Source organism: Lissotriton helveticus, chromosome 12 (genome assembly GCF_964261635.1).
Source record: "Lissotriton helveticus chromosome 12, aLisHel1.1, whole genome shotgun sequence".
In the NCBI taxonomy this organism is placed as follows: domain Eukaryota; kingdom Metazoa; phylum Chordata; class Amphibia; order Caudata; family Salamandridae; genus Lissotriton; species Lissotriton helveticus.
The window spans coordinates 492,602,953-492,675,041 of NC_136073.1; positions in this window are offsets into that span (position 1 = coordinate 492,602,953).

The window sequence follows — 72,089 nt, forward strand, 5'->3', positions numbered from 1 at the left end:
TCAATCCACTCTGGGGCCCCCACAGACCGCTGCCCGCACCGCATTTTCAACAGAGTCACCAACACCATCGCATCCATGCTCCACCACACCATCAACCGCTCCCTGGCAACTGCATCATTCCCCGATGACTGGAAATACGCCAAGATCAACTCCCTCTTCAAGAAACCCTTAGCGGACACCGCCGACCTCAAAAACTACAGACCCATCTCCCTCCTCCCCTTCCCATCGAAAGTCATCGAGAAAGCCATCAACAGCCAACTTGTCATTTCATTAAAGAGCACAACATCCTTGACTCGTCCCAATCCGGCTTCAGAAAAAACCACAGCACAGAAACCGGCCTCCTCGCCGCAATTGACGACATCCGCACCTTATGGGACATAAGAGAACCAGCAGCCCTCATCCTCCTCAACCTCTCTAAGGTGTTCAAAACAGTCTCTCACTGCACCCTAATACAGAGACTCCACGATGCAGGGATTCAAGACGAGGCCCTCGACTGAATCCGCTCCTGCCTCTCCAGCAGAACGCAGTGGGTCAGACTCCCCCCTTTCCTCTCGGACCCTACACCAACCACCTGCGGAGTCCCCCAGGGGTCATCCCTCAGCCCTACACTCTTCAACATCTACATGGCTCCGCTCACCCCCATCGTTAGAACCTACGGACTCAACATTGTGTCATATGCAGATGACACCTAACTCATCCTCTCCCTATCCAACAAACCCAACACCGCCAGACACAATTTTCGAGAAGGCATGGAAGCCGTCGCCAAATGGATGAAAAACAGATGCCTTTAACTAAACACCAACAAAACAGAAGTATTCATCATGGGTCCACACCCCGGAGCCTGGAACGACACCTGGTGGCCCTCCGCCCTCGGAAGTCCGCCCACCCCCACAGACCACGCATGCAACCTGGGAATCATACTGGACCCCGAACTCAAAATGGACCACCAGATCAACACCGTCTTGGCCTCCTGCTTCCACACCCTCCACCTCCTACGCAAGACCTTCAAATGGATCCCCCTCGAACACAGAAAGTTTGTCACTCACACTCTGGTCATCAGCAGACTCAACTACGGCAATACACTCTACGCCGGAATAAACAAAAACCTCATACGCAAGCTACAGAAAATCCAGAATGCCGCCACAAGACTGGTCCTCAACCTGCCAAGACAATGTCACATCTACCAGCATCTGCGCACACTCCACTGGCTCCCCATTGAAGCTAGAGTCACCTTCAAGATGCTCACCCACGCTCACAAGGCCCTCCAAGACACCGGACCAGCATACCTGAACAGCCGACTCAAATTCCACGCACCCCAAAGGACCCTACAATCAACCCAGCTCTCCTACGCCGTGGTCCCCCGCACCAGAAAGACCAGATCAGGTGGTTGCTCCTTCTCCTTCCTCACGGCCAGAGCCTGGAACGCCCTCTGTCTCCACCTCAGACAGACAACATCTTTCCCCATCTTCACAAGAAACCTCCTTCGACAAAACCGCCTCCTTGATGGACTGAAACCTGCACCCCCCCCCCCTCCCACAGCGCCTTGAGACCCTCATGGGTGAGTAGTAGCGCTTAACAAGCATGTGATTGTTTGATTGACTTCTGTGGGTGGCACAATCAGTGCTGGGAGCCCACTAGTAGTATTTGATTTACAGGCCCTGACGCTCTCAGTGCACTGTACTAGGGACTTATTAGTAACTTAAATATACCAATCATGGAAACACCAATCCATAACACAATTTACACAAAGAACATATGTACTTTGGCATTGATCAGCAGTGGTAAAGTTCCCAGAGTCCTAAAACCAACAAAGAAAGGTCAGGAAAAAATAGGAGGAAAAAGCAAAAAGTTTGGGATAACCCTGTAAAAAGGGCCATTTCCAACAGTGATGCAATGTCTGAGACTCATGCAAAAGCAGTTCTTCGGAGGTGCTGTGCATAGTTGGGGCTTCGTTGAAAGTCAAGGTCAAGGTTGTTGCGTTAGGCACTCAGTGAGCAATGTCCACAGCTTTAGTGCAGGCAGCTTCGATGCGTCACATTTCCAGGGATGTGCAGGTTCCAAAATTATACTTTGGGGTCGTAGTCACGGATGGTGGTGGGAGGGGGGGAAAGCAGGGGCCAGCCAGGCCATGTTGTGCTCCTGCCCCCAACTGAAAGCCCAGATCTTTCATTTTCTGTTATTTGACAAAAATATGGTTAAGCTTGACATTTGTGAAAGTGCACGTGATATGCGGCCTCAACTCTGCCTGCATTACCAATAGTGAAAGAACTGTTGCTGTCTCCAGAGTAAGAGAGTAAGGCAAGGAGACAGACAGAAGCAAGGGGGTGTTGGGCTAAGGCTGTCATGTACACCCTGGTGCACTGAATGATAGGAATATGACTTATGAGTCATCAGAACTGCCTCTCCTGGATCCTCACTACTATTGGTGAGGGCACTGCATGCAGGCAGCAGGATGACATGCTACCTGAACATACTGCTCTGGGCCTCTCTTATCTGTGCAGCAAAGGAGGAGTCAATCATGTTTTAAAACATAGTCAAAATGGGCAATTGCCCAGAGCCCACACAGGGTTGCCACCTGATGTGTGGTTGGTACAGTTCCAGATCATCAGTTTTCTATGTAACAGCTGTGTTTTTTTATTAGCACATCTAAAACAAAACAAATAAAATAAAATACTGGCACCGACCTCCTGTTGAAAGCCATTGTAAGGGTTGACATGTTGGGCAGCGTATGTGTTTCTTTTAAAGGTGCAAGACATGTTCAAATTGTTTTAGTCTGTAATAGGCTTATTAATGAGCCAGAACTACAAGACATCACCAGTGTACATTTGGGTCTCATGAAACCCTCACTCACTCTGCTAATCTCACATAATTAGTATACTTCAATCAGCTATGCCATAAACAGTCAGGTAGACATTTTTGGCAGCAGCAGCAGTAGGATCCCAGTCAGGCTGGTGGGTTGGGGTCTGGGTCTGGGTCTTAGCTCAATATGTCATACCAGCTTGAGCAAGAGCCACGCTTGACATCTTTTAATTATACTTCCCTATCTCGCATGGAACCTCTGCACAATTTTCCCTAGAGACACCAAATTTAGACACTTACACAAAGAAAAATATGGACAAACATGCACACAGACATAAATCCACCTGGATGGACAGAACCACAAACATAAAGGTATCCTTGCACACACACCAACATGCAGTATATATAGTCATAAATACCCCTTAGGCAGACAGACTAACAGATACAGGACCTATGCACACCTGCCAACTACCTGATCAATGTGTGTCCATGTGGCTGTATGTAGACTGCCTCTGGTAGCAATTTCTTGTGGAACTGGAAGTGGTATTAAAAACCTTCAATAGTCATTGTTTCTAAAGGATGGAGCTGTTGTTTTAAAATAATGGGTACTGGTAAGGGGAAGTGTTGGTTTAAAGTTAGATGTCCCTCTGGCCATCTATGGGTTTCTATCTTACAAACATCTAGAGCTAAAATCTCTTCTTTGTTAAAATCTAATAAATGTCATGGATGGGGGGGGCAGTCTTTCCTGTCAATGAGAGAAGGTTAATATGCTTGCTGCTGATCAACAAATATACAGACACTCATGCACGCAAGCGTTCAGAAACACAGGCTCCATGTGCACAGACCAATACCCATACATACTATTTTGTTCTGCAGAAGGCTCTGATATCAGTATGTGCACATCTACAAATAGACATTAAGCATGTGCACATCAGCCTGTGCTTACTGCTCCTCATCACACTATGTTCTCCAAAGTATACCAGCCTGTGCCCCTTACTGTCAATCACCCTGTCTTCCCAAATACACAGCATTCATTGCTCCCAATACACGTCAGCTTGCACTTCCCTGACCTGAAGCATGCTATCCTGCACTTCTATCTTGCATTATATCAGTTAGTCCTTTGATGCATATCATCTTTAAGCCTTTGTTGTATACCACACTATGCTTCCCCGATACACATAACTTTTGCACCTTGCTCTTTGGTATACGCATGTTCCTCCATATCGTTATGTGAGAAATTGCACGAGTTCTGATCTTTCTTGGATTTCTGGTGTTTTTTGCAGGGCTGTGGTAAGGCATGGGCAAATTGGCTGATTGCTCAAGACCTCCAGCATCTAAAAGGCCCCCTGGTAAAGTGATCAAGATGGCCAGAGGAACAGATTTTTGTTTGTCTAATGGGCATGCACACTTCAGGGAATCTTAAACCACATTCCCACCTACCCCACCTTAACCATCATGCTCCCAGGTATTTTGTGGTAAATAAGTTAAAGAATAAACATTCTGCCTTATGTCTCTCTTTTGATCATCATGTCATCTCTTCTATCTAATCACTTTCTCTTTGCCCCTCTACTAAACCCTACATTATGTACCTCTATACTAACTCACTGTCTCACTGAATCAAAGAACACCCTTGTAGGGTTACATACAAACTTGCACACATTGCATGTGCACAGCCAGAGCACACACACTGTCCAGCACTGTTACCACTATGTACTGTGCCTCCACAGGGACCTATACACCCAGCACACACATTGACCATGTACACACTGCACAACACTATTTTGTTCATGTACTGTACTTCTCGTGGGCACACATATACACATATACACAGTACATGAATTTACCATGCTTATACTGCAAAGCACTACATCTTTCATATTCTGTTCTCCTCGCAGGTACACACACACCCAGCACCTACACTCAGCATGAAGCACTTCTCAGCACTGCCTTATCCCTGTACTGTACCCTTCCCAAGCACAGATATGCCCAGAGCCAACTCACAACTCTTGTGCTGTGTAGCACTTCCACATCTACCTGATGTAGGGTAAGAGTGAGTTAAGCACACAGCTGCAGAACTTTTAAAAATGTGAGTGAACCTGTAGGCCTCACTCCATTGACAGGGTAATAAGTACCTGTTAACTACTGCTGATCACTACCCGGTATACTGGCACCACCCCCTAGGGCTGCTTTATTCCTTGTGAAGGTGGTAGCCTTCCACTACTATGAGGGTACAGCTTTGGGAACCCCAAGTCCAACACGACCACAATCTGTGAGACAAGCCTATGTCATAGCAAGCACATGTGATCCGTGTATGCATATGACAGCAGAAATCAGCAGTTGGGATCCAGAGAACAGTACAGCTGGGCACTCAGGGTACAAGTCCATTATCCATGCAGAGGACTTTCCTGTTAAAATAATTTTCTTTTCAGAAATGATGCAAAATGCTGATCTGGCATTTTGTGCTATTTTTAACATGAAATTCTTCCTTACATTCATTTTCAAGGCCCATACCACAATAAAAAAGAAGTGAACACTTGCATGTGATGTGAACAGCCACTCGTGTTCTTTTCATTCACATTATTCCTGTGCTCCCACAATCAAATATTTTAGTTAAATGTAGGCTGAATATGCAACATGGTGTAATACTTTAATCATGGGCATTTTGTGGATTTAGTCTGACGTGAAATGTAGGAAAGTCTGTTCAATTATGCTACTGTAAAAAACATGTTTCAATTGCCTACCTTTTACCAAACTCAATAAAATGAGCACACCCTGAATTAATTAACAGTACACATTGGCATCAGTATCAAGAGATCACTCTGAGAGTCATTGTGTACTTTGCAAAGCATATATTTCCATAATGGCCTCGTTGATGTACTCAAACCACAAGCTCTGAAACAGAGATGGCTCACTTCATAGGGGTTCATGTCGTGAATCATTAGACTTGTACCAATTTCCCTCTAATAGTCTGAAGGTGTACAGAACTGCCTTAGCACCACAGTACCAGACCCTCATAGTGACAGGAAACAAACAAACTGCCTGTTTGAAGGATTGGCAGGCTATGCTCAGCCTATCACACATGCACTATTTGTGTTGTATAGATCGCTGACACACTTGCACTCTGTTAGTGATCAGTGGTATGAAAACATAGCCTGCAGCCCGCTGTATGCCAGCGATTGAATGCAAATGGCAGGCCCTGTATCACACTTACAATGTGATTACATAACCAATCATCATGCAGGTCAATCCACATGGTGATTTCTTGTTCTTTCAGCAGCATTCTGGTGGTGCTATACCCTTTTCAATATTACAAAACAGCATTAAGCCACTTTCTTTTTGTGGCTTAATGCCGTTTTATAAATAAGGCCCCTTAACAAGTATCACTTAGCGTGAAAGGGGTGTGCAATGGATGTTGCTGGGGGCATTCATCTACAACACCCATTGCTTCTGACACTGCCCCAGATTTACAAGGAGGTGTAAATCCGAGGCAGCGGCAAAAACTAACACAGTCCATGAGCAGGATTTGAATGGCAAAATGAGGAGAAATACTTTTATTTCTCCTCTATTTTGCTTTTTCTATGTGTGCTGCAGAATGTAGCACACAAATAAAGAGTAAAATGACTTTAATGATTGTTTATGTACAGGAAGGTGTCACTTCCTGTACATAAACAATCATTAAATAATGACGATATATGAATAATGACGATTTGCTACTTCTATGTTTACTGGATTCTGCAGCTCACATAGAAGTAACACATTGCTATTAGTGATTGTTAATGTGCAGGAAGGGACACCTTTCTACACATAAAAAATCAATCCCTGCAATGCAGGCATGCTTGCACTATGGTGAAAGGGTGCCTGCATTGGCATTAGGCAGCTTAATTTAGCGCATTGCTAGGGAAAACACAGGCGTGCACTGTATTCTTGTGAATATGGCACAGCCCTGCTCTGTGAAAATGTCAGAGCACTGCGCTGCCAAATCTGGTGCATCTCCGCACAACGACATTTTCTCGTAAATATGCCCCCAAGTGAGATACGAGAGGCAACCAGAGCAGGACTCTCAACACGGTAAGAGCGGAGGAGAAATGCTGCCAAAGGTAGTCCATACTTCAATGGAGGGGTGTTGGTACTTTAGCAACATCCCCGACCTCAGCCGCCGATGGAAGTAGGGGGCTGGTAGCGAGGGTCATGAACACCGGACAGAGCCCAGAACAAATACCTCAAGCCCCGACCTGGGAAACGCTGCCACTCGGAATTCCTATTGAAAAATCAAAATTATGCCGAGAATTGGAGTTAACAAACAGCGTGATGGTAACACTGCATGCTGGGAGACGAAGTTCCAAGGAGGAAGCGTTGTGACTCCATGCCACGTTTTACCGGGTACCAAACACTACTTCAGTGAGTTGGATGTTATAAATGGACACACTGGGGGACTGGGCGTAACAGTGGCACTTTGAAATACCAAAAGGGCATTTGAAAAAGGATTATTTCCGAAACGCGTTATGCCCGGATTTTATTAAATGGTGTTTTTGAACAAACCCTTGGTCCCGCCTCAAATCTGAATCGCGAGAGGAGGATTGGCTGCGGAAATATATATATATATATATATATATATATATATATATATATATATATATATATATATATAAAAGGTTGCCCTAATGTAAGGACGCCCCCAAACAGCTGCAAGCTTAAAAGCCTTTAATGCTAAAACCGGCATTTCTACTCCGTAATAAAAAGTCTCTTTTTCTTCTTACGCGTTTCAGAGCACAGTCAATCCTTCTTCAGAGAAATGACATCGGGTGCAAATTCAATGTTCAACAGCACCACTCGTAGCATGCAGAGCAAGCTGTTTGGAGGCGTCCTTACATTAGGGCAACCTTTTCTGTGGATATATATATATATATGTATATATATATATATATATTCACTGAAAAAACCATAGGTTATAGACCATATATAGTTAGGAATTAGCATTTACAAAACCTTATTTTACTCACACAAAACCATTGAAATTCCATATATAGTTAGTTGCACTAACTATATATCGCGCACCCGCAATCCACTGCTGATGATGTCACATATTACATCATTCATGACATGGTCAGTGACATCACTGATGACATCACTGATGACATCTCAAATGACATCACTGATGACATCACTGATGACATCACTGATGACAACATCCAGTGACTGTATGTTTCTGTAAAGTTAAAATGTGTCTTACATATTGAAGAATGAGTGGAAGTATAAGTGTCTGGACAAAGGATTTAGTAGGTGCATGACTGAATGTATGAGTGAGTGATTAAATGTGTCTCACTGAGTGCATGGGTTAGTGACTAAACTGTCTTAATTTGTGCATCATTATGTCTGTTGTTCTGTAAACTGCTGCATGTGTTGATCAGTAGCTATATGATTAACTATATGGGTTACTGATTGATTGTCCAAGTATTTGTATGGGAGACTGAGTGTGTGTGTGGCTGGCTGGGAGGTGTGTGACGCTGTGCATATCAATGTGTACTTGTATCAGTGATTGTATAAGAGAGTAAGTATGTGTTAGTATATGTGTGAAAAGTATGGTGTTCTGTGTTTAACTATAGACGAGGAAATCGAAGTGTGATTGATTCTTCACAGGACTGACTAGGTGTATGAGTGCATATCATAGTGTTCTAATAATAACTGACTGTATGTATGAGTAATTGTATGGGTGAATGAGTGAATGTGTGTGTAGACGTACGAATCAGTGAGTGCGTATGTAGTAACTGGTATTGGTGTGTCATGATGTCATCAGTGATGTCATTTGAGATATCATCAGTGATGTCATTTCAGATGTCATTAGTGATCTCATCAGTGATGTCACTGAAGTATGGTGTTCTGTGTTTAACTGTATAGATGAAGAAATGGAAGTGTGATTGATTCTTTACAGGACTGACTTGGTGTGTGAGTAACTCCATGGATGAGTGGCAGTGTGTGACTGTCTGCATAGGTGTATGAGTGCATATGATAGTGTTGTAATAATGAGTGACTGTATGTATGAGTGATTGTATGGGTGAATGAGTGAATGTGTGTGTAGACGTAGGAATCAGTGAGTGCGTATGTAGTAACTGGTATTGGTGTGTCATGATGTCATCAGTGATGTCATTTGAGATGTCATCAGTGATGTCATCAGTGATGTCATTTGAGATGTCATCAGTGATGTCATCAGTGATGTCACTGACCATGTCATGAATGATGTAATATGTGACATCATCAGCAGTGAATTGCGGGTGCGCGATATATAGTTAGTGCAACTAACTATATATGGAATTTCAATGGTTTTGTGTGAGTAAAATAAGGTTTTGTAAATGCTAATTCCTAACTATATATGGTCTATAACCTATGGTTTTTTCAGTGAATTTGCAAGGTTTTGTAAATGCTAATTCCTAACTATATATGGTCTATAACCTATGGTTTTTTCAGTGAATTTCATTGGTTTTTTAACAGCTAATATCTGTAGCTGTAAAATGTATTCTTCTTTAAATCCAAAAATATATTTTATATGTTTATTAATAACTTTTTTTTTTAATATTTTTTTTTCTTCGTTCCCGCTTCGCGAATCGGGAAGCTTCCCGTTAGCTGACCTTGATGCCGCGAAATAGACCGCGAGCCGGTAAACGTTTCTTTACCGCAACTGCCGCGTTAGAAAACAACATCGTGACGCCTCCCGTCCGCATGACGTTTCGCGTTGTCGCGTGATACGTCATATGACGTGCTACGTTAGCGAACTCGTACGCTTACCGAGTCGCAAAGCACAGGTTTCTGGAAGCAAACCGGGAGGCCCTGCAAAGCGCGTAACGTAAACACAGCAGGTCATGTGACTTGGTAATAACACTTTTCATTGGTTCATTTCACTTTCGGTTTCCTAATGATGTAAGACTAGGTCATATGATCTAAAATGAACACTTTTCATTGGTTGAGAACTATTTTTTTTCCCAAATGGTGAAAATCCCTCCTTCTTTCCTCACTCTGACTTTCATCATTGTGAGAGAAAGACCCTTTGTTACCAGTGAGCAATGGCTTCTTTACTAGCTTCAGCTGGTGCTTCCCCACCACCTCCACCACATCCAAGGAAGAGTGGACCACCTGCTAAAGTTATAATTCAGCAAGAAGAGGAAGAAGAGGAACAGGACGACCTAGATAATCTCCCTATTATGGCCAGAAGATCTGTTGTACCGGAAGTAACGGGACCAGAGGGCAGGGAGATGGTGCCAAATATACAAACGAGATTTCGTGAAGTAAAACAAGTCTGCGTACATTGCAGTGGATTCATTTGCTACGGAGAAAGTAGCATCACTCTCATCAACAGAGCTATTGACAATCATGCTCATGTTTGTCCGAAACTCCCCAAACAATAACTTCTTTTTTTTTGTTTTCTTGCTCCTGTTGAGCCCTTTACAATGAATCGTTTTCGTTGCCCCCTCCGAAAAAAAAACAAAAAAATATAAAACTGTTCAGAAAAATTCAAAAAAAGTAAAAAAATGTTCAGAAAAATAATAAAAAAAATATAAAACAACAAAAACAATTTAAAAAAAAGTTCTTTTCAGAACTACCTACCCGTTATTAAAAAATTGGTACAATATTTGCAACTGTGCCAACCTCTATTTCTCTTAGTTCGCTTCCCAGTTCGCTCCCTGGTACGCGAACCGGAAGCGAACCAAAACAATTTTTTTTTTAAAAAGAACAGTAAGTATAAGGGAAGGAAACAGACAGTTATGTTAAAAGAAAGACAGCTATAGGGGAGTAAACTAGAGATACTATTACCCGTAATCCACTGCTGATGATGTCACATATTACATCATTCATGACATGCTCAGTGACATCATCAGCAGAGGATTGCGGGTAACAGTATCCCTAGTTTATTCCCTATAGCTGTGTTTCTTTTAACATAACTGTCTGTTTCCTTCCCTTATACTTACTGTTCTTTTTAAAAAAAAATTTTTAGATCAGTCAGAAACAGTGAAAGTAATGAAATATAAAAGACTACGTAGAATATGAGCACTGTATGCAACAACTTTGACACTTACAGAAGCCTCACCTTCTCCATGCCTCCTACACAGTTCTACATGTACATCATAAATGCAAACAGAACAGAATTAATTATACATGTTAAATGGTTTATTTTTGCTGTTCTCAGAATGTATCAAATTTCACTAAAACAGTGACTTGAAGGTATTCATCATATAACAGCGGGGAAAAAAAAACACAATCAAAATGATTGTGTTTAAAAAACCCATACAACATTACAAATCAGAATTCAGAACTCCTTAAAGTTAACTTACTTTCCATGACGGCCAAGGATGTCCTATGAACAGCTTACACTCTGTTGTGCTGTTATTACTTTCAACCCGCCACTTTCTGAAAGAAAACCTCCATCGTTTTCAAAAACATGTTACATACAATAAATGACTTCTTGCTCTCTACCACAAGTTTCCACAAGGCCAAATCTTGTCAGAGCCATGTATAACTCTTGGATTTCTTGTTAGCCAATCCCGTCTTTTCGCATTTCCGCAACTTTCAGAATTAAAATGTTGAAGATCATTTACACAATCCTGGACTAGTAATATCTTCCCCTTCTTGCTCAATCATGTTCTACATTTCCTATCACACTGATACTGCTTACTATGAAGCAGACTTACACTACCTTTATGACTAGTACAATTATTTAATTCTCTACATCACTTTTAATCACAAAGTAATGTAAAACAGTAGACAGCATTGCAGACTTACATTCCCTCTACTCCATGTTTTGATTGGCTGCTTCAATTAGCTTATAAAAAGAAATAGTTTTTCTGAACTCATTCAAAGTGCACGTATTTCTCAATAACGTCCAGTGTTATGGTAAAAAGTTATGTTTCTGTACTACACTTATCCTCAAGGCCAAATAGTGTAGGAGCCATGAGAACTTCTTGAAATTCCTCAGAGCACATCCCGAGATTCTTTCCCTAAAATTTTGGTTTTAAAAACACCAGGTAAGAGTTTTTAAGGTCATATGGCAATTTTTTTTTGAAAATTAAAACAGAATCATTGCAGAATGACCAGCCATTTCTACACTTTAAATAAGCTGTATAATGTCCTGATGTTATTGAAGGACCATCATGATATATAATTGCTACAGTTACAAAAGTCCTTCCTGATATTGACAACTGTGAAGCCACAAAATTTTTAATTAAAGTTGTCAATTTTGTTCCATCAGGCCTACATCGTTGGAACATTAAAATGACATACTGGCCATATGTTCGTATAAATAATGTGGACATCATTTCAGATTTACATTGCCTACACTCCATATTGTGATCAGCTGCTTTTACTAGCTTATTAAAAGAGACTGATTTACTGTCTGGCAAAGTTAAATATATAAATCTTTCTGAGTCTACACTAGTACTACTTGATACCCTACAGTTCTCGCAGTCATGCTGCCATTGATAAGAAAGCCCAAACAGGTGATCTACATCTACACCTTCAGCATGCAATACATCAAGCATATACATTAAAAACTCCTGACAATCTTGCTGACTATTTTGAGAGAATTGTGTTTGGCCTGAACATCTGTCTAACAGATTTCGAATTTCAGACACACTTTCTATGTTTGTTCTATCAGTGCTACATTTCTCTAACACAGAATTTAACAAACTGCAAAATCTTTGATCAGAATTGACCACAATCTCTTCTTTTACATTTTGTAGAGAAAACAAAACATTAACCACTACATTAGCATAGCAGTTGACACCAGAACTGTTTTCAAATTGAAAACCAACAACATCTTCAACAGAATCCTTTTTGTTTCTGCTTATAATTTCAGGTTCATCGACTTTTCGTCTTTTTGCTACAACCTCCCCAGTATTGGTCACATTTCTTCGTTTCCGGCCTACCACACGTTTCTCAAACAAAGGATACTGAGGCAAATGTGGCGCATACTCTCTTCTCAACCTATTGTATTCCTTAACACAATCTAGATCCGCACAAATGTTTGTGACATCACACTCAATCAAGTACAATCCCGATAAAGTCCTAACTCGTGACAATGCCACATATGCCATACCCTCCTTGAACACAGAACTGCCAATATTCACCAATGCACAGTCTACACTTAAACCTTGCGATTTATGGATTGTCACCGCATATGCCAAGCAAACAGGAAACTGCTTACGACGAACATATAAGTCTTTTACAAGCAAAAATCTAGCAGAACAACGAGCAATTAGCTGTACTTCCTCAATGCCATCAAATTTAATTTTTAAAAATTCAATTCCATCTCTATTTCTGTATTTCACAAAATCAACAACATTACCCATTGATCCATTTACCAGACCTCTTTCAACATGTAAATTCCTTCTTAAAATTATACGGCAGTTCAAGCACACATTCAGAGTCTTTTCAAAACCCGCAGTTTTAGATATACTCTTCTCTAATGAATCCAATTTTGTTTTCAGATTCTCAGACAAAATAATTGTTGATCCCATATGCTCTACTCTGTCAATAGCTTCCAATTTCACAATCTCTTGCTTTTCTAAATGCAACATTTTGTTGTTGAATTTGGCACATTCTGCAAGAGTTGGCATCAAACATATTCCAGATTTTTTCTCAGTAACTTTCTGAAAAATATTCTCAGGCACAACATCTTCGTCTGGATATAAATTTGTCAGTAATCGTGCATGTAAAGCTTCTTTCCCATGCTCGGTCACTTTTCCAATTCTAACATCTTGTAGAATAGTCTTGTAAACTTCATCCTTTGCCTGACGCATATTTTCATGCAGTTCAGCATAATTGAAGTTTAACCATATATTGACGTTGCCAATACTCCCTAAGCACTTCCTGGTATCTTCATGCGTGAGCATTTTGAACACAGGTTGCCCTTTCACTGGTGTCAGCTGCAGAAGATCTCCGAAAACAATGATGTGTTTGCCACCAAATAACACATCATACTCTGTTTTGAGAACTTCTTGCATTCTCAAATGCACAAAGGCAAGCATGACATTGGAAACCATGCTTACTTCGTCAATGATAAGAAGTTTCATTTTCCTCAAGACTCTTGAAACTTCAAAACAAGCATCTCCAGATAGCTTGTGATATTCTAATTTGTTGTCATGCTCCACTGGCAGCATCAGTAAACGATGTAAAGTAATCCCTTTAATGTTATGTGCTGCCAGTCCAGTTGGAGCGGTGACAACACAAGACAGCGATGACTCTGTCCTTTCCTGCAAATAACATGAAATTGCTTTAATAAGGAAACTTTTTCCAGTTCCCGCTTCTCCACTCACGTACAGTCGGACAGGCTTCAACGACGTACATGAGCACTCTTTCTTGTCATGACTTAATCCATGATCAATTTGCATGGTAAGTTCGTCATATATTTTCCTCTGCTCAACGTTGAGTTGTCTTTCCAACTCTTCTAAGTTAACCGCATCCTCCTGAGCATGTGCCATGGCTCTTTCCACTTCATTCATAGCAGTGGCAGCTTCATTTTCGATAAGAGGTCCTCCTAGTGGATCCTGACTCAATGAAGCAGAACTCTGACTGTCCTGAGAACTGTCTCTGGCAATCTCGGCTGCAATCGTTGCTTCCTGCTCAATTTCCACATTCAACATTTCTACATATTTGGGAAAAGCAGGACATTCTATGGTCTCCTTGGCAGCATTGAATGAGTCTTCGTAACAAAGGAAATCTCCAAGCAGTTCCTCTTCTGCACGCCAAGGCTTAAAAAGTTGCAAAAGTGCTAAATAGAAAAACTCCTTTTTTTCAGGAGATTCGCCACTCAATTTTCGATGGTTTATCAAGTGCCATTTTCTTTGCTTGACCAGACATCCCTCACTTCCTATTACAGCATACACTCCTTTCTCAGTATCTTCTTTGATGTTCCTCTTGAATATGTAATTTTGCAGAACCTCATACAGACAAACATTCTCGAGGTGACTGCTTCGATTTGGATAATATGTATCCAACATGTTGCTCTTCAAAATGTCGGTACTGTTTGGCTCCTTTTCCGCCAAATACTCAATTTCCCGCACAGGTTTCAGAACTCGATTACGCGTTGCAGCAAGACCAACACTCGCCCAAACGATACTCCTGGACTTGGCATAGAGACTTGCTGAAGACAACCGGTCAGAACATTCGTAAGCTCCGATTTCTCGATGCGACAACATCTTCAGACTGAAACTGTACAACTTCTTGCTGAGGCTCTTTTCATGGGAAATGTCCTCCCACATATCCTTCAATTCTGTCTTCTCTTTTTTGGTGATGTAAGATGTCACATACCGAGCCACAGCCATACAGTTATCAGCCACAAACTGTATATCCATGTTAGCATTCCACATGGACAAAATCACCGGGTTGTAGTCGTTGATGTACTTAGACTCTTCGTTCCTCTTCAAATTGTATGTGTTTTTAGGTGATTTCTTCATCACATTATGTCGCAGCGAAGACATCAAACTGTTCACTCTTCCTTTAGAAATCACCGATCGTGGAAAGCCGAAACGACATTTGGTGTAGAACTTGTCTTTGTTCCGGAATTTACGACGACAGTACTTTCCACATCGATGGCTTTGGAAACGTAGAACTTTTTCTCTTAGGCTTTTTTTCTCCTTTGCGTTTGGAACAGCACACGTAGAATACTGTTCTATGAAACTCATCACTGAGTCGTCTGCATCCGTTCCAAATTTAGGTGCATCCTTGATCCACAGCAACATATGTATATGAGGAGCACCTCTTGCTTGGTACTCCTTCCTCCAGAAGAAATCCAACACCTCTCCAAGAGGTGGATTCTTCTTATTCATGATGAAAGACATCATACCTTCAAATCTATGATTGAAGTACCTACATACATTGACTGGATCCAAAGAGCACAGTTCTCCGGGTGTCTTGAATTCGATGTTTTCTACGTTAGCATTTGCCTCTCGTAGAAATTCAAGTAAGTCTTCCCAGCCATACTCAGCACAGCTCAAAGTGAGGAACCATGTGGGAGTTCCTAAGTTCCTCAGCATACATTTTAAATCACCATGACGACGGTACCAGTACTCATTAGTACCACGCTGACACGCCATGAGATTAATCAGGTGAGAATCCAAAATACTGTCTTGGACATTGACTTTATCCATAAAATCACTTGCTGAGATGTTTTGCATGTGTATACCACTTTTCAAGATGTGGTTCACTGCCTATGACAGTCCAGACAGATCGCTTTCAAACAGGAGATGAAACAAATAAGGAATGCATTGTCGAAACCTAGGATCTCCTGCATACAATCGCAAAGTCCGGTATTCAGAAGCAGGAATTTGATGAGGTCGCTCATCATATCTTCCTCCCTGACCTGTTGGAAAAAGCTGTGGGAAACACCGAGCTTCCAAACTTTCCTCCCAAACACTAATGGGACTCCCTTTCGCTTGTTTCATTTGAAACAACTCAATAGCATTCCCCATGACTTCCTTGGAATGCAAAGGATGAACACTATAATGTTCATATATTTCTTCACTAGTACAGGGTTCTACTTTCTCAATTTGACCAGCACACAAATCGCTATCCTCTTCCTCACTTACTTCCTCTTCTGCAACATATACATTTTTATAGTATTTATTATATTTTTTCAAATACAATGTTGCCCTTTTGACTTTCCTAACATCTACTAAATCTTGCCATATTTTCTTATTCTTTGCCGGAACCCCATTAACTAAGATAACAAGAGGTTCCTCTTCCACTTTTTCTACTCCAATTGTGTTAATGTTTTTCTTCAAATCTAGAGGCAAATAAACAACTCTTCCCTGTAATCCTCTCTGTAAATCTGATGGAGGCAATTTCCCTGTCTTTGGCTCCATTCTTACAATAGCCTGAAAGGGATGGATACTTTGAATCAAAATAGATTCATAAGTATTTAAATCCTTCAATTCAGAAGGAATCTCAACCAATTCCAGATTATTATGAACTGCTCTAGCAGGCATCTGGTTTTGATTTAATTTGTTACAACAATAAGTACACACACGTTGATCCAATCCCAAATCAAAACAATTTTCTACCATCAAGTATGTTGTAAAATCCTTCCATTCACTATTATTTTCCCTTTCACTTTTTCTATATAAATCCACTAACTTAGTCTGATTCTTATAATAAGTGCGTCGACAACACACACAAGTGAAATTTGGCCTCTCACTTGATTTCACCTCAAACGTCGCAATTTCCCTCTGGAAATTATCTGTACTGGAAACCTGTACACTATCTTCCACATTACTCTCTTCTTCTTGGTCAATTTCAACATTCTCCTCTTTACTTCCAAAGCAACAAAACTCAATTTCTTCACATATATTCTTCACATCTATTTCAGAACCATGCAAAAGAGCAGCGCATAATTGTTTAAGCATAATTGCTGGACTCTTAGCATAATACAACATTCTAACTAATTTCCTCACTTTATTATGATGCACTGCTAGCATCCTGAAATGATGAAAAACACTCTGGCATACTCTCCTGGAAAGACAAGCCAGTGAATGACCATGCAAACCTATCACTTCTCTCACTCTGCAAGGATCTAATTCTTGCAACAACTTCATTTTCTGCTTCAAACTTTTCTTACTAAATGACCGTATAAAATCACAAAGCAAATTGATGGAATCCTGTCGTACACTGCAAATACTACTACACTTCCAGGTGTACACAGGACCCTTAGGACGTCTCCCTAAAACCTCATTACCTAACACCTCTTCTATCTCTGTTCTCACAAGTTTTTCTTTTTCAACTGGACAACCATCTTTCACTTCATAAGCTCGACCACTGGTGTCAACTGCATGCACCAAATCATTATCCTGGAAATAACTCTCCTCATTAAAAAATGCCTCAGAGCTTGAACTATGCATCCATTCTCCAGAAAAAACTTCACAAAAATTACTACGATTAACTATTCTCTTCCATCTACTATTTCTTTTGAAATCATAAATTACCTTGTTTAGCTTCCTAATTCTATTGATTGTCAAAATAAATAACTTACGTTTAATTTCAAATGCCTGATCAATAACTTTCTCAACTATTTTTTTTCTCTTATAAAAAACCACTTTCTGCTGACCTTTCTTAATATTTTTTAACAAATTCCCAATTATCCTGTTGCGGAACATTCGTTTACGAATATCCCTAAACTGTTGTTTCCTTCTACTTTCATGCATAGAGTTATCTCTTACTCTAGCAGTAACATTTCTCATTGGCCTTTCCTTACCATTTGAATTCTTTCTCCTTTTCTGGACTGAAACATTTTCTGTAGTAATATTTTTTTTACTACACATATTTCTTATGACTGTTTTTCGACTCTTACCCGGTGCTTTCTTGGTGACTTGACAAATCTTTTTGTTAGAGGACTGCTGCATTATTCCATGGTCCTGCTGTCTTTGACGTTTTGCAGCCTTTCTTACTCTTTCTTTGCTAGGCATCCTAAAATCTTGAAATAATCTGCAGTTGAATCTGTGGTAAAATATAATAAAAAATGTTATTAACCACTATTACCCAACAGTAAATTAATAACAGTCATCAAAAACTTAACACACTACTTAAGTATACAATATACTGAAGCCTATCTCCAATTTTTCACTGAACAGGACTCATCTCTTCTTAACCTTGGATAAACCTCACCTACTTTGTGTCCCCTGCACATAATTAAATGTAAAGGGGCAGATTTATATTAACTAGCACATCCCCAGGGATGCACCAGTTAACGTGCACCGCTGCTCTGCCACCCACGGTGTGCCGCATTTACAATCAGATAGGACAAAGCTACATCAAAACCCTGCGCCTGCTTGAAGCAGGCATAGATCTTGACGCAGGTAGGCTGAAAGCTAAAGCAACAACTAAGTGTCGTGTGCAGAAGTTACAAAAAAGGAAAAATGGCGTTTAAACCAGTAATGAGACCATGCTAACGTAATACAGAGTAAAAATATCCAGGATCTACATCAGTTTGGGGTTCACGAACCTGGCAGGTACAAGGCACTGAGGCTTTCCACCGTGCATGTCTCATCCCAAAACATATGTTGTTTGTGAATGAAACAATTTCCCAGACCAAATGCTTTGGATTGGCTACTTCTAAAAAATTAAACACCCCTACTATCCCGGAGTTAGAGGAATATGATGGTTGGAGTAATTTTACTCGTTGTCTATTAAAGATTTACAGGCCCTACTCCGTAATTCTTCCTTTAACATTTCCAGTATAAATCCAAAAGGTTGACTGCTTTGGCAATGTGCCTTATCCACGGTTTAATAACGCTGCCTTTTGCTTTATATAAGTTTTCAAATTGTATGAAATATATACCAATAGGTCGTTATTAACCTTTAGGTAGTGGTTTTCTTCATGAAGTCTGGTCGCTTCCATACACATACAGATTTTCAAAGATGATCAAGAACTTTATCTGAATGGAGAGGAATGCACTGAGACGCCAGATCATTCACTAATGTGTAGGCACATACAGTTACACGGTTCATGCAACAAACACCGACCAAATATGGCTTGCGTGTTGCAAGGCACACCAGTTCCTGCTATCATCCCCACGTTCAAGTTCTTGGAAAATGGTAGTTATTTGATGCTCAATAATGAAGATTGTTCTGGGTTAATTAAAAGTATTCATTTTATCGTAACAGTAAATGAACGGGTTATTTGCTGCAGAAATGTTCTATTTCCTCCCACACATGAACATAGGGAGTTTTCAATCTGGCCACAAATACCAACCTTGGGAGCACATTTCAACGGCATGGCAAGAATAAGAGCTATTTTGTCTCAGAGAGAGGTGGCCTTGAGTTCGGCCCGTGAAACTTTCGTGCTTCACACAGCGAACACCCGTACAGAGGTGCAGACCCTTTTAAATACAGATTCGCCTTTCCATTTCAGCAAGATGGTTCGGACTATCTCTAACGCGTCCTCCACAAAGGGCCTGGCGCACTTTTTTAAAGTTGTTACCAGTGGTCTCGTGACTTCATTTGAGAAAATCTTTGGAGTCATCCCTGCTTTCTTACATTCTATTTTTTCCACTCTGCTTCGTGGATTCCCATTTTTACTTGCATTACCAGCGGACGCTCTTGTGCTTTTTTACATTTTTAAATATGGATGTCCCTCCTGTGCAAGCTCCCGCCCTGCAGCTGCTGACACTGTTCCGCAATCGCATGCTAGAATATTATGGCACAATGCCGTTGGCGATATTAAGCACGGCATATGGATTATCTTTTCTATGCTGATGTGATTCCTTCAAATCTAAGACACTAAAGTATCGGCACGCCCTAAACCAACACAAAGAGACCTTCTTAGCAAATAATATATTATGTGTATTAGGGAGGGTGAGATATAAGCAGCCGCGGGCCGTGGAGGGAGTTACGGTGGGGCAGGGATGCGGGGAGGGGGAGGGGCAGGGTGGAGCCCTCTCCACCCTGCCCCTCCCCCTCCCCGCCTCCCTGCCCCACCGTAACTCCCTCCACGGCCCGCGGCTGCTTATAAGTGTTGCTAACTCTTATTCATTTACAGCATGTTAACATACTGTCACCATTCGCTTTTTATGTACTATTGACTATGCTGGTAATTTTGCTACTGATAATATGTGTACTTGTATAATCTAAGATACTACGCCTGAGAAGACGGCATTAGTAAATAAACATTTCAAATACACATGTGTTCTTCTTAACTCCATGTTCTCGTTTCTAAGAAATATATAACGACCGACTGTTCATGAGTTCCACGTATCCTGAGGTACTATAAGTTCATATTCTGGATTGTCTAAACATTGAGAGTTTGTTATATCCAATGTGACACTGTACCTAGCTTGCTAAGGGGTTTTGATTACTAAGGTGAGTTTTGGGACACCCTAATTCGCCGAGGTTCCAATCCTCTGTCCACAGTTCTGTGTCAGAACAGAAACCCTGCGACAGGGGCACCCCTCAACCTTACTGGAGCTTCATCACACTTGCGATACAACTCCAGCAATGCGCCAACTTTACGGCACAAATACGTCACGCATCTGTGCTGTTTTTGCCCCATGATGCGCCGCATTGTAAATGCAGCACACCATAGGTGACGGAACAGCGGCACAGAATGACTAACACATCCCTGGTGATGCGCCAGTCATCATAAATCTATCCCTATGCTTCTTATCTTGTTAGAGATAAACCGCCATATGTATCATCAAAGTTTTTTGCATTTCCTAAATAGCGAACTTTAAGGAATAAATAGCGATTCTTTACCATTCCTAGTTTGCGATTACCTATTTGCTAATTACAAATTACCCATTCATTTCCATGCAGCAGGAGGCCCATAGGAATGAAGGTGCAATTTGCGATTAGCAATTACCTCATAGCAAATTACGAATTTTTCCGACGGTGCAGGGGTGTCTCAAGAACACCCTGCTGCACCCCTGAAAAAGAAATTTGGGGTCATATGGCGCACATAAATTTTGAAAACATTCCTTTACCTCAAAAACGATTTTCAACTCATAATTTGAAAACACTGCACATGGGGAAATGACTTAAAATGTCCTTAAGACACATAAAAGCATTTTTTGATTGCCTTTGCAGCATGTTTCCGTCACCTTTAACATGCCTATGTAACGGAAACATTCAAAATCTAAATTTGCCATGCACAGGTGGGAGCATATTTACAAGCAATTTGCTCCACAGACAAACTTCTTACATTGAAATGGGAAAAATACCATCAGAGACTCTCAATTACCTTATAAAGAAGCAGACACCATTATGTCCTTCTCATCAATATTAAAACCATTGCTTTTTCTCAAAAACGATTTACAAGTCATAATTTGAAAACACTCCACAGCTCCTATGCACATAAAAGCCCTGTCAGTACTAATACTTCACATTTTCTCCAATTACAATTTCTCAAAGAAACAAAATCTATTTGTGAAACACTTGAGACAAAGCAACATTTGAAAAACACAACTTTCTTCATAATTTTCTCCTTAAAGCACACTATTTTCTATCTAAATTAAAGAAATCTTTTCTCACCTTAGCAAATACTTTGAGTTTCAAAACAGTCTCAGAAACACACCAATTTGTCTTCAGCAGAGCAAAAGGTATGCACTCCAGAGTCTGCAGCTATCAAAAGCACAGAAATGCTGTAATTCCTCACACATATCTCTCATGTCACCCAATCAAAACTCTTCCCTCACTTTTTTTCAAAGCAAAACCCTTCCCCCCTCTGCCCCCTCTCTGCTTTTTCTGCATAGCAACCACCTCTTGCAAGACCTCTCACACAACAATGTTGCAATTGAACTCTGAACTCTCAGTGCACCTGCATATCCAGAGCATTCTTTCATTTAATGATTTTTTCTTCGCCACTCAAAATACATCTTTCAACGAACTCATCCATGCACACTAACTTTCTGTTTTCAGCAATCAAAATCCACCAATCACTCTTGCTGCTTCATTAACACAGAAACTCCTCAGTTTTTTTTCATTTTACACTCTCATTTTTTCAACTGCCATTTCATTGCCACACTTCATCTGACTGCAGCAGAACCTTCTCTCACCATGTTTTCTGTCTGGATTGTTGGACATAGTTACATCTATTGGGCTCAAAGGTACGCTGAAAACAGGAATTTACCTAACCTCAATTTACAAGATGTGGAAATTAAGTGGTTTGGCCACAGAGGATTAAAATGTCACCAATTGATACCATTGGTGAAAACCTTTATGCATTTGCCAAAACCTGACCTGTTAATTGTGCACTGTGGAGGTAATGATTTGGGCACTTTGACTGGGGTAGGTCTGGAAATGCTTTTAAAGGACACCTTTGAGCAATTGATGGCACTTTTTCCTCAGACTGCCTTGGTATATTCAAATATATGCCAAAGACAGAAATGGAGGTGGTCGAACCAATTTTGTCCACAAATTGAGAAATCGAGGAAGCATGTAAACAAATCTGTTTCAGCTTACATGAGAGACCATGGAATGGGCTCCCTGTAAAACAATAACTTGCGTTACTACATGCAAGATATCTACAGAGGAGATGGAGTTCACTTCTCAGATGAGGGCAACAGAGTTTTCACTCTGAATTTAAGACTGTGCATTGGTACCTACTTATAAGTACCTAAATGTACCATAAACCCAAAAGCTCTTCTCAGAGCTACCCTACATCTGATCACTCACAATTATTATTTTACTCTAACTTTTTTCACTAATTTTCAAGAAAGTACGCTCCCCAGAACGCTTCCCGGTTCGCGAACCGGGCGCACTCCACGCAAAAAAACTAAAAAAACGGTATATTTTTTTTTGCCCTGCGAGACCCTTTCAAAGCCTCCACATCAAACCTAGGGGGTCAGGGACGATCTACTATGCCCCCTTATGGTCATTTGCCCCTTCGCTTTGGCCTCCTCTTGTCTCTCGATCCTACCGAGAGACAAGATGGCGGCCGCTACGGACTGTTTGGAATGTTTACAGACGCCGAAAAACCAATCAGCTTCGCAAACCTCCGTAACGCGAAAAGTACGCGAAGCGGAGCGCTGTTACAGATATATATCTTTTTTTGAACGTTAATTTCTCAAAATCCACTGGAGCACATATATTGAGACCTAGCAAAGGCACATCGGGCTACCAGTCCCTACAATTTTGCCAAGTTTCGTGCAAATCCATTCAGCCGTTCGATTATTATTATTTTATTTTTTTTTGCCCCGCGGGGCCCTTTTAAAACCTCCACATCAAACGTAGGGGGTCAGCGAGGATCTACTATTCCCCCTTATGGTCATTTGCCCCTTCGCTTTGGCCTCCTCTTGTCTCTCGATCCTACCGAGAGACAAGATGGCGGCCGCTACGGACTGTTTGGAATGTTGACAGACGCCGGAGAACCAATCAGCTTCGCTTCACAAAGCTCCGTTGCGCGAAAAGTACGCGTCCTGGGACGCTGCCTGGTCCGCTGTTACAGATATATATCTTTTTTTAAACGTTAATTTCTCAAAATCCACTGGAGCACATATATTGAGACCTACAAAAGGCACATCGGGCTACCAGTCCCTACAATTTTGCCAAGTTTCGTGCAAATCCATTCAGCCGTTCGGGCTAAAAGTGAGGCCAACCGCCCTATGGAAATTAACATGGGAAAAACGCGTTTTGGGACCCCCCTTTTTTCTCGGCCCCCCCTTGACGAACCCCCCCAAAATTTTTAGGGGCTGCTCAAAAACAAAATGTGCCATTTTCCTGAAAATTTCAGCCAATTCCGTCCACAAACGCCAAAGTTATTAGACATAGAATTTTCAAAAATCCCATAGAGAAAAAATCCTAACTATATATACCTACTGGCGACCGCCAGTAGGTAATATATATATATATATATATATATATATATATATATATATATATATATATATATATATATATATATATATATATATATATATATATATATATATATATATATATATATTCACTGAAAAAACCATAGGTTTCACACCAGTTATAGTGTACCATGAGTGATGTCACTGACCATGTCATGAGTGATGTAATATGTGACGTCATCAGCAGTGCATTGCACGCGCAAGTTATAGTGAGTCCAACTAACTATAACGTGGGAATTTCATTGGTTTTATGCCAGAAATTTCCAGCTAACTATAACTGGTGTGAAACTTATGGTTTTTTCAGTGAATTTAATAGATTTTTTAAATGCTAATTCCTAACTATAACTGGTGTGAAACCTATGGTTTTTTCAGTGAATTTCATAGGTTTTTTAATAGAAAATCTCTATAGGTATGAAAAGTAATATTTTTTATAATGAATTTTATATTGTATAATTATGTAAATGTTTTTTTTTTTTTTGCCCGGGGCGCTCCCGGGGCGCGTACCGGGGAGCACCCCGGTCAGCGCAATGTTGCGGCGCACCCCGCGAACGAAAACAACATCGTGACATTTGGCGTAGACGCGTGATGCGTCATATGACGCACAGCGTAAGCGCACCCGGAAGCACGCGAGCGCATACGATCGTGCAACGCCTTGACGCGCTTACACTACGCACCCGCGGGCGTGCCCCGGAGCGTGACTACGGGCGCGCCCCGGGGTGCGTAGCGTAAACGTGTCGGGTCATATGACCTGAAAATAACACTTTCTATTAGTGCAGAACAGTTTTGGTTTCCAAATGAGTAAAGCCCGGGTCATATGACCTGAAAATAACACTTCTCATTGGTTCTGGACACTGTGTTTTTTGCAAATGATGAACGACCCCACCTTCTTTCCTTATTCTGACTTTGTCCTTTGACTGAAGAAGACCTGTTTCAGCAATAGAGAGAGACCTATTTTGTACTTTCAAATGGCTACTGTAGCTGCAACCGCTGGAGCATCTGCACCACCACCACCACCACCACCAAGAGGACCACCACAACAGTACATTGGTGGTCAAGAAGAGGAGGAGGAGGAAGAGGAAGAGGAGGAGGGGAGAACATGGCTGCCTGAACAAAATACCCCATACAAGCCCAGGTCACACATTGTATGGGAGTTTTTTTCAATCCCAGAGGGCAAGAAAAAGGTGAATGCGGCCAAGGTAACTTGCCTAATCTGTGGCGAACAACTCTCAAGGGGCAACCCAAACAAAAAATATTCCTTTGGTAATAATACCATGATTCGACATATGACCCGGAAGCATCCAAACAACTATTCTCTTGCAGAGCTCAGGGAACTGGCCAGTAACCTCCCCCAGTCTTCAAGGACCACCTCCAAAAGAACACAACCCACTCCATCGGGACCAGAAACAACGGAGATGATGCCTTGTATACAACCACGATTTGCAGATTTTAGAATCACATGTATTGCATGTGGCAAGCTCATCGCCTATGGTGAAAAGAGCATGAAGCTCGTCGTCCTTGCTGGTGACAATCACAAATGCCCCAAAAAATAAAAAATAAATCAGTTTTTTGTTTTGTGCTCCTGTTGAGCCATTTACAATTCCCTGTTTTTTGTTTCTCCCCATAAAAAATACAAAAAAAATATAAAACTGTTTTGAAAAGCCAAAAATGTTCAAAAAAACATTAAAAAAAATATAAAACAACAAAACGAAGAAAAAAAAACGTTCTTTTTAGAACTACCTTTCATTTATAAAAATAAACCTATATTTTTAATGAATCTCTGTCAATTTTTTTTTCTTAGGGTACGCGTACCAGGGCGCGCCCCCCAAAAAAATAGAAAAAAAAATTTAATGAAGGAGTTAGCATGAGGGAAGAACACAAAGAGAGTAATGTTAAGAGAAAGAGAGCTACAGGATGAACACAGAGGGATTGTTTATTTATTTTTTTGTGTCCTCATTTGCCTTTTCTTCAATAAGGAGCATACCAACCACCTTGCACGGCTTGTAGACGTGATTTGATATATTGGTAGTAGAGATGTCCCATAAGAAGAATTATAGTTGCTTTTTACTCGATCTAGGTATATTTCAACCTGTAGGACCTTTAACACGACTTGACTGGCCCTGGTCCAGGAGTATAAGAGGCATAATCATTGGACCCGGGGGGAAAAAAAAAAAGGGATTGTTTATTACATAGTAAAAAACAGAGAAGGTGTAATAGGGTGAAAGTGAGAAAAGTAAAATGACTAAAGGAGCAAAAGAAGGGAAGAGAGAGGAAGAAGACTAAAGTAGAGATAGTGGGAGAATGTGAGTGGGTGTTGAAAGAAAAAGAAAGGACAGTAAAAAATTGAGAATGAAGGGTAGTGGTGTAACCGGGATAAATAAAGAACGGTGAGTGAGGGTAAGAAAAGACCAGTTAGTGTAAGTAAATATGGGTGAAAGAGGGTGAAAAATTGAATTAGGATAAGACATGGGGAGTGACAAAGAGAAAGGACAAAGAGAGTAAAGAAAACAGTACCTGAATGGGTTTGAGTGAAATAGCAAAGAAAGATAAGTAATACAGTGTGTGTGACTTATAGGAAGTCAGTGGGTGTAGGTCGGGGTGTGGGTGTGTAAGGTGTGTCTGTGGGTGTGGCTGTGTGGGGTGTTTTGGTGTGGGTGGAGGTGAGGGTGTGTGAAGTATGTGTGAGGAATGTATGGCTGTGGGGTGTATATGTGTGCGATGTATGTGTGTGTATGGAATGTGTGTGTGTATGTGAAGAGTGTGTGGGGGGGATTTTTTGTGTGTATGAGGTGTGTGTGTGGTGTGTGTGTGGGGTGTATGTTAGAGGTGTGTGTATGTATTGAGAGGGGGATGAGGTGTGTGTGTAGGAGTAAGGTAAATAATTAAGAAAGACAGAATGAGTGAAGAAGCAAAGGAAGGGAACAGAGGGTAAGTGAAGTAAAGAATAGGGATTGAAAGATGTTGAATATGAGAGGGGAAATAGGGAAATTGGAGTAAACATGGAGAATAAGAATAAGTGAGGGAAGCAGAATAAAGACACAGGAGTGAGGTTGTTTGAGAAAATATTAGTGAGCTTAAAGCAAAGGGTGATGACAAAATACATTTTTATAGTCATACTTACCATATAATAAATGTAACTTTAATTAAAAATTTTTACTACACTTTGTATCTGTGAAAGAGAGAAGAAAATATAAGTTATAATTAGTAAAATGTGTATTTTAAATTAAAATATACAAATGAAGAGGTTAAAAATCATAACAGTGTATTTAGAAATAAAGTAAGAGTGAAGGACACAGAAAGGGAAATAAAGTAAGGTAGAAGGATAAAAAGAGAAAAAAAGAAATAGAATGAGAGCAAATTACTAAGAGTAAGGCATATAGATTCACTGACACAGAGGAAGAGAAGAACAGAGAAATGAACTGAAGGTGAGAAAGATACTAAAACAACGTGAGTTAGCAAAACTAAGTCAGGAAACAGTAGTAAGTAAAAAGATAATAACAGAGACAGAAAAGAGTCTAATTAAGGATGCATTTAGAAGATTGAGAAATAGAAGATAACTGAGAGTAAGTGAAGAACAGTCAAAGTGAAGGGATGAAGGGAGAGAGGATAATATACAACGATTGAGGGATATGGAGTCAGGAAGTTAGTAGACAGACACACTAAGAGAAAAACTGAGTGAGGTGGAGTACAATGAGTGACAAAAGGAAATGAGTAAGGAGCAAAAAAAGGAAAGAGAGGAGAAGAGGACTAAAAGAGTGGTACTGAGAGAAAATAATTTGGTGATGAAAGTAAAGAGAAGGACATTCAAAGAAAGGAAATGAGGGATAGTAATGGAACCAGTGTAAAAGAAATGGGATGAAGAACGATGAGAGAGGAGCAGTGAAGTTGTTGTAAAATAAATGATAGAAGGTAGATAAACACAAGTGAACATAACACAAGGAGAGTGAGGCACTGAGGACATAGAGGTAGTGAACGAAAAATAGAGAAAAGAGGTCAAAAGAAAGGAGCAAACAAAGATAAGCGAGGGAGAGTGGGTGAGTTATAGTGATAGAGTGCGACAATACTGCTCAGTGAGTAAAGAGGAATTAGTAAAAGAGCAAAGGAGGAAAAGACGGAAAAGGGAAGTAAAGCAGAGAGACTGAAAGCTGAAAAGTGGTGCAAGGGACAGAGGGGATGCAGACAGTTGAAATGAGAATGAGGGGTTGTGAAAGAAGTGGAGTAAACGAATGGGTGTGAAACAGAGTGAGAGAAAGGCAGTGTGAGTGAGTAAAGAGAGCTGAAAGAGAGAGGAAAAAGGAAAATGAGTGTCAGAGATTGGGAATACAATTTAATTTACACAATCCAAAGTATAGAATAACTTGTACAACATGTTACATCGTTTATTTTTGCTGTTCTCAGAATATATTAAATTTCACTTAAAACAGTGGGTTCAAATTACTCATCATATGACAGCGGGAAAAAAAAACACAATCTAAAAGATTGAGTTTTAAAAAAAAACTTAGATACTGACAAATGACAAAAGTACACTAATCTTTGATTGACTTACTTTTCCTTGAGGCCAAATAGTATATCATGGAGGTCCTTTTCTCGTTGCAAAGTACTCTGCTGTTCACTAAAAAATCCATTTCATCGACTTTCTAGAAGAAGAGCTCCAAGAACATCTGAAATATTTTCATTATTTTCATATACTCCTTTTTTTCAGTCATGACTCTTTACTCATTCCTGTACCTTTCCTTTTGGCCAAATAGTGTCAGATGTATGAGTATATTTTCAAATTAACTCTAAGAAACTCTGAAATTACCTTTTTTCCGACGTTCTGAAAGAAAGGCTCATACAACATTTTCACAATATTTAAGTATTTGTAAAACCACCTCTGACTCACTCATGTTCATCATTTTCTATAATACTAATATCACTTACTATGAGATCCACCTACAGTACCTATATGACAAGTCAATTTTTTATATTACCTGGATCACTTTTACTCAGAATATATTTTTAAACAGCAAAATAACCTTTATTAACTGCTCCCGTCTTCAAAGGCCAATTACCTTTACCTAAATTTTGGTTGTAAAAACACTAGGTATGAATTTTTTAAGCCAAAAGGCAAACGTTGTTTGAAAGTCAAATGAATGTCGTTACAGTGGGTCCAACCTTTATAACTTTTTAAATAGCATGTGTAATGCCCTGATGTTTTAGAAGGACCGTCATGAAAAATAATAGCTACAGTTGCAAAGGTTCTTCCTGATATTGATAACTGAGAACCAACGAAATTTTTAATAGAAGTTGTCAATTTAGTTCCATCAGGTCTACATCGTTGGAACATTAAAATGACATACTGACCATAATTTTGTAGAAATAATGTGGACAGCATTGTAGACTTACATTGGGTTCACACCATATTGTGATCCGCTGCTTTAACTAGATTATTAAAAGGCACTGATTTGCAGTCTGGTAAAGTCAAATATATAAATCTTTCAGTGTCTATTCTAGTAGTACTTGATAAAGTACAGTTGTCGCAGTCATGCTGCCATTGATAAGAAAGGCTAAAAAGATTTTTTATATCTACACCTTCATCTTCCAATACATCAAACATATACATTAAAAATTCCTGACAATCCTGCTGAATATTCTGTGAAAATTGATTTTGACCAGAACATATGTCTAGAAGATTTCGAATTTCCGAAACACTTTCTATTTTTGCTCTATTACTGCTACATTTCTCAAACACGGAATTCAACAAACAACAGAATCTTTGATCCCGATTTTCAACAATCTGTTCTTGTATATTTTGAAGAAAAAAACCAACATTAACCACTACATTAGCATAGCAGTTGACACCAGAACTGTTTTCAAACTGAAATCCAACAACATATTCAACAGAATCTTTTTTCTTTCTCCTTACAATTACAGTTTCATCTACTTTTTGTCTTTTTGCTACTACCTCACTGCAATTATTCTCATTTCTTCTTTTTCGGCCTACCACACGTTTTTCAAACAGAGGATATTGAGGCAAATGTGGAGCATACTCTCTTCTTAACCTATTGTATTCTTTAACACAATCTAGATCAGCACAAATCTTTGTTTCATCACACTCAATCAAGTACAATCCTGATAAAGTTCTGACTCGTGATAATGCCACATATGCCATACCCTCTTTAAACACAGAACTTCCAATGTTCACCAAAGCGCTATCTACACTTAAACCTTGAGATTTATGAATTGTCACCGCATATGCCAAATAAATAGGAAACTGTTTTCGGCGAACATATAAGTCTTTCACAAGCAAAAATCTAGCTGAACCACGACAAATTTGTTCTATTTCCTCAATGCCATCAAACTTAATTTTTAAAATTTCAATTCCATCTCTATTTTTGTAATTCACAAAACCAACAGCATGACCCATTGCTCCATTTACCAGACCTCTTTCAACATTTAAATTCCTTCTCAAAATGATACGACAATTTAAACACACATTCAGAGTCTTTTCAAAACCAGCAGTTTTAGATATAGTCTTCTCTAATGAATATAATTTTGATTTCAAATTTTCAGACAAAATAATTGTTGCTCCCATATGTTCAATTTTATCTATAGCTTCCAGTTTCACTATCTCTTCATTTTCTAACTTTAACATTTTGTTGTTGAACATGGAACATTCTTTCAGAGTTGGCATCAAACATATGCCAGATTTCTTCTCGTTTATTTTCTTAAAAATATACTCTGGAAGAATGTTTTCATTTGGGTACAAATTTGAAATTAATCATCCATGTAAAGCTTCTTTCCCTTGCTGACTTACTTTTCCGATTCTTACATCTTGTAGAATATTTTTATAATCTTCATCCTTTGCCTGCCGCATATTTTGAAGCAGTTCTGCATATTTGAAGTTTAACCATATATTAATGTTTCCAATGCTTCCTAGGCACTTCCTGGTATCTTCATGCGTGAGCATTTTGAACACAGGTTGTCCTTTCACTGGAGTCAACTGCAGTAGATCTCCAAAAACAATAATATGTTTTCCTCCAAATAAGACATCATAGTCTGTTCTATGAATGTCTTGCATTCTCAAATGCACAAAAGCAAGCATTATATTCGACACCATGCTTACTTCATCAATGATAAGAAGTTTCATTTTCTTCAGGACTCTCGAAACTTCAGAACACGCATCTCCAGATAGCTTGTGATATTGCAATTTGTTATCATGCTCCACTGGCAGCATCAGTAAACGATGTAAAGTAATCCCTTTAATGTTATGTGCTGCCAGCCCAGTTGGAGCAGGAACAACACAAGATAGCGGTGATTTAGTCCTTTTCTGCAGATAAGTTGCAATTCCTTTAATCAGAAAACTTTTTCCAGTTCCCGCTTCTCCACTTACGTACAGTTGGACTGGTTTAAATGATGTACATGAGCACTCTTTTTTCTCATGAGTGAATCCATGTTCAATCTGATCTGTAACTTTGTCATATATCTGTTTCTGCTCAAGGTTTAGTTGTTTCACCAAATCTTCTAAGTTAACTACATCATCTTGAGCTTGTTCCATAGCTCTTTCCACCTCATCCATGGCAGTGGCAGCTTCATTTTGAATAATTGGTCCTCCAAGTGGATCCTGACTCAATGAAGCAGAACTCTGACTGTCTTGAGAACTGTCTCTAGCAATCTCTGCAGCAATTGTGGCTTCTTGCTCTATTTCTTCATTCAACATTTGCAGATAATTTGGAAAAACAGGACATTCTATGGTATCCTTGGTTGCATTAAAAGAATCTTCGTAAAAGAGAAAATCTCCAAGTAGTTCCTCTTCTGTACGCCATGGCTTAAAGTGTTGCAAAAGAGCTAAATAGTAAAATTCCCTTTTGTCTGGATTTTCACTACTCAATTTTCGATGATTAATCAAATGGCCTTTTTTCTGTTTCACTAGACATCCTTCACATCCAATGACAGCATATATTCCATTATTGATATCTTCTCTGATGTTCCTCTTATAAATATAGCTTTGAAGAACTTCATAGAGACAAGCGTTCTCAAGGTGAGGACTTCTATTTGGATAGTATGTATCCAACATGTTTGTCTTCAAAATATCTGTACTTTCTGGTTCTTTCTCCGCCAAATACTCTATCTCTTGTACAGATTTCAAAACTCGATTTCGTGTTGCAGCAAGACCTAGACTCACCCAAATGATGGTTCTAGATTTGGCATAGAGACTTGCTGATGACAATCGATCAGAACATTCATATGCTCCAATTTCTCGATGCGACAACATCTTCAGACTGTAACTGTATAATTTCTTGCTTAGACTCTTTTCATGTGAAATGTCCTCCCACATTTCCTTCAGTTCTGTCTTTTCTTTTTTTGTGATGTAAGACGTCACATATCGAGCCACAGCAATAGAGTTGTCAGCAACGAATTGAATATCCTTGTTAGCATTCCACATGGACAAAATCACTGGGTTGTAGTCGTTGATGTACTTGGACTCTTCGTTTCTTTTTAAATTGTATGTATTTTTTGGTGACTTCCTCGTCACAGTATGTCGTAGAGAAGACATCAAATTATTTACTCTTCCTTTAGAAATCACTGGTCGTGGAAAGCTGAAACGACATTTTGTGTAGAACTTGTCCTTGTTTCTGAATTTTCGACGGCAGTACTTTCCAGAACGATGGGATTGAAAGCGTAAAACTTATTGCCTTAAACTGTTTTCTTCGGTAGTTTTTGGAACAGCACATGTTGAATGCTCTTCAATGAAGCTCATCACTGTCTCATCCGAATCTGTTCCAAATTTGGGTGCATCTTTAATCCACAACAACATATGTATGTGAGGAGCACCTCTCGCTTGATACTCCTTTCTCCAAAAGAAATCCAAAACCTCTCCAAGGGGAGGATTTTTTTTGTTGGTAATAAAAGACATCATAGCTTCAAATCTATGATTGAAATATCTGCATACATTCACTGGATCCAAGGAACACAGTTCTCCAGGTGTTTTGAATTCTATATTTTGTATATTTGCATTTGCCTCGCGTAGAAATTCAAGTAAGTCGTCCCATGCATACTTGGCACAGCTAAGAGTGAGGAACCATGTAGGAGTTCCTAGGTTTCTTAGCATACATTTCAATTCCCCATGACGACAATACCAATACTCGTTTGTACCACGCTGACATGCCATGAGATTGATTAAATGAGATTCCAAAATATTATCTTGCAGATTCACTTTCTCCATAAAGTCCCTCGCCGAAACATTTTGCAGATGTGCTCCACTATTCAGTATATGGTTTACTGCATAAGAAAGCCCAGACAAGTCACTTTCATACAGTAAATGAAACAAATAGGGAATGCATTGACGAAACCTTGGATCTTCAGCATATAATCTTACAGTTCGATATTCAGATGCAGGAATTTGAAGTGGTCGAACGTCATATCGTACACCTCGACCTGTTGGAAATAGCTGTGGAAAACAACGAGCTTCCAAACTTTCTTCCCATACACTAATGGGACTTCCTTTTGCTGCTTTCATTTGAAACAATTCAATTGCATTCCCCATTACTTCTTTGGAATGCAAAGGATGAACAGTATAATGTTCATATATTTCTTCACTTCCAGACACATCAACTTTTTCAATTTGGCCGCCTGAACAATCACTGTCTTCATCTGCAGCTGTTTCCTCTGCTGCAACACATACATCTCTGTAATACTCATTGTTTTTGACAAAATACAACGTTGCCTTTTTGACTTTCCTAACATCCACTAAATCTTGCCAGATTTTCTTACTCTTTGTCGGAACCCCATTAACTAGAATAACTAAAGGTTCCTCTTCTACTTTTTCTATACCATTTGTATCAATATTTTTTTTGAAATCTAGAGGCAAATAAACAACTCTTCCCTTTAATCCTCTCTGCAAATCTGTAGGAGGCAATTTCCCTATCTTAGGCTCCATGCGAACAATTGCCTGAAAAGGATGGACACATTGAATCAAAATAGACTCATATGTATTTAAATCCATCAATTCACGGGGAATGTCTACCAACTCCAGATTATTATGAATAGCTCTGGCAGGCATTCTGTTTTGATTTAATTTATCATAACAATATTTACAAATACGCTGATCACAACTCAAATCAAAACAATTCTCCACCCACAAATAAGTTGCAAAATCCTTCCACTCATAATTATTCATCTTTTCACTTTTGACGTATAAATCAACTAATCTAGTTTGATGTTTATAATGACTTCGTCGACAACACACAGAAGTAAAATTCGGCCTTTCACTTGATTTCTCCTTAAACCTGGTAATTTCCTGCTCAAACTTTTCTGTACTTGAAATCTGTAAATTCTCTTCCACATTACCTTGAATTGCTGTGCCAATTTCTACACTGTCCTCTTTTTCACCAAAATAACAAATCTCAATTTCTTCACAAATCTTCTTCACATCTAATTCAGTTCCATGCAAAAGAGAACTGTTTAATTGTTTAAGCTTAAGTGCTGGACTTTTTGCATAATACAACATTCTCACTAATTTCCTCATTTTGGTATGATGCACTGCTAACATCCTAAAATGATGAAAAACACTCTGACAAACTTTTCTAGAAAGACAAGCCAGTGAATGCCCTTGCAAACCTGTATTTTCTCTCACTCTGCAAGGATCTAAGTCTTGCAACAACTTCACTTTCTGCTTTAGACTTTTCTTACTATATGTACGTAAGAAATTACAAAACAAATCAATTGATTCCTGTCGCACACTACAAATATGACTACACTTCCAAGTGTACACTGGACCCTTAGTACGTCTCCCTAAAACTTCATCAGTTAACACCTCTTCTGGTTCTCTAGGCACACGTTTCTCTTTTTCAATCGGACAACCGTCTTTCACTTCATACGCACGACCACTGATGTCAACTGGATGCACTAAATCATTCTCCTGGAAGTAACTCTCCTCATTAAAAAATGGCTCACAACTTGAACTGTGCATCCATTCTCCTGAAAAAACTTTACAAAAATTAGTCCGATTAATTACTCTTTTCCATCTACTGTTTGATTTGAAAACATCAATTGTCTTGTTAAGTGTCCTAATTCTATTGATTATTAAAATAAATAATTTTTTCTTAACTTCAAAAGCCTGATCAACAATCTTCTCTACTCTTTTCTCTTTCTTATAAAAAGCAGCTCTCTGTTTACCTTTCCTAATGTTTTTTAACAAATTTAAAACCACCCTATTGCGAAACATTCGTTTACGAATGTCTCTAAACTGATTCTGCCTTCTATTCCTATACATATTATTCTCTCCGGCTCCAGTTGTAGGATTCTGTGAGGTTCTCTCCTTCCTTTTCAAATTTACTCTCTCATTCTCTTTTTCTACATGCTGTCCAACATTTTTACTTGATCTACATATGTTCCGTAAGAAAGACTTAGTGGTCTTACCAGGAGATTTGTTCCTGTTTTTTGAAGTATTTGTTGTTGAAGAGTGCTGTAATTCTGTTGCTGTTTTTGTTTGGAACCATATTTCATTCTTCCTTCTTCTTTTCTTTGAGGGCATCTTTCCTTACTCTTGAAATCTTGATTTCAATCTGTGTTAAAAAAAATAGCACATTATAGACCACTAATATCAAACAACAAAGCAATGACAAAAAGCAAACGGTCTATTCAGGGTTACAGATCAAGTGAGGATTCTCCAAGGGTGCAGAAGAGGTGAGACCTGTATTGAAGAGTGTAGTGGAAGAGAGGTATGTCCACAGGTACAAAGAAAGTGAGACCTGTGTCTAAGAGTGCAGTAGGAGATAAGCTTCATGAAGTCTAGTCCACTGCACTCTTACACACAGGCTTCACCACCTATGTTCTCCAGGAAAGGCCTCTCTCCCACTACAGTCTTGAACTCAGGCCTCACCTCGTCTTTCCCTCTGGACATGCCTCACCTCATCTACACAATCTACTTCCTAATCTAAGGTAACACGTGACATTATTGTGAAAAGATGAAATATATGTATTTAATCATGCAGACACTATTTATTCCTTCTCAAAAAATTAAAAGTCATTTTTTTCACCAAAATCATTTTTTAAATAACATTTTAGACACACAGTGCAGGTCCTATGTACAAGCAATCAGTGTCCATGACTACAATGCAGAGGACTAACCTCCTCTTACCCTTGGACAAGCCTTACCTCATATCTGTCCTCTGAACAGGCCTCAATGTATTGAGTATAATTGATAGTAAGTAGGTGCATATGAGGTAACGCATGTCCAAGGGTGTAAATAAGCTGAGGCCTGTCTAAGCATGCCAATTAGTTGAAGTCTATTCAGGGTTCCAGATGAGGTAAGGATTGTCTAGGGGTGCACAAGAAGTATGGCCTCTATTGAAGAGTGCAGTAGAAGAGAGATCTGTCCACGGGTGCAAAGAACTTGAGACCTGTGTCTAAGAGTGCAGTGGGGGATAGGCTTCATGAAGCCTAGTCCACTGCACTCTTAGACACAGGTCTCACCACTTATGCTCTACAAGAAAAGCCTCTCTCCCACTACAGTCTTGAACACAGGCCTCACCTCTTCTGTCCCTCTGGACATGCCTCACCTCATCTGTACAATCTACTTCCTAATCTGAGGTAACACAGGTGACATGATTGTGAAAAGGTCAACATTTTTTATGTAATCATGTACACACTATTTATTCTTTCTCAAAAATGTAAAAGACATTATTTTGCCCCAAAAATGTTTCAGTAGTGCAATGAAAAGATTATACATATGACCTTTTCTCTGTTTTTCAAATGTTATTCTAAAAAAAGATTATGAGGCCTAAGCAGGAGTGCAGATGTGATGAAACCTGTCCAGGGGAGCACAAAAGGTGAGGCTTGTGTCCAAGAGTGCTGTGGACAGGACTAAACTGGAGTAGTGTGCAAAAAAAAGATGAGCCTCATTTATAAAGCCCTGCGTCAGTTTTGCGCTAATGATGCGTCACTTTTTGTGATGCATCGGCGGCATAAAACATGTGACTTGTTGCGCCATATTTAAAAAGTGTCGCATGTAGGTAGATGCGTCACTTTTTAAACCTCTGCGCCACATTATACCTCTCTCAGGTGTAATGTACACAGAAGGGTCATTTCTCCGCAAAAAGCCTCGTAATAGTGACACAGTGAAATGTATGAGATTTCACTGCGTCACTTTTAGGACACTTTTACGTCAAAATCTTGTGCCTGCCTTACAGCAGATATAAGACTGAGGCAAACGCTTTCACATGCAGCTTTCCCCATGTGAAAGGATGCATTGCTGGAGTACAAGCATTCCATTTCAGTACTGAAAACTCACTATTTTACAAAATACATTTCCTCTCTCTTGCAAACAATCCTACCAAGCATTACCAAAAAAATAACACAAACCAACAGCAAAGAAGCTCAGTGTGCTTCCTAATCTGAGCTAACACAGGTGACATGGTTGTGAAAAGTTCACATTTTTTAATGTAATCATGCACACACTATTTATTCTTTCTCAAAAATGTAGAATTCATTAATTTGTCCCAAAATCGATGTTTCAATAACATTTTAGAAACACAGTGCAGGTCCTACTATGTATTCTTTCTCAAAAATGTAAAACTCATTAATTTGCACCAAAAATATTTTAGTAGTGTAATGAAAAGCTTATACATATGACCTTTTCTCTGTTTTTCAAATGTTATTCTAAAAAAAGATTATAAGGCTTAAGCAGGAGTGCTCATGTGATGAAGCCTGTCCATGGGAGCACAAAACGTGAGGCTTGTGTCCAAGAGTGTAGTGGACAGGACTAAACTGGAGTAGTGTGCAAAAAAAAATGAGCCTCATTTATAAAGCACTGCGTCAGTTTTGCGCTACTGATGCGTCACTTTTTGTGACGCATTGGCGCATAAAACATGTGCCTTGTTGCGCCATATTTAAAAAGTGACGCATGTAGGTAGATGCGTAATTTTTTAAACCTCTGTGCCACATTATACCTCTGTCAGGTGTAATGTACACAGAGGGGGCATTTCTCCGCAAAAAGCCTCGTAATAGTGACACAGTGAAATCTATGAGATTTCACTGCGTCACTTTTAGGACACTGTTACATCAAAATCTTGCACCTGCCTCACAGCAGGCATAAGGCTGAGGCAAACGAATTCACATGGGGCTTTCCCCATGTGAAAGGATTCTGACACCTAAGCAGGAGTGCAGATGAGATGAAGCCTGTCCAGGGGAGCACAAAATGTGAGGCTTGTGTCCAAGAGTGCAGAGGACAGGACTAAACTGGAGTAGTGTGCAAAAAAAAAGATGAGCCTCATTTATAAAGCCCTGCGTCAGTTTTGCGCTACTGATGCGTCAGTTTTTGTGACGCATTGGCACATAAAACATGTGCCTTCTTGCGCCATATTTAAAAAGTGACGCATGTAGGTAGATGCGTCATTTTTTAAACCTCTGCGCCACATTATACCTCTGTCAGGTGTAATGTACACAGAGGGGTCATTTCTCGGCAAAAAGCCTCGTAATAGTGACACAGTGAAATCTATGAGATTTCACTGCGTCACTTTTAGGACACTGTTGCATCAAAATCTTGCACCTGCCTCACAGCAGGCATAAGACTGAGGCAAACGAATTCACATGGGGCTTTCCCCATGTGAAAGGATTCTGACACATAAGCAGGAGTGCAGATGAGATGAAGCCTGTCCAGGGGAGCACAAAAGGTGAGGCTTGTTTCCAAGAGTGCAGTGGACAGGACTAAACTGGAGTAGTGTGCAAAAAAAAGATGGGCCTCATTTATAAAGCCCTGCGTCAGTTTTGTGCTACTGATGCATCAGTTTTTGTGACGCATTGGCGCATAAAACATGTGCCTTGTTGCGCCATATTTAAAAAGTGACGCATGTAGGCAGATGCGTCATTTTTTAAACCTCTGCGCCACATTATACCTTTGTCAGGTGTAATGTACACAGAGGGGTCATTTCTCCGCAAAAAGCCTCGTAATACTGACACAGTTAAATCTATGAGATTTCACTGCGTCACTTTTAGGACACTGTTACATCAAAATCTTGCACCTGCCTCACAGCAGGCATAAGACTGAGGCAAACGAATTCACATGGGGCTTTCCCCATGTGAAAGGATTCTGACACCTAAGCAGGAGTGCAGATGAGATGAAGCCTGTCCAGTGGAGCACAAAAGGTGAGGCTTGTGTCCAAGAGTACAGTGGACAGGACTAAACTGGAGTAGTGTGCAAAAAAAGATGAGCCTCATTTATAAAGCTCTGCGTCAGTTTTGCGCTACTGATGCGTCAGTTTTTGTGACGCATTGGTGCATAAAACATGTGCCTTCTTGCGCCATATTTACAAAGTGACGCATGTAGGTAGATGCCTCATTTTTTAAACCTCTGGCCACATTATACCTCTGTCAGGTGTAATGTACACAGAGGAGTGATTTCTCCGCAAAAAGCCTCGTAATAGTGACACAGTGAAATCTATGAGATTTCACTGCGTCACTTTTAGGACACTGTTACAACAAAATCTTGCACCTGCCTCACAGCAGGCATAAGACTGAGGCAAACGAATTCACATGGGGCTTTCCCCATGTGAAAGGATTCTGACACCTAAGCAGGAGTGCAGATGAGATGAAGCCTGTCCAGGGGAGCACAAAAGGTGAGGCTTGTTTCCAAGAGTGCAGTGGACAGGACTAAACTGGAGTAGTGTGCAAAAAAAAGATGAGCCTCATTTATAAATCCCTGCGTCAGTTTTGCGCTACTGATGCGTCAGTTTTTGTGACGCATTGGCGCATAAAACATGTGCCTTGTTGCGCCATATTTAAAAAGTGACGCATGTAGGTAGATGCGTCATTTTTTAAACCTCTGCGCCACATTATACCTCTGTCAGGTGTAATGTACACAGAAGGGTAATTTCTCCGCAAAAAGCCTCGTAATACTGACGCAGTGAAAACATCACTTTTAGGACACTGTTACGTCAAAATCTTGCTCCTGCCTCACAGCAGGCATAAGACTGAGGCAAAGGATTCTGACACCTAAGCAGGAGTGCAGATGAGATGAAGCCTGTCCAGGGGAGCACAAAAGGTGAGGCTTGTGTCCAAGAGTGCAGTGGACAAGACTAAACTGGAGTAGTGTGCAAAAAAAGATGAACCTCATTTATGAGGCCCTGCGTCAGTTTTGCACTGCTGATACGTCGCTTTTTGTGACGTATCGGCGGCATAAAACATGTGCCTTGTTACGCCATATTTAAAAAGTGACACATGTAGGTAGGTGCGTCACTTTTTAAACCTCTGCGCCACATTATACCTCTGTCAGGTGTAATGTACACAGAGGGGTAATTTCTCCGCAGAAAACCTCGTAATAGTGACGCAGTGAAATCTATGAGATTTCACTGCGTCACTTTTAAGACACTGTTACGTCAAAATCTTGCGCCTACCTCACAGCAGACATAAGACTGAGGCAAACACTTTCCCATGGAGCTTTGCCCATGTGAAAGGATGCATTGCTGGAGTACAAGCATTCCATTTCAGTACTGAAAACTCACTATTTTACAAAATACATTTCCTATCTCTTGCAAACATTCCTACCAAGCATTACCCAAAAAAATGAAACAAACCAACAGCAAAGAAACTCAGTCTGCTTCCCAATCTGATGTAAAACAGGTAACATGTTTGTAAAAGATTCAAATATTTTTATATAATTATGCACACACTATTTATTCCTTCTTAAAAATGTTAAAGCCATGGATTTGCACTAAAATTGTTTTTCAATTACCATTTTAGGAACAGAACACAGGTCCTATGTACAAGCATTCATTTTCACTACTGAAAGCTATTAATTTGCCCTAAAATCGTTCTTTATTTAATATTTTATGAACAGAGGACAGATCCTATTTACAAGCATTCATTTTCACTACTAAAACCCATTGTTTTGCACTAAAATCGTTTTTCAATTAACATTTTAGAAACACTGCACAGATCCTATATACAAGCATTCATTTTCACTACTCAAACCCATTGATTTGCACTAAAATCGTTTTCCAATTACCATTTTAGGAACAGATCACAGATCCTATGTACAAGCATTCATTTTCACTACTGAAAGCCATTATTTTGCCCTAAAATCGTGTTTTATTTAATATTTTATGAACAGAGGACAGGTCCTATTTATAAGCATTCATTTTCACTACTAAAACACATTGTTTTGCACTAAAATCGTTTTTCAATTAACATTTTAGAAACACTGCACAGATCCTATATACAAGCATTCATTTTCACTACTCAAACCCATTGATTTGCACTAAAATCGTTTTTCAATTACCATTTTAGGAACACAACACAGGTCCTATGTAGAAGCATTCATTTTCACTACTGAAACCCATTCATTTACCCTAAATTTGATTTTTAAAATAACATTTTAGATACAGAGTGCAAGTCCTATGTACAACCATTCAACTTCACTACTGAAACATCACTATTTCACAAAATACAAATCCTCTATTTTACAAATATAGAAACCATGCATTTTCAAAAAGCATCACACAAACCAACAGCAAAGAACATCAATGTGCTTCTTAATCTGAACTCTCTATCTAAATGAATCATAACTCACCTTTACAAATGCTTTGGGTGATTCAGAACAGTGTCAGATACACACACCAATATTTCTTTAGCAGAGCAAAAGGTATGTTCTCCAGGCACTGCAACCATTAATGGCACAGAAAACCTCTAATTGTACACACATATTCCTCATGGTTACCAATCAAAACTCTTCCCTCTCTATTTTCAAATCAACAACCCTTCCCCCCCTCAGCCCTTTCTACCTGTTACCATAGCAACTCCCTCCTCACTGACCTCCCAGGGTTAAAAGTTTATTCTACAATGTTGCAAATTAGCAAGGATGTTTGACCTCTCAATACACCAGCTTATCCACTGCAATCTTTCTTTAAATGACTTTTTTTAACCATTCAAATTACTTCTTACACACAACAGAACCATGCACCCTAACTTTCAGTTTTCAACTATCTGAATCCACCAATCATTGCTTGTGATTCAAGAGCACTGAAACTCCACAGTTTTTCTTTTGCAAACTCCTACTGTTCCAACTGCCATTTCATTCCTACACTTCATCTGACTGCACCAGAACCTCCTCTCACCATGTACTCTGTCTGGATTATTGGACATAGCTACATTCACTAAGCTCAAAGGTATGCAGCTACCAGAAATGTTCACAACCTTGATTTACCAAATGTGCACATAAAATGGATTGGCCAAAGAGGATTGAGATGTCATCAATTGATACCATTGGTGAAAACCTTTTACCATCTGCCGCACCCTGACCTCATAATTTTGCACTGTGGTGGAAATGACCTAGGCACTTTGACTGGGGTAGGTCTGGAGATGGTTTTAAAGGACACCTTTGGGCAATTGATGACACTTTTTCCACAAACTGCCATGTTATATTCCAATATATGCCAAAGACGGAAATGGAACTGGTCCAACCAATTTTGTCCACAATTTGAGAAAGCACGGAAACATGTGAATAAATCTGTTTCTGCTTACATGAGAGACTATGGAATGGGTTCAATATACAACAACAACTTGCGTTACAACATGCAAGATATCTACAGAGGAGATGGTGTGCACTTTTCAGATGAGGGGAATAGAATATTCCTCCTAAATTTAAGACTGTGCATTGGTACCTACTTGTAGGTACCTAAATCAGCCACAGAACCCAAAAGCCCTTTTCAGGGCTACCCTATCTCTGATCACTCCAAAAGATTATCTTTTTCTAACTTTTTTCACTATTTTTCACCAAAGTACGCTCCCCGTATACGCCTATATGGGCCTCCTAAGACCCCCTCAGAAAACCTAGAGTGTCAGGGAGTACCTACCATGCCCCCTTATACCCATTCCCAATGTTGTTTGTCCTCCATTTTCTGTCTCAAATCTACCGAAACACAAAATGGAGGACTCCCGTTGCGCTGCGGGTACGCGTACCGGGGCGGGCACCGGGAAGCGCTCCCAAAAATTTTAAAAGTTAATTTACATAAAAACCACTAGACACACTTTCACCAAATATAGAATAGGCCATACTACATACCAGTCCCTACCATTTTCCCAAATTTGGTGGAATTCCATTGAGCCATTTGGCCTGTAGCCCTCTCTAAATATCCTGAGGTGAATTACTTGACAAAAACACATCTGAAGTGTTAGAATTTACAACCAATTAAAATGTTACTTTCATTTTCTACTATTATTTCATGACATTTGATTGGTTATGTACATGAATATATATAAAGAAAGAGAGGGAAACACAGCCATTTTGACTACTACTTCCTGAATTACATTTCAAAAATATTTTCACTGAGAACTTAAACTTCTTTTTCAAAGGTAAGATGTTATTTTGAAAACTGAGTATGTTGTGCACTTTAAGTTAATTTGGAAAACATTTTCTCATAGTTATATACCATCCCTCTGTAATAGTTATAGATTGAGATAGGCTTCTCTGTTATAGATATCTTTGGAGTTAGGCTTGTCTTGTATAATTATCAATTTACTTAGTCTTTATGATATACACTTTTTTATATTTCTACTTCCAGCCTGATACCATACACTGCCCAAAGATAACTTCACTATTAAAAAATCAAAACTTTCTGTCTGAACTTAAACCCAACAGTGCCCTATCTCTACTGATATATTTATTTTTTATGCAATTTACAGAAACATAATGGAAGGAGATCAAAATAAATGTAATATTTCATTCGAACTTGATCTTCAGGACAACCCAGAGGAAGAGAATAACAATTCAGATTTTTTGGATCAGTCTCTTGATGAAGAGTTTCTGAAATATGTGGAAGAAATGGAATCATGTAATCCAAATGAGGACATTCCCGACGACATAATGTTGGAAGTCTTATTAAATTTGGAAAAATCAGAGCAATAAATTTATATTTAATAATTAAAAATTGTTCCAGACATTAGTATTTTTCATATGTAATCAATGAAATAGTACCAACATGAATATAATATAATGTGAGACTTATAGTATACTGTGCAATTTTTTTTGTTACATAGTAATTTTGCTCATAGTTACTTCCTTTCTCCCACTTTATTATCTCCAATGTGTATTTGACATCTCTTTTTCATCTCCTGCCTCCTTGTTGTTTCTACTTTCCTGACAGACTATAGTATAGATTCCATATACCACAATATCTTCTGTAACAACATGCAAATTATCTACAGATGAGACAGTCTACATTGAATTTAAGACTCTGCATTGGTACCTACATGTTGGTACTTAAATCACCCACAGTACACAACAACTCTATTCAGAGCTACCCTACCTCTAAGCACTTTACATTATTATTTTAGTGTTTCACTGAGTTTTCCCCATGTGTGGGGGGGGAGGTGTGTGTGGGGGATGTGTGGGGTGTGTCTGTGAGGTGTGTGTGTGTGTGTGTGTGTGTCTGGGGGGGATGAGGTGTATAGGTGTGTGTAGGTGTGTGGGGTATGTGGGTGTGGGTGGGGATGTGGGAGTGTAAGGTGTGTGTGTGGGTGTGGGTGTGTGGGGTGTTTGGGTGTAGGTGGGGGTGTGGGTGTGTGAGGTGTGTGTGGGGTGTGTGTGGGTGTGGGGGATATGTGTGTAGAATGTGTGTGTATGTGTGGGATGTGTGGATATGTCTGTGAGGTGTGTGTGTGGGGGGGGAGGTGTGTGTGTGGGATGTGTGGGGTGTGTCTGTGAGGTATCTGTGTGTGCGTGTGTGTGTGTTGGGGGGGGTGAGGTGTGTGTGTGAGTGTGGGTGTGTGGGATGTGGGTGTGGGTGTGGATGTGTAAGGTGTCGGTGTGGGGGTGTGGGGTGTTTGGGTGTGGGTGGAGGTGTGCGTGTGTGAGGTGTGTGTGGGTGTGGGGTTGTGTGTGTGTGGGTGTGTGTGGGACGTACTTGTAGGTACCTAAAACAGCCACAGAACCCAAAAGCTCTTTTCAGAGCTACCCTACCTGTAATCACTCAAAATGATTATTTTACACTATTATTTTCACTATTTTTCACCAAAAGTACGCTCCCCAGTGCGTACCAGGCGCTCCCCCCGCAAAAATCGAAATAAAAGGGGGATCTACCCTGCCCCCTTATGGTCATTTCCCCTTTTGTTTTTGCCACCTCTTGTGTCTCGATCCTACCGAGACACAAGATGGCGGCCACTGCGGACTGTTTCGAATGTTTACAGACACCCGAGAGCCAATCAGCTTTCCGTGCGCAAGTCGCGTGGCGCGCCCGGAGCGCTCCCCGGTGCGCGTTTTTTGAACCTAAATTACTCAAAATCCTCTGGAGCACGTATCTTGAGACATAGCAAAGGCACATCGGGCTACCAGTCCCTACAATTTTGCCAAGTTTTGTGAAAATCCATTCAGCCGTTCGAGCTGAAAGTGAGTTCGACCGCCCTATGGAAATTAACATGGGGAAAACACGTTTTGGGACACCCCTTTTATCTCGGCTCCCGCTCAACAAATGCCCCCCAAACTTCAAGGGAAGGAGCGGAGTGCCGCGAGGCAAAGTTGAGGAAAATTTCAGGCAGATTCCTCCACCGGCGCCAAAGTTATTCCAAATAGAATGTTACGATTTCCCTATGGAAATCAATCCTAACTATAACTACCTACTGGCGACCGCCAGTAGGTAATACATATATATATATATATATATATATATATATATATATATATATATATATTACCTACTGGCGGTCGCCAGTAGGTATATATAGTTAGGATTTTTTTCCTATGGGATTTTTGAAAATTCTATGTCTAATAACTTTGGCGTTTGTGGACGGAATTGGCTGAAATTTTCTGGAAAATGGAACATTTTGTTTCTGAGCAGCCCCTGGAAATTTGGGGGGGGTTCGTCAAGGGGGGGCCGAGAAAAAAGGGGGGTCCCAAAACGTGTTTTTAACATTGAGTTTTCCATAGGGCGGTTGGCCTCACTTTTAGCCCGAACGGCTGAATGGATTTCCACGAAACTTGGCAAAATTGTAGGGACTGGTAGCCCGATGTGCCTTTGCTAGGTCTCAATATATGTGCTCCAGTGGATTTTGAGAAATTAACGTTCAAAAAAAGATATATATCTGTAACAGCGGACCGGGCAGCGCTCCGGTTCGCGTACTTTACGCGTAACGGAACTTCGCGTAGCGAAGCTGATTGGCTCTCCGGTGTCTGTCAACATTCTAAACAGTCCGGAGCGGCCGCCATCTTGTCTCTCAGTAGGATTGAGAGACAAGAGGAGGCCAAAACAAAGGGGGAAATGACCATAAGGGGGCATAGTAGATCCTCCCTGACCCCCTAGGTTTAATGTGGAGGCTTTAAAAGGGCCCCGCGGGGGGTAGCGTGGGTAGCGCCCGGTTCGCAAACCGGGAAGCGTTCTGGGCAGCGTACTATAAGGAAAAAAGAATTATAGACTTTTCAAATACTGTATGTTAATTGATTGTTGGTTTTGTTGATTATTTTTTAATTTTTTTTATTTTTTAAGCAATTATTTATTATTGTGATTGTGTTTGAAAATGTAATAACATTTCTAACATTTAACTAGTTTATGAATTACATATAAAAATGATTAAAGACTCAAACAATTTTTTAATATTACATACAATTTTATTTTTCGGATTGTTTTTCAAAATTTAATAGAACGTCTAGCATTTGACTGTCCGATATGTCCTCTTGTTGAGTGAACATAAGTTCCCACATTTGACCGTCATCATAATGAAGTAAATGATCCACAGATTCTACACATTGAACTAATTCATGGTCCCGTGATTCATCCATGAAATCTGAGTCATCATTGTCCTCAATATCTTTTTCTGTGTTGTTCTCCAGAACAATTTCGAAGGAAACATTCTGCTCACCTTCCATTTTATTGCTGTAATTTGCATAAAAAATAAATATATCAGTAGAGATAGGGCACTGTTGGGTTTAAGTTCAGACAGGTACTTGTGAGTTTATAACAGAGAAGTAATCTATGGGCACTGTATGGTTTCAGGCGTGAAGTAGTACTATTAAAAAGTGCCTGTGAAGAAGCCTAAGTAAATTCATAATTATACCACAGAAACCTAAATCAATCCATAATTATAATAAAGAAGCCTTTCTCAATGTCTAACTCTTACAGAGGGATAGTATATAACTATCTGAAAATGTTTTCAAATTTATAAAATAATATCTCACCTTCTAAAAAGAAGTTTAAGTTGTGAGTGAAAATGATCTTGCAATGTAGTTCAGGAAGTAGTAGTCAAAATGGCTGTGTTTCTCTCTCTTCCTTTATATATATTCAGGTAGATAACCAATCAAATGTCAGATAAAAAAAGTAGAAAATGAAAGTAATATTTTAATTGGTTGTGAATTCCAACACTTCAGATGTGTTTTGTGAAGTAATTTACCTCAGGGTATTTAGAGAGGTCTACAGGCTAAATGGTTAAATGGAATTTCAATCAAATTTGTGAAAATGGTAGGCATTGGTATGTAGTATGAGCTAATCTATATTTGGTGAAATTGTCTCCAGTCGCTTTTCTGTAAACTACTTTCCCACCTTTTTTGATGGTGCGCTTCCCAGGGAGCGACCCGGTACGCGAACTGGCGAGCGCCCCGGTTCGCGAACCTTAAGCGTTACGGGAGTCCACCATTTTGTGTTTCGGTCGAATTAAGATACAAGATGGAGGGCAAATAATGTTCAGAATGGGTAGAAGGGGGCACGGTAGACTTATCTTGACCCCCTAGGTTTTCTGAGGGTGGCTGAGGAGGCCCATATGTGCGAAAAAAAACCATTTTTTAAAAAAATTTAGCGAGGTTAGCTCCCGGTTTGCGTACCGGGTAGCGCCCCAGGGAGCGTACTTTGTTGAAAATTAGTGAAAAATGTTAGAGTAAAATAATAATTGTGAGTGATCAGATGTAGGGTAGCTCTGAGAAGAGCTTTTGGGTTTATGGTACATTTAGGTAATATAAGTAGGTACCAATGCACAGTCTTAAATTCAGAATGAAAATTCTGTTGCCCTCATCTGAGAAGTGAACTCCATCTCCTCTGTAGATATCTTGCATGTAGTAACGCAAGTTATTGTTGTACAGGGAGCCCATTCCATGGTCTCTCATGTAAGCTGAAACAGATTTGTTTACATGCTTCCTCGACTTCTCAATTTGTGGACAAAATTGGTTTGACCGCCTCCATTTCTGTCTTTGGCATATATTTGAATATACCAAGGCAGTCTGAGGAAAAAGTGCCATCAATTGCTCAAAGGTGTCCTTTAAAAGCATTTCCAGACCTACCCCAGTCAAAGTGCCCAAATCATTACCTCCACAGTGCACAATTAACAGGTCAGGTTTTGGCAAATGCATAAAGGTTTTCACCAATGGTATCAATTGGTGACATTTTAATCCTCTGTGGCCAAACCACTTAATTTCCAAATCTTGTAAATTGAGGTTAGGTAAATTCCTGTTCTCAGCATACCTCTGAGCCCAATAGATGTAACTATGTCCAACAATCCAGACAGAAAACATGGTGAGAGAAGGTTCTCCTGCAGTCAGATGAAGTGTGGCAATGAAATGGCAGTTGAAAAAATAAGAGTTTAAAATGAAAAAAACTGTGGAGTTTCTGTGTTAATGAAGCAGTAACAGTGATTGGTGGATTTTGATTGCTGAAAACAGAAAGTTAGGGTGCATGGATGAGTTGTTTGAAAGATGTATTTTGAGTGGTCAAGAAAAAATCATTAAATGAAAGAATGCACTGGATATGAGGTGCACTGAGAGTTCAGAGTTCAATTGCAACATTGTTGTGTGAACTTGCAAACACCAGAAGTCTTCCAAGAGGTGGTTGCCATGCAGAAAAGGCATGAAATGGCAGAGGGGGGAAGGGTTTTCATTTGAAAAAAAGTGAGGGAAGAGTTTTGATTGGGTGACATGAGAGATATGTGTGAAGAATTACAGCATTTCTGTGCTTTTGATAGCTGCAGACTCTGGAGTGCATACCTTTTGCTCTGCTGAAGACAAATTGGTGTGTTTATGAGACTGTTTTGAAACTTAAAGTATTTGCTAAGGTGAGAAAAGATTTCTTTAATTTATATAGAGAATAGTGTGCTTTAAGGAGAAAATTATGAAGAAAGTTGTGTTCTTCAAATGTTGCTTTGTCTCAAGTGTTTTACAAATAGATTTTGTTTCTTTGAGAAAATGTAATTGGAGAAAATGTGAAGTATTAGTACTGACAGGGTGTTATTGTGCATAGGAGCTGTGGAGTCTTTTCAAATTATGAATTGAAAATCGTTTTTGAGGAAAATGAATGGTTATAATATTTATGACAAGGACATAATGGTGTATGCTTCATTATAAGGCAATTGAGTGTCTCTGATGTTATTTTTCCCATTTTAATGTAAGACCTTTCTCTGTGGAGCAAATTGCTTGTAAATATGCTCCCACCTGTGCATGGCAAATTTAGATTTTGAATGTTTGTGTTACATAGCTATGTTAAAAGTGACCCAACCATGCTGCAAAGGCAATCAAAAAACGCTTTTATGTGTCTTAAGGACATTTTAAGTCATTTCCCTATGTGCAGTGTTTTCAAATTATGATTTGAAAATCGTTTTTGGGGAAAAGAAATGGTTTGTAAATTTATGACAAGGATATAATGGTGTATGCTTCTTTATAAGGCATTTCAGTGTCTCTGATGTCATTTTTCCCATATTACATTAAAAGACCTTTCCCTGTGGGGCACATTCCTTGTAAATATGCTCCCACCTGTGCATGGCAAATTTAGATTTTGAATGTTTGTGTTACATAGCTATGTTAAAAGTGACCCAACCATGCTGGAAAGGCAATCAAAAAACGCTTTCATGTGTCTTAAGGACATTTTAAGTCATTTCTCTATGTGCAGTGTTTTCAAATTATGATTTGAAAATCGTTTTTGGGGAAAAGGAATGGTTTGTAAATTTATGACAAGGATATAATGGTGTATGCTTCTTTATAAGGCATTTCAGTGTCTCTGATGTCATTTTTCCCATATTACATTAAAAGACCTTTCCCCGTGGGGCACATTCCTTGTAAATATGGTCCCACCTGTGCATGGTAAATTTAGATTTTGACTGTTTGAGTTACATAGCCATGTTAAAAGTGACCCAAAAACTTGCAAAGGCTTTAAAAAACACTTTCATGTGTCTTAAGGACATTTTAAGTCATTTCCCCCCGGTTGCAGTGTTTTCAAATTATGACTTGAAAATCGTTTTTGACGTAAAGGAATGTTGTTAAAATGTATGTGCGCCATATGCCCCCAAATTTCTTTTTCAGGGGTGCAGCAGGGTGTTATTGAGACACCCCTGCACCTTTGGAAAAATTCCTAATTTGCGATGAGCTAATTGCTAATCGCAAATTGCACCTTCATTCCTATGGGCCTCCTGGCCCATGGAAATGAATGGGTAATTTGCAATTAGCAATTTGCTCATCGCAAATTAGGAATGGTAAAGAATCGCTATTTATTCCTTAAAATTTGCTATTTTGGAAATGCAAAATAGTTTGATGATACATATGGCGGTTCATCTCTAACAAGATAAGAAGCTTAGGGATACATTTATGATGACTGGCGCAATTAATTGGACATCACTTACTTCATTGGTAGAGCTTTACATGTATTATCTCCTCTGTATTCTTCGTCAAGCGTAACTTTCATCTGCAATCCTGAGTAGGCCTCACCTTAAACAAACCTCTGGATAGGGCACACCTTATCGTCATCCTGAATTAATCATTTAAAATGCTAGGGACAGATTTATGATAGGTGTATGCCTCTTTTGCGCCACTGTGCGTCACTTTTGTGATGCAGCGGCGGTGCAAAAGATTTGCTATGAGGCGACAAAATTACAAATTGATGCATTTAGGCAGATGTGTCATGGTGTAAAAAACACCGTGCCACATGAAACTGATGCAGCAGTGATGCAAAAGATGCACCATGTTGCAAGACAGGCCTCACTTGGGGCCATATGTATGAAGCTAATTAGCATTTGCAAAGGTCGAAGTTCTGTGAATTTTGGCCTTTGCGAATGCTAATTAGACAAATGGTATGTATCAAACAAGTTTGATGCAAAATAAGGAATAGCAAAATTTGCTATTCTTTATTTTGCGATTGCACTGAAGGATTTGCAAATTTTGTGATTTCTTAAATGCAATGTATCAAACAAAAAATATGCAAAAAATGCCATTAAGGATTTGCAAATTACCACCAACTTCTAGTTGGTGGTAATTTGCGAATTCTTTTCAAAAAGCTTTTTTTCCAAAAAACAAAAGGTGCCATATGACGCCCATACATGCCCTTAGGGCATGTATGTGCGCCATATGCCCCCAAATTTCTTTTTCAGGGGGTGCAGCAGGGTGTTCTTGAGACACCCATGCACCCTTGGAAAAATTCCTAATTTGCGATGAGCTAATTGCTAATCGCAAATTGCACCTTCATTCCTATGGTCCTCCTGGCCCATGGAAATGAATGAGTAATTTGCAATTAGCAATTTGCTCATTGCAAATTAGGAATGGTAAAGAATCGCTATTTATTCCTTAAAATTCGCTATTTAGGAAATGCAAAATAGTTTGATGATACATATGGCAGTTCATCTCTAACAAGATAAGAAGCATAGGGATAGATTTATGATGACTGGCACAATGAAGTGGACATAACTTACTTCATTGGTAGGCCTTTACATGTATTATCTCCTCTGTATTGTTCATCAAGTGTAACTTTGATCTGAAATCCTGAGTAGGCCTCACCTTAAACAAACCTCTGGATAGGCCACACCTTATCGTCATCCTGAATAATCATTTAAAATGCTAGGGACAGATTTATGATAGGTGTATGCCTCTTTTGCGCCACTTACAAAACACTGCCCACGGGGAAATGACTTAAAATGTCCTTAAGACACATGAAAGTGTTTTTTTAAAGCCTTTGCATCTTTTTTGGGTCACTTTTAACATGGCTATGTAACTCAAACAGGCAAAATCTAAATTTACCATGCACAGGTGGGAGCATATTTACAAGGAATGTGCTCCACGGGGAAAGGTCTTTTAATGTAATATGGGAAAAATGACATCAGAGAGACTGAAATGCCTTATAAAGAAGCATACACCATTATGTCCTTGTCATAAATTTACAAACCATTCCTTTTCCCCAAAAACGATTTTCAAATCATAATTTGAAAACACTGCACATAGGGAAATGACTTAAAATGTCCTTAATTCAAAATTTGCTATTCCTTATTTTGCGATTGCATTGAAGGATTTGCAAATTTTGCGATTCCTTAAATGCAATGTATCAAACAAAAAATATGCAAAAAATGCCATTAAGGATTTGCAAATTACCACCAACTTCTAGTTGGTGGTCATTTGCGAATTCTTTTCAAAAAGCTTTTTTTCCAAAAAACAAAAGGTGACATATGACGCCCATACATGCCCTTAGGGCATGTATGTGCGCCATATGCCCCCAATTTCTTTTTGAGGGGTGCAGCAGGGTGTTCTTGAGACACCCCTGCACCCTTGGAAAAATTCCTAATTTGCGATGAGCTAATTGCTAATCGCAAATTGCACCTTCATTCCTATGGGCCTCCTGGCCCATGGAAATGAATGGGTAATTTGCAATTAGCAATTTGCTCATTGCAAATTAGGAATGGTAAAGAATCGCTATTTATTTCTTAAAATTCGCTATTTAGGAAATGCAAAATAGTTTGATGATACATATGGCGGTTCATCTGTAACAAGATAAGAAGCTTAGGGATACATTTATGATGACTGGCGCAATAAAGTGGACATTACTTACTTCATTGGTAGGCCTTTACATGTATTATCTCCTCTGTATTCTTCATCAAGCGTAACTTTAATCTGCAATCCTGAGTAGGCCTCACCTTAAACAAACCTCTGGATAGGCCACACCTTATCGTCATCCTGAATTAATCATTTAAAATGCTAGGGACAGATTTATGATAGGTGTATGCCTCTTTTGCGCCACTGTGCGTCACTTTTGTGATGCAGCGGTGGTGCAAAAGATTTGCTATGAGGCGACAAAATTACAAATTGATGCATTTAGGCAGATGTGTCATGGTGTAAAAAAAACGTGCCACATGAAACCGATGCAGCAGTGATGCAAAAGATGCACCATGTTGCAAGACAGGCCTCACTTGGGGCCATATGTATCAAGCTAATTACCATTCGCAAAGGTCAAAATTCTGCGAATTTCGGCCTTTGCGAATGCTAATTAGACAAATGGTATGTATCAAACAAGTTTGATGCAAAATAAGGAATAGCAAAATTTGCTATTCCTTATTTTGCGATTGCACTGAAGGATTTGCACATTTTGCGATTCCTTAAATGCAATGTATCAAACAAAAAATATGCAAAAAATGCCATTAAGGATTTGCAAACTACCACCAACTTCTAGTTGGTGGTAATTTGCGAATTCTTTTCAAAAAGCTTTTTTTCCAAAAAAACAAAAGGTGCCATATGACGCCCATATATGCCCTTAGGGCATGTATGTGCGCCATATGCCCCCAAATTTCTTTTTCAGGGGTGCAGCAGGGTGTTCTTGAGACACCCCTGCACCCTTGGAAAAATTCCTAATTTGCGATGAGCTAATTGCTAATCGCAAATTGCACCTTCATTCCTATGGGCCTCCTGGCCCATGGAAATGAATGGGTAATTTGCAATTAGCAATTTGCTCATCGCAAATTAGGAATGGTAAAGAATCGCTATTTATTCCTTAAAATTCGCTATTTAGGAAATGCAAAATAGTTTGATGATACATAAGGCGGTTCATCTCTAACAAGATAAGAAGCTTAGGGATAGATTTATGATGACTGGCGCATCACCAGGGATGTGCCAGTCATCCTACGCCGCTGTTCCGCCACCCATGGTGTGCTGCATTTACAATGCGGCACACCATGGGGCAAAAACGGCACAGATGCGTGACGCATCTGTGCCGTAAAGGTGGTGCATTGCTGGAGTTGTATTGCAAGTGCGATGCAGCTCCAGCAAGGCTCAGGGGTGCCCCATCGCCACAATGTTGCGTCAAGACCTATGCCTGCTTCAAGCAGGCGCAGGGTTTTGACGCAGCTTTGTCCTATCTGATTGTAAATGCGGCACACCATGGGTGGCAGAGCAGTGGTGCACGTTAACTGGTGCATGCCTGGGGATGTGCCATTTAACATAAATCTGCCCCTTTACATTTAAGTATGTGCAGGGGACACAGAGTCGGTGAGGCTTATCCAAGGTTAAGAAGAGATGAGTCCTGTTCACTGAAAAATTAGACATAGGCTTCACCTGCTCAGCATCGCTGGACATGGCTAAATAATAGCTGCAAAATGTTACTCTTGTAAAACAATTTTACTATTATAATCTCTGAGATTTGTCTCTTACTCTGCAACATCTCATTGTTGTTATCTTTCTTTAAAGATAAAGACAACATCAACATGAGCGACAATCAGCAATCAGTTGATTTTGACCTCATCATTGAACTCGTAATTGAAACATCAGTGGATGTTGATCCCTTGGATGATTTAAATCCTGAGGATGAAGAAGAACGTGATGAGGATGCAGATTTGTCCGAATTATATGACATAGGGTGGGAAGCTGACCTGCTTGAGCCTATGGAACTATAAACATTTATTTTTAAAATTTATAATAAATAAAAAGTAAAAATGTAAACCGTTTAATTTAAAAATAAAGACACCTTCAAAAACAGGTTATGTGTAGTGTCTTCAATAAAATATTAAAATATGCTCATAAAATTAGATCAGATTCACATATAAAATAGCACAGGTAACATGAATATAAATTCCATTTCTTTTCTGCTATTTTTGTATTCTAAATTTGCCAAGCACTAAAAAATCTTCTATGTAAAAATGTCAAGTAGTGTTTTAAGTTTTTGATTACTGTTATTGATGTACTGTTGGGTAATAGTGGGTAATAACATTTTTTAATATATTTTACCACAGATTCAACTGCAGATCATTTCAACATTTCACCATGCCAACGAAAGAAAGACTGAGAAAGGCTGCAAAACGTCAAAGACAGCAGGTGAATGAAAAAAAGCAGCAGTCCTCTAACAAAAAGATTTGTAAAGTCACCAAGAAAGCACCGGGTAAGAGTACAAAAACATTCATAAGAAATATTTGTAGTAAAAAAAATATTACTACAGAAAATGTTTCAGTCCAGAAAAAGAGAAGCAATTCAAACGGAAAGGAAAGGCCAATCAAAAATGTTACTGCTAGAGCAAGAGATAACTCTGTGCATGATAGTAGAAGGAAACAACAGTTTAGGGACATTCGTAAACGAATGTTCCGCAACAGGATAATTGGCAATTTGTTAAAAAATATTAAGAAAGGTCAACAGAAAGTGCTTTTTTATAAGAGAAAAAAAAAAGTTGAGAAAGTTATTGATCAGGCATTTGAAATTAAACGTAAGTTATTTATTTTGATAATCAATAGAATTAGGAAGCTAAACAAGGCAATTTATGATTTCAAAAGAATTAGTAGATGGAAGAGAATAGTTAATCGTAGTAATTTTTGTGAAGTTTTTTCTGGAGAATGGATGCATAGTTCAAGCTGTGAGGCATTTTTTAATGAGGAGAGTTATTTCCAGGATAATGATTTGGTGCATGCAGTTGACACCAGTGGTCGTGCTTATGAAGTGAAAGATGGTTGTCCAGTTGAAAAAGAAAAACTTGTGACAACAGAGGCAGAAGAGGTGTTAGGTAATGAGGTTTTAGGAAGATGTGCTAAGGGTCCTGTGTACACCTGGAAGTGTAGTAGTATTTGCAGTGTGCGACAGGATTCCATCAATTTGCTTTGTGATTTTGTACGGTCATTTAATAAGAAAAGTTTGAAGCAGAAAATGAGGTTGTTGCAAGAATTAGATCCTTGCAGAGTGAGAGAAGTGACAGGTTTGCATGGTCATTCACTGGCTTGTCTTTCCAGGAGAGTATGCCAGAGTGTTTTTCATCATTTCAGGATGCTAGCAGTGCATCATAATAAAGTGAGGAAATTAGTTAGAATGTTGTATTATGCTAAGAGTCCAGCAATTATGCTTAAACAATTATGCGCTGCTCTTTTGCATGGTTCTGAAATAGATGTGAAGAATATATGTGAAGAAATTGAGTTTTGTTACTTTGGAAGTAAAGAGGAGAATGTTGAAATTGACCAAGAAGAAGCGGGTAATGTGGAAGATAGTGTACAGGTTTCCAGTACAGATAATTTCCAGAGGGAAATTGCGACGTTTCAGGTCAAATCAAGTGAGAGGCCAAATTTCACTTGTGTGTGTTGTCGACGCACTTATTATAAGAATCAGACTAAGTTAGTGGATTTATATGCAAAAAGTGAAAGGGAAAATAATAGTGAATGGAAGGATTTCACAACATACTTGATGGTAGAAAATTGTTTTGATTTGGGATTGGATCAACGTGTGTGTACTTATTGTTGTAACAAATTAAATCAAAACCAGATGCCTGCTAGAGCAGTTCATAATAATCTGGAATTGGTTGAGATTCCTTCTGAATTGAAGGATTTAAATACTTATGAATCTATTTTGATTCAAAGTATCCATCCCTTTCAGGCTATTGTAAGAATGGAGCCAAAGACAGGGAAATTGCCTCCATCAGATTTACAGAGAGGATTAAAGGGAAGAGTTGTTTATTTACCTCTAGATTTGAAGAAAAACATTAACACAATTGGAGTAGAAAAAGTGGAAGAGGAACCTCTGGTTATCTTAGTTAATGGGGTTCCGACAAAGAATAAGAAAATATGGCAAGATTTAGTGGATGTTAGGAAAGTTAAAAAGGCAACATTGTATTTGAAAAAAAATAATAAATACTATAAGAATGTATATGTTGCAGAAGAGGAAGTAAGTGAGGAAGAGGATAGCGATTTGTGTGCTGGTCAAATTGAGAAAGTAGAACCCTCTACTAGTGAAGAAATATATGAACATTATAGTGTTCATCCTTTGCATTCCAAGGAAGTCATGGGGAATGCTATTGAGTTGTTTCAAATGAAACAAGCCAAAGGGAGTCCCATTAGTGTTTGGGAGGAAAGTTTGGAAGCTCGGTGTTTCCCACAGCTTTTTCCAACAGGTCAGGGAGAAAGATATGATGAGCGACCTCATCAAATTCCTGCTTCTGAATACCGGACTTTGCGATTGTATGCAGGAGATGCTAGGTTTCGACAATGCATTCCTTATTTGTTTCATCTCCTGTTTGAAAGCGATCTGTCTGGACTGTCATATGCAGTGAACCACATCTTGAAAAGTGGTATACACATGCAAAACATCTCGGCAAGTGACTTTATGGATAAAGTCAATGTCCAAGACAGTATTTTGGATTCTCACCTGATTAATCTCATGGCGTGTCAGCGTGGTACTAATGAGTACTGGTACCGTCGTCATGGTGATTTAAAATGTATGCTGAGGAACTTAGGAACTCCCACATGGTTCCTCACTCTGAGCTGTGCCGAGTATGGCTGGGAAGACTTACTTGAATTTCTACGAGAGGCAAATGCTAACGTAGAAAACATTGAATTCAAGACACCTGGAGAACTGTGCTCTTTGGATCCAGTCAATGTATGTAGGTACTTCAATCATAGATTTGAAGCTATGATGTCTTTCATCATGAATAAGAAGAATCCACCTCTTGGAGAGGTGTTGGATTTCTTCTGGAGAAAGGAGTACCAAGCAAGAGGTGCTCCTCATATACATATGTTGCTGTGGATCAGGGATGCACCTAAATTTGGAACGGATCCAGAAGACTCAGTGATGAGTTTTATACAACAGTATTCTACGTGTGCTGTTCCAAACGCAAAGGAGAAGAAAAGCCTAAGAGAAAAAGTTCTGCGTTTCCAAAGCCATCGATGTGGAAAGTACTGTCGTCGTAAATTCCGAAACAAGGACAAGTTCTACACCAAATGTCGTTTCGGCTTTCCACGACCGGTGATTTCTAAAGGAAGAGTTAACAGTTTGATGTCTTCGCTGCGACATAATGTGATGAAGAAATCACCTAAAAACACATACAATTTGAAGAGGAACGAAGAGTCCAAGTACATCAACGACTACAACCCGGTGATTTTGTCCATGTGGAATGCTAACATGGATATACAGTTTGTGGCTGATAACTGTATGGCTGTGGCTCGGTATGTGACGTCTTACATCACCAAAAAAGAGAAGACAGAATTGAAGGATATGTGGGAGGACATTTCCCATGAAAAGAGCCTCAGCAAGAAGTTGTACAGTTTCAGTCTGAAGATGTTGTCGCATCGAGAAATTGGAGCGTACGAATGTTCTGACCGGTTGTCTTCAGCAAGTCTTTATGCCAAGTCCAGGAGTATCGTTTGGGCGAGTCTTGGTCTTGCTCAAACCTGTGCGGGAAATTGAGTATTTGGCGGAAAAGGAGCCAAACAGTACCGACATTTTGAAGACCAACATGTTGGATACATATTATCCAAATCGAAGCATTCACCTCGAGAATGTTTGTTTATATTAGGTTCTTCAAAATTACATATTCAAGAGGAACATCAAAGAAGATACTGAGAAAGGAGTGTATGCTGTAATAGGAAGTGAGGGATGTCTGGTCAAGCAAAGAAAATGCCACTTGGTAAACCATCGAAAATTGAGTGGCGAATCTCCTGAAAAAAAGGAGTTTTTCTATTTAGCACTTTTGCAACTTTTCAAGCCTTGGCGTGCAGAAGAGGAACTGCTTGGAGATTTTCTCTGTTACGAAGACTCTTTCAATGCCGCCAAGGAGACCATAGAATGTCCTGCTTTTCCCAAATATGTAGAAATGTTGAATGCGGAAATTGAGCAGGAAGCAATGATTGCAGCCGAGATTGCCAGAGACAGTTCTCAGGACAGTCAGAGTTCTGCTTCATTGAGTCAGGATCCACTAGGAGGACCTGTTATCGAAAATGAAGCTGCCACTGCTATGAATGAAGTGGAAAGAGCCATGGCACATGCTCAGGAGGATGCGGTTAACTTAGAAGAGTTGGAAAGACAACTCAACGTTGAGCAGAGGAAAATATATGACGAAGTTACCATGCAAATTGATCATGGATTAAGTCATGACAAGAAAGAGTGCTCATGTACGTCGTTGAAGCCTGTCCGACTGTACGTGAGTGGAGAAGCGGGAACTGGAAAAAGTTTCCTTATTAAAGCAATTTCATGTTATTTGCAGGAAAGGACAGAGTCATCGCTGTCTTGTGTTGTCACCGCTCCAACTGGACTGGCAGCACATAACATTAAAGGGATTACTTTACATCGTTTACTGATGCTGCCAGTGGAGCATGACAACAAATTACAATATCACAAGCTATCTGGAGATGCTTGTTTTGAAGTTTCAAGAATCTTGAGGAAAATGAAACTTCTTATCATTGACGAAGTAAGCATGGTTTCCAATGTCATGCTTGCCTTTGTGCATTTGAGAATGCAAGAAGTTCTCAAAACAGAGTATGATGTGTTATTTGGTGGCAAACACATCATTGTTTTCGGAGATCTTCTGCAGCTGACACCAGTGAAAGGGCAACCTGTGTTCAAAATGCTCACGCATGAAGATACCAGGAAGTGCCTAGGCAGCATTGGCAACGTCAATATATGGTTAAACTTCAATTATGCTGAACTGCATGAAAATATGCGTCAGGCGAAGGATGAAGTTTACAAGACTATTCTACAAGATGTTAGAATTGGAAAAGTGACCGAGCATGGGAAAGAAGCTTTACATGCACGATTACTGTCAAATTTATATCCAGAACAAGATGTTGTGCCTGAGAATATTTTTCAGAAAATTACTGAGAAGAAATCTGGAATATGTTTGATGCCAACTCTTGCAGAATGTGCCAAATTCAACAACAAAATGTTGCATTTAGAAAAGCAAGAGATTGTGAAACTGGAAGCTATTGACAGAGTAGAGCATATGGGATCAACAATTATTTTGTCTGAGAATCTGAAAACAAAATTGGATTCATTAGAGAAGAGTATATCTAAAACTGCAGGTTTTGAAAAGACTCTGAATGTGTGCTTCAACTGCCGTATAATTTTAAGAAGGAATTTACATGTTGAAAGAGGTCTGGTAAATGGATCAATGGGTAATGTTGTTGATTTTGTAAAATACAGAAATAGAGATGGAATTGAATTTTTAAAAATTAAATTTGATGGCATTGAGGAAGTACAGCTAATTGGTCGTTGTTCTGCTAGATTTTTGCTTGTAAAAGACTTATATGTTCGCCGTAAGCAGTTTCCTGTTTGCTTAGCATATGCGGTGACAATCCATAAATCGCAAGGTTTAAGTGTAGACAGTGCATTGGTGAATATTGGCAGTTCTGTGTTCAAGGAGGGTATGGCATATGTGGCATTGTCACGAGTTAGAACTTTATCGGGATTGTACTTGATTGAGTGTGATGTCACAAGCATTTGTGCGGATCTAGATTGTGTTAAGGAATACAATAGGTTAAGAAGAGAGTATGCGCCACATTTGCCTCAATATCCTTTGTTTGAGAAACGTGTGGTAGGCCGGAAACGAAGAAATGTGACCAATACTGGGGAGGTTGTAGCAAAAAGACGAAAAGTCGATGAACCTGAAATTATAAGCAGAAACAAAAAGGATTCTGTTGAAGATGTTGTTGGTTTTCAATTTGAAAACAGTTCTGGTGTCAACTGCTATGCTAATGTAGTGGTTAATGTTTTGTTTTCTCTAGAAAATGTAAAAGAAGAGATTGTGGTCAATTCTGATCAAAGATTTTGCAGTTTGTTAAATTCTGTCTTAGAAAAATGTAGCACTGATAGAACAAACATAGAAAGTGTGTCTGAAATTCGAAATCTGTTAGACAGATGTTCAGGCCAAACACAATTCTCTCAAAATATTCAGCAAGATTGTCAGGAGTTTTTAATGTATATGCTTGATGTATTGCATGCTGAAGGTGTAGATGTAGATCAGCTGTTTGGGCTTTCTTATCAATGGCAGCATGACTGCGAGAACTGTATGGTATCAAGTACTACTAGTGTAGACTCAGAAAGATTTATATATTTAACTTTGCCAGACAGTAAATCAGTCTCCTTTAATAAGCTAGTAAAAGCAGCTGATCACAACATGGAGTGTAGCCAATGTAAATCTGAAATGATGTCCACATTATTTATACGAACATATGGCCAGTATGTCATTTTAATGTTCCAACGATGTAGGCCTGATGGAACAAAATTGACAACTTTAATTAAAAATTTTGTGGCTTCGCAGTTGTCAATATCAGGAAGGAGTTTTGTAACTGCAGCAATTATATATCATGACGGTCCTTCAATAACATCAGGACATTACACAGCTTATTTAAAGTCTAGAAATGGCTGGTCATTCTGCAATGATTCTGTTTTAATTTTCAAAAAAAAATTGCCGTATGACCTTAAAAACTCTTACCTGGTGTTTTTAAAACCAAAATTTTAGGGAAAGAATCTCGGGATGTGCTCTGAGGAATTTCAAGAAATTCTAATGGCTCCTACACGATTTGGCCTTGAGGATAAGTGTAGTTCAGAGACATAACTTCTAACCATAAGACTGGACGTCATGGAGAAATAAGTGCACTTTGAATGAGTTCAGAAAAACGATTTCTTTTTATAAGCTAATTGAAGCAGCCAATCAAAACATAGAGTAGAGGGAATGTAAGTCTGCAATGCTGTCTACTGTTTTACATTGCTTTGTGATTAAAAGTGATGTAGAGAATTAAATAATTGTAGTAGTCATAGAGGTAGTGTAAGTCTGCTTCATAGTAAGCAGTATCAGTGTCATAGGAAATGTAGAACATGACTGAGGAAGAAGGGGAAGATATTACTAGTCCAGGATTGTGAAAATGATCTTCAACATTTTAATTCTGAAAGTTGCGGAGATGCCAAATGACGGGATTGGCTTACAAGAAATCCAAGAGTTATAAATGGCTCTGACAAGATTTGGCCTTGTGGAAACTTGTGGTAGAGATCAAGAAGTCATTTATTGTATGTAACATGTTTTTCAAAACGATGGAGGTTTTCTTTCAGAAAGTGGCGGGCTGAAAGTAATAACAGCACAACAGAGTGTAAGCTGTTCATAGGACATCCTTTGACGTCATGGAAAGTAAGTTAACTTTAAAGAGTTCTGAATTCTGATTTGTTATGTTGTATGGGTTTTTTAAACACAATCATTTTGATTGTGTTTTTTTTTCCCCGCTGTTATATGATGAATACCTTCAAGTCACTGTTTTTAGTGAAATTTGGTACATTCTGAGAACAGCAAAAATAAACCATTTAACATGTATAATTAATTCTGTACTGTTTCCATTAATGATGTACATTTAGAACTGTGTAGGAGGCATGGAGAAGGAGAGGCTTCTGTAAGTGTCAAAGTTCTTGCATACAGTGCTCATATTCTACGTAGTCTTTCATATGATAGACTACATTTCCACAATGAGATACCTAAGCAAAGGAAACACAGGTCATATGATTGTGGAATGAGCAAAAAAATGTGCATGTTTTTCAATTATATTACCTGTGTTTCCTAACATTACACACCACATTGTGTAGATGAGGTTTAGGCCTGTTCCTGGAGACAGAGGAGGTCTGACATTTGTTCAAGAGTGCAGTGGACATTAATCACTTCGTTGGTAGGCCTCCACATGTATTATGTCCTCTGTTCTCCTCAAACAACTCGAAATTTCATTTGGAACCCTGAGTAGGTCTCACCTCAAACAAACCTCTGGATAGGACACATCTTATTGGCATCCTGAAGCAATCATTTAAAATGTTAGTGTCTTGCGACACTTTTCTGAGACAACAGCAGTGCAAAAGATGCACCATGTTTTAAGATAGGCCTCACTTCATCTGCATCAAGATACTGTTAGTTTAAAATGTATATCTTTAGGACTGTGTAGGGGGCCTGGAGAAGCAGAAGCTTCTGTCAGTGTCAAAGTTGTTGAAAAACTGTTTGTCCTTCAATCTTTTCCCTTGTCTTTTGTAATTTTTAAATACATGTTTTAATATTTTTCAAATGTCTGTTCTCTCTTTCACAGATTGAAAGTATAAAAACAAAAAGTGAGTAATTTAACGACAATTATAAGGTAAATGTTTTGTATTCTTTTCGTTACATTTCTATCACATTCACCTACTATTAGTTCCACAGCTTTATTTCTTTAACCCTCAGTTTCCTGCCTTTGCTACTTTCCTCATTCCTTTCTCTTTTACCTACTTACTCAACTCCTTCCACTCTTTTTCTCAGTCCCTCTCTTCTCATAGTTCCTCACTCTTGTTCACTCACTCCGTCTCTATTACTCTTAGTGTCTTTGACTGATCACTTTTTCACTACTTCTTCATAATGCTTTCTCTGTGTAGTTGAAGCACACTAAGGGGCATATTATGAACACAGCCAATAAAATTATTGCTGTTTTTATTGGCAGAAAACTGGTGCAAAAGTGGTTTTAGCGGCAGTTTTCTGCCGCAAAAGCGGCTTTGGTGACATATTTCTGCCGATAAAAGCTGCAAAACTTTTATTGCCTATGTTGATGATATGGCTCTATGTTATTTACATTTCTTTGCTGTTTCAATTAATCTTTTTCTGTTATTTTTTGTTTTCTGTTTTCTATTTTTTCTCTCTGTTATTCCCCATGTTTTAATCTTATTTTGAACATTCACTCACATTCTCCAAGAAACTCTTCTTTGTTATTGTTCTACTCTCTTTTTTTTCTTTCACTTCCTTATCTATTTTGTTTTCCACAATTATACCCTCTTCCGTCTTTTCTTCGGTAAATAGATCTATTAAACAGTATCTCTGGTTTACTCCCTATAGCTGTCTTTCTTTTAACATCACTCTCTGTTTACGTTCCTTATACTTACTCTTCTTTTTTTTTTTTTTTTTTAATTTTTTGGTTCGCTCCCGGTTCGCGAACCGGGAAGCGAACTGGGAAGCGAACTAAAAGAAATAGAGCTTGCAAGAGTGCTAAACATTCTAGCAATTTTTTTTGAAAGGGGAGGTAGTTCTGAAAAGAACTTTTTTTTTAATGTTTTTGTTGTTTTATATATATTTTTTTTTTTTGAACATTTTTTGTTTTTTTTGTATTTTTTTAACAATTTTATATATTTTTTGGTTTTTTTGGGGGGGGAAACAACAAAAAACAGGCATTGAAAAGGGCTCAACAGGAGCAAAAAAAAAATTACTGTGTGGGGCGGTTTGTGCAATTATGATTGTTATAAGCCAGGTTGATTGAATTAATACTCATGTTGCCACATGATATCAATGCACCGCAGTGCAGACAAGTAAATTTCATATGCCCAAAATTATCCTGGATGTTTGGCACGGTTTCCCGTGCCTCTGCTGCTGTCAATGATATTAACGAGGTGGACCTGGCCACAGGAGTTGCTGTTGGGTTTTGTTCCATGTCACGAATTTCCGCCCGGCTGTAATTGAGTGGATGCCACCTGCTCATGTGCCTATGCATGGTATAGTTCCCATAGCAATACTTTTTATCAGTCCCTCTTGATAATTTCTCTTTGCAAATGAGGCAGGTGACATACCTCGCATTCACTTTCTTCTGCCCTGGAGGCATTGAAAAAAACTGCCAAATGAAACTGGCTTTCCTATGGGAAACCCGGGGCACCTCTTCCAAGAACTGTGGTCCTTCTCTCTCCTCTTCCTCTATTTCTTCCTCTTCCTCCTCTGTGTTGGTGATGACCTGGGGAGGTGGTCCTCTCTTCCCATGAGGAGGTGGAGGTGGTGGTGGGGGTGCACCAGCTGAAGCAAGTACTGAAGCCATTGCTCTATTATGAATAAAGGTCTTCCTCTCACAATGATGAAAGTCAGAGTGAGGAAAGAAGGAGGGGTTTTCATCACTTGGGAAAAACAATAGTTCTAAACCAATGAAAAGTGTTATTTTTAGGTCACCTGACCTAGCCTTACATGATTATGAAACCAAAAGTTAAATGAACCAATGAAAAGTTTTATTAACAAGTCACATGACCTCTCACGCTTATGTTACGCGCTGCGGAACGCGCCCCGGATCGCTTCCGGGTCGCTGCGCTTCGCGCCTCGGTTCGCGCACCGGAGCACTTCCGGGTGCGCTAACGCGGTGCGTCATAAGACGCATTACGCGACAACGTGATACATCGCACTTCCGCGACTCGTCACGATGTTGATTTCTAACACGGCAGTTGCGCTAACGGAACGTTTACCGGTTCGCGGACCGGGTCGCGGCATCAAATTGAGCTAACGGAAAGCTTCCCGGTTCGCGAACCGGGAGCGAAACAAAAGAAATATTTAAAAAAAATTATTAATAAACATATAAAATATATTTTTGGATTTAAAGAAGAATACATTTTACAGCTACAGATATTAGCTTTTAAAAAACCAATGAAATTCACTGAAAAAACCATAGGTTATAGACCATATATAGTTAGGAATTAGCATTTACAAAACCTTGAAAATTCACTGAAAAAACCATAGGTTATAGACCATATATAGTTAGGAATTAGCATTTAAAAAACCTTATTTTACTCACACAAAACCATTGAAATTCCATATATAGTTAGTTGCACTAACTATATATCGCGCACCCGCAATCCACTGCTGATGATGTCACATATTACATCATTCATGACATGGTCAGTGACATCACTGATGACATCACTGATGACATCTCAAATGACATCACGGATGACATCACTGATGAAATCTCATTTGACATCAATGACCACATCACTGATGATATCATTCATGTGACAATACAATGCATCTCCTCACATTTTAATATAACCTCTGTTACACTCAGTGTTAAATACAGAGTATAATTTTTGAAACCATTGACACACCAATACTAGTTACTACATACGCACTCACTGATTCCTACGTCTACACACACATTCACTCATTCACCCATACAATCATTCATACATACAATCAATCATCTTTACAACACTATCATATGCACTCATACACCTATACAGACACTCACACTCTGCCACTCATCCATGGAGTTACTCACACACCTAGTCAGTCCTGTAAAGAATCAATCACACTTCCATTTTCTAATCTATACAGTTAAACATAGAGCACCTTACGTTTTCAACCATATACTAACACATACTTAGTCTCTTATACAATCATTGATACAAGTACACATTGATCTGCACAGAGTCACACACCTCCCAGCCAGCCACACACACACTCAGTCTCCCATGCAAATACTTGGGCAATCAATCAATAACCCATATAGGTACTCATATAGCTACTGATCAACATATGCTGCAGTTTACAGAACAACAGACATAATGATGCACAAATTAAGACAGTTTAGTCACTAACCCATGCACTCAGTGAGACACATTTAATCACTCACTCATACATTCAGTCATGCACCTACTAAATCCTTCGTCCAGACACTTATACTTCCACTCATTCTTCAATATGTAAGACATATTTTAACTTTACAGAAACACACAGTCACTGGATGTTGTCATCAGTGATGTCATCCGTGATGTCATTTGAGATGTCATCAGTGATGTCATCAGTGATGTCACTGACCATGTCATGAATGATGTAATATGTGACATCATCAGCAGTGGATTGCGGGTGCGCGATATATAGTTAGTGCAACTAACTATATATGGAATTTCAATGGTTTTGTGTGAGTAAAATAAGGTTTTTTAAATGCTAATTCCTAACTATATATGGTCTATAACCTATGTTTTTTTCAGTGAATTTTCAAGGTTTTGTAAATGCTAATTCCTAACTATATATGGTCTATAACCTATGGTTTTTTCAGTGAATATATATATATATATATGTATATATATATATATATATATATATATATATCAAATATATATATATATATATATGTATTCTCCCTGCTTTGCACCTTTGCATGCAACGGGACACTCGTAGGTGGGTGCCGCTCACACGGTGGTGCTCCGTGTCAATATCCTGCTCCAAACACTTTCTCCCAGCCGGGAAGTAAGTAGCAGCACTCGCTGGATTGTTTATCAGATTTAGTTTATTTTCTTAGCGCTTCACAAACGCATTTCGGGTGTCTCCCTTCTTCAGTGTGTTCACAGTAAGTGAACTGAGAAAGCGTTTATTTAAAACAGCAAGTGCAAAACTGAGGTAGGACACAGTTTTGAAAAAAAAAAACTGAGGTAGGACTATTCACTGTCGTTACTCGGTGAGCGCCTTCTTGTAATGTCCAAAATCGCAATGAACAATGTACATATATACACCATATCCATCGTTATTTACATAATATACATAGATGTATTCACATTTAATATATTCACATATTAGTATTTTACGAGAATCAGCATAATGCCGCAAGTCGAATAGCCTGCACATCACTTAACTGAATATAGCCGTGGATCGGCAAATGGGGATTCCAAAATCTGGTACCGCCTCTTAACCTCACAGATAACGCCGTATATCGGCAAATCACACCTGTCACCACATTTCTAAGAAGTTTTGTTCTATGCCTTTGGACATGTATTGTAGATAAATTTAAAGATGGCTAGCCTAGCTCCCTAGGTGAACTGCCAGTTCTCCGCTGTTCAAACCTCTTGGGCTGTTGGTTTGTAAATCAATGATGAATCTAGATTCCAACCTTCTAAGTTTCAATGTCCTATCTCCTCCTCTGACATGCGCTGGTACATGATCTAATCCAAAGTATTGGAGTAGATCTCTGTTGCTTTGGTGTTTGATGGCAAAGTGCCTTGCCAACGGGTAGCTCATGTCTTTATTTACAACTAGCAGCCCGCCCCGACGTTGTCCGGGTATGAATTGCTGCCGGCCAGTAGTATATTGTTTTGTAGGATTTCGTTTTGATAGCATTTCTTATCTGTGACAGGCCTGTGAAACGCTCCGATTCACAGTGCACTGCTGATGCTCTTAAGAGTGCGCGTTCAGTAGTGTGTGAACTCGAGTTTCCCTACTTTATTTTTCCTTGCAATATTATATAGCGCAAACTCGACAATATGGCATGAGCACAATTTACATTACAGAAGAACACATTCATTTGTGGTAGGCATGGGGAGACAAAGCGCTTTGCCTGGAATCACAGGATGTTGAGCTGATGCCGAGATTCGAACGTAGCTCCCCAGCTCTAAAGTTCGCAATTCTAGAACTTCTGGAAGGAGGTGTGTCTAAAAGTGTATGTCGTGCTGGCCATCAATGAGAGAGACCTGTGCATTTTTCAAATCGGTGGTGAAGAAATATGAGTATGTTGCTGGAGATGTGGGCCACCGTGCCACCAATGTACTTACCGGGGGAGGATAAACACCCATTATTCCGCAACTTTCTTTCCGCATACCATCACTCCGCATACTTTCATTACGAAAGTACCATGACTCCGCAATGCCATTATAACGCATGGCATTACATTTTATATGCTTTTACCACGCATACATTTACAACGCAATTCGTTGTAAATGCATGAATGGTAAAAGCATGTTTTTTTTAATGTTTGGATAAGGTAAGTGTGGATATAGGGGTATATGTTTTGGGGTACTGAGGTATATGTTTTGGGGTGTTTGGGTATTTTAAGGGTTCAGATATAGTTTTGGGTTATGGCGTACAGGGATAGTTTTAGGGTTTAGGGATAGGTATGGGTTTTGGGGTACAGGGGTACTTTTAGGGTTCAGGGCTAGGTTTGGGTTTTGGGGTATAGGGGTATTTTTAGGGTTCAGACATAGGTTTGGGTTTTGGGGTACAGGGGTATTTTAAGGGTTCAGGGCTAGGTTTGGGTTTTGGGGTACAGGGGTATTTTAGGGTTCAGGGGTAGGTTTGGGTTTTGGGGTACAAGGGTATTTTTAGGGCTCAGGGGTAGGTTTGGGTTTTGAGGTACAGGGGTATTTATAGGGTTCAGGCCTAGGATTGGGTTTTGGGGTACAGAGGTATTTTTAGGGTTTAGGGATGGGTTTGGTTTTTGGGTACAGAGTATATTTATAGGGTTAAGATGGGTTAGTGTTTAAGGGTGTTGGGGTATTTTAAGGAGTAAGGGTGGGTTATGATTATGGGGTGCAGGGGTATTTAAATGGAGCAGGGTGGACACCAGGAGCTGGAATGTACAGAACCTGGGAATTAAAAACGATGAAATATTGGGCACAACGCTCGCTTTTTTTTCTCCGTAATCCCACGCCCCGCACACGCCCACGCCCCCAGCACACGCCCACAGCACACGATATGAGACATGGCATGAAGGGCGGAACGCACCACACGCCCCCAGCATTTGTCCATGCCCACAGCACAACGCAGACACGCCCACAAGGGACTACTTTGCTGGCACAGTTCTTTTACCTTTTAAATGTATATGGTGGGCGTCTGCATAGCCTATGTCCTTCTGCTGCAACTGCCCTTTCCAACACTGTATTGGGTGTTGTGATTGGTGCTGTGGTTCCTGAGATTACCCGCCTCAAAGGTTTGGGCTCTCTCTTTATTATATTAGTATGGATAGCGCGCATATGCTCAAGGACCCTTATTTATGTATGTGTATGTGTGTTTATATATATATCCACGAGCCCTCCAGCAAAACTGAAGGAAGAGGCCACACGAGGAACTCAGAAAAGGCCTTTATTGGACACGCAGGTAAGGCATAATGCATTTTGACATTCCAGTCTTCCTCAGATGCCACTGCTGCACTGGAAAACAGCCCCACACCTCCACTTTTAAATCCATCTGCAGGCCTCCCACACTTGAAAGGAGGCACCTCCTCTACTGTGTGATCGCTCACCTACTGTAGTGCAATCAGTCCTACAGCTCCCAGAATACATCATCTCTGAGTAGGTGCTGCGAGGGGAATATATATATATATATTTTCCATATTATGCAGCACTGTGCTACACATTTATGTTGTGTCAAATGTGATTATTCTATTATTCTGCAGTATATGTGGTGCAGACAGAATAGCTTCATTCCCCTTGCTCTGACCATTCCGCAATCTGCTTATTAAAAAAATAAATAATTCTAATTCAAATCAGTGACCATTGATAGCTGCACCCTAAGAGAACAACTTCTATCCCTTCAACATGCAGACAGTTTGCCACATAATCCTAGTACATCTGACAATGTTAAACCTCTGCAGAGTGGTTTGGGGGCTATTGCTATGATGCTAAAGCATATTTTACAGGAAACTGTATAATATTTCCCATAGGTATATGTGCATGAGTGTGCAAAAGTATGTGTAAGGGTGATTGTCTGATGTGTGTACCAGGGTGACATTTTATCCCTGGCATATATTGTTCATTGTTTATATTATGTGCAGCCATGCCATGACACGACATGATGATTGGTGAACATTCAAGTTATAATATATCAATGTGTGCCACTAGTACATGCGAGAACTTGATCAAAATGACAAACCAGTGATGAGTCACCAAACATACATTTGCTAAAAATGACTCGTACTTTGGGACAAAAAGTTTGTTTTTCGTAACACTGATAAGCTTTTGTTTTTGGGTATATTTTCTTAGAATGAAAAGCATGTATTTATTAGTACAACTGTGCAGATTTATTTATACCCTCTAAAAATATGGTTTGGGGACAAAATGTTTGTATTTTATAGGAGATCTATTTACATCTAATATTTAAATGACAATCACTGCTGCAGTCTGAGAATATTGGTGTAACGTCTATGTATGTATATAATATTTCTATAGTGCAGACCTAGCCGAAAGGCAGAAGAATGCTGTCCGTTATAGGAGTTAGATGGGTTGTGGAAGAATAATTCTTTGTCGGGCAGTGTTGCTAAAGAATGAGGGGGCGATTATGATGTCAGTCGGAGTTGCCTCCAACTGACATCGCTGCGGTCTTGGGACCAACCGACCGACCTCAGGTCAGAGGTCCCGACACCGCAATTACGATGCGATAGAAGGGTGTGCTTGCAAGCTCCCATAGACAAATGGGGGTTTCTGTTAATCTGTGCACCCAATGGTGCCTGTCACATGGTGCAGGGATTAATAGGGGCCAAATTGAGGACTCTGAGTCATGGGGGCCCTGCATGAAAGCCCAACTTGAAAATCATGTCAGAAACCAACATCATATTACCCATGGTGTAAACGCTATACGCAGGGGATTATGAGCAGCCTACAACTGGCTGATGGGCTCCTTGAACCCATCAGAAGCCAGTCGGTCCGACCTGCCGGTTTCAAATCTGACAGCCTTTGTTCTAATAAGGCTGTCAGATTTGAACCCTAAGATGTAAGTCAGAAAGCGTCCGACCTGATGTCAAAGGCTTTCCAACTTATAACTTCAATAGGCCCCTGAGTCTTCATCTCTTTCCTAAACTGACCCAGAATTGGGGCCGTCCTGTTGGATAAATGGATCCTGGGTGCATAGAGGGAAAGGGCCTACTGCTTTGTTTTACTTGTTTACACTTCTTACTCTGCAGTCTGATGCTGTTCTGGCTGCGGGTGTGCGGGAACCACCAAAGATGGTGAGCTGATCTGCAAGATTAGACGGTGTGTTGATCGAGATGACTTTGTAAATAATGCAGCTAGATTTAAAAATGATGTGTGTCGACAAAGGGAAAAGGGTATCAAGGAGTTCCCTTATGTTGGAGGTGATGGATGAGAATGAGATGTGCCATTGCATGTAGGATGCACTTAAGGAGTGCCAGTGTAGAAAGTGGTAGGCCAAGGAGCAAAGCATTACAACCATCCAGATGAAAGAGCACAAGGGCTTGTACAGCAATTATGAAGTCGATTTCTAATAGAAACATTTTAATTTTCTTTAAAAGTGAGTGCTTTTTTACATTGTTTTATCCAGACCTGTAAGAGCTCTGTAAATTAATAGCACCGTGTTGTGAGCCTGTAAAACATTTCTTTCTCATGTGTATGTTATGTATGAAGAAGATTGTGAGATGTCTGACATCTTTGTTTCGCACTCTTCAGAGAAAATATCTGGCATTGCCCCTCAACCCTCCAAATAATCTGGAAAAACTGAGCTCTGCAAACGTTCTTTGCTAGTTAAGTGCAATCCTCAGCATCACCAGACACATCTGCTCTGACCTTCTGTGTTTAAACAG